We start from the raw sequence: 72089 nt of genomic DNA, 5'->3' as shown, positions 1-72089 counted from the left end.
CGATTTGAGCACAGTCCCAAAAAACCACTTGATGATTATTGGTCAACACAAGAGTCTCAAGGTCACGACTTTCACCATCCTAAACACAACATTTTTTCTTTGACCATGGGATCAAAGGTAAATGTGCTAGGCCCAAGTGAAGCTTTGCTTGAGGTACCCTTAGCTACAAACTACTAAAAACAAAAAAAAATGGACTCAAACCCTTAAGAAGGTTGTCATGCCATCCATCATTGGGAAGAGCCACTCGGTTCATATACACTCCACCTTTGGAAAGAACCATGGCATTAAGAAAACCAAAGGCTTATTAAAAACGTCCAAAATAAAACAAAAAGCTGCGAACATAATAAGAAGCTAAAAATGAAAAAATTTTGCGGAAAGTAGAATGAATACATACAATAGGGAGTTTGAATATACAACAGGGGATGAATATATACAATATGATGTAACTTTACATACAGACCCAAGGAAAGATAAAATAAATGCGATAAAAGTAACTAAATATAAAATTATATACAGACCAAATGAAAAATCAATAAAGCATAAAGATATCAATATATATAGTCATCCATAAATATGTAGGGCTCACCCCCTCAAAAAAAGCTGGCATTGTCCCCAATACCAACTAGTCTAAATAAGCACCAAAAACAATAGAAAAAAGGATATAGAAGACTCCCTAAGTCGTGTCTGTCTGCATAGCATCATGGGTGGTCCCTGGTTCCTCTGTGTGCTCGAGAACCTCAGACTGGCTCTCGGTGGTCTGCTCTGTTGCTACTGGGACCTGGGCCTGGACCTTGATAGGTTGTGGAACTAGTACATCCTGTGGCTGACTGGAGGAAGCCTCCGGTAGGTCCGCCAACTGGATGATGGCATCATCTGCTCTCGGGATCTTCCTCCTCTTCGGAGGCCTCTAGGTCTGCTCCGGCTGTGAATGAGTTGCTGAGACTGGATCATCAAGTAACAGGTCTAAAGGCAGCTGGTCTGCCTTCAGTCTATCTACATCTGCCCGCAGCTCCTTCACGGACTCCTTAGAAGACCGTGTCTTTATACGCTTCTTGTGCTCCCAAGCAAGATCCTTGAGAGCTCTGTTGTGTGAATCAACTACCTTGGTTAGTGTCGCTTAAGTAGTGAGAATTTTCTTCTGGTTCTCAAGTATCTCTTTCAAAGCATCCTCTATCGACTGGGGCACCTGAGGGGCTGGAGGAGCTGACTGAGCCTCTACCGTGGTAGACAATATGGACAACTTGGATGAGGCAGTCTACATCCAGTTATTTATACTCAGCAGGGCCTAGCTCAGCCGGTGGGCAGTGATGGGATAGGCCCAAGTAGATGGGATCTTCGAGCCTGCTGATGTGGAAGGGCCTGGAGGAATGGTTGAAGATGTGGAGGGTCCAGGAGGCATGTCAGCAAAAATGGAGGTAGGCTCAGCAGGGACCTCTACCACAACTGGCTCTTCAGACTTGCCAGTTGGGGCAGAAGTAGGGGCTTTGTAGTTCTTGTCCTTGGGGTTGTCATTCCCCTTCAAGCTATACCAGGAGAAGGAGCTGTCGCCTTGACCTTGATGTCGTATGGCCTCTTCTCCACCTTCATGTACCGGAAGTACATAGTGAGGGTGTTGGGGAAAGGATAGTTCCAGTCATGCTCGGCACCCACTATAGAAATGATTCGAGACATCACATTCCCCACGTTGATGGGGTACCCCGCCATAATGGAAGCAACCAAAATAGCCCAGTGGAGAGGAAGGGTCTGGTCATGGGAAGTAGGATCTAACTGGCTGCACACAAATGTCTCCCAACCCCTCGCCTCAAAGTTCAAGGTTCTCCGCAATATTTTGACCCCCATAGTCAACCAATCAGGAATGGTACCCGGGATTGCTAGGTACTGAGCTAACCATGGACAGACCTCATCGACCATCTCCATCTTTGTCATATATAGAGTCTCATCCACCTCATTGAAGCCCAAATATTCGTTTATTGACTTCCCATCGAACAAAACTTTCAAATTACAAACTGGTCACTTTGTAGCCCTTTTTGATGTGGGCTACATTGCAATAAAACTCTTTGACCAAATGCTTGTTGGCATCAACACAGTCATCTAAGAAGTGTTCCCAACCCACTCGAATTTTGAATTGTCTTTGCACGTTAGGGTAGAGGGGTAATAGATATCTGTCAATGAAACTCCACTCCGGTATCAATTTTCTCACTGGCCACCACTCCCTAAACTTGTGGTACGCCACCTGGCTCACAAACCTATCCTCCCAAACATCGGGCTTTCTAGTCGGGCAATGACTCCAACTTGAGGCTCACTACCCTCAGCTGCCTCCTCATCTCCGTGTACTTCCTCCTCACCTCCGCCTACACCCTCCCCGGATAATGAAGTTGTGGGGGAAGTGGAGTATTCACCATTGCCGGCTGCTGAGCCCTCAGACGACTCAGTAGAAATATGCCCTGGTGCTTGGGTAGTGGGTGATGAGGGAGGGGTGTCTCTATGTCTGGCCCTCTCCGGATACAGGATGTATTCTAGGACTGAGTCCGAAGAGATCTCCCGAGAGGGCTCGTACTCACTCCCTGACATGTCAATGGCTCTATCAGCCGCTTTTATGGACTTCCTTGTGTTCTTGATGTTTTGCCTAGCTTTGGGAGTGAGTTTGACCATTTTCTGTTTTCCACCCCGGGAAGATTCACCTCTGCTGGGTTGTTTTGATCCCTTGCCTCTTTGTTTAACCATGGTCTATACACACAATTATATAACATTGTTAGTATCAATAGAAGCAGTGAGAAACTTGGTGCAGAAAGAATTTCAGAATAGACTTCCAGTGTTGTAGACAGGTTGCAGAAATTTCTCAGTGCGAACCGTACAAAATGGAGTGTAGTCCGCACAAAGACGACTGTGGTCCGCACTGGGATGGGGTTCAGACTAACCATCATCTGAATGTGACCAGTGCGGCCCGCACAAAATGGTACCGCGGCTACACTGGGCCAGTGTGGACTGTACAAAATGTAGTGCGGCCGCACTGCCCAAGGGTTATCTTTCAAGTATTCAACAGTGCGGTCCGCACAAAGTGGTACTGCGGACCGCACTGAAGCGATCGTGGTCTGCATTACGTGCCCAAACATGGCACTGAGTTACGGCATCAGATTTTGCTTTTATGTCCAAATTTATCCCTAATTTATGTCCCTACATGTTTACACAGTCCAGTACACTAACTAGGTAGATAAGAATCAAAAATCTAACTACCCTAACCTAAAAAATTAAGACATTACGGGAGAAGGACGAAATAAAAATTAAGAAAAAATGAAAATTAAATGCAAGTGACAAAATTAAACAAGTAAAGAGAAAGATTAATGTACCAGATTGTAAGGTGATTGAATCAAATGAGTTTCAACAAGTAATTACGTACAAGTGAGACGATGAATAGTGTTTAATTTCTCAGAGGTTTCAAATTTGCGAAAAGGGTTACAGGGGATCCTCAGGGACTATTAATAGAAAAGCCCATGGGGCCCAGCCTCACCTACCCATGCGGATGGCACAAAATGGACTGCGGTCCGCACTACCTTGTTTAGCACAAGCTTGAGAAGGCAACCTTGCGGTCCGCACAAAACGGACTATGGCCGCAGAGGTCCACTGCGGACTGCACAAAATGCAGTGCGGCCGTGGTGGCAAACTTAAGAGAAGCTTCATCTTACCCACACCAGTGCGGTCCGCACAGAATGTACTGCGGCCGCAGTGGAAACTTTAGAGACCTGAACATTTGTCCATCATGCCTTACACTGCACCAACATAACCCTGCAACATCTCACAACCAATTAGCCCAAAAATCAATCCTATACTACAAAAAAATCAAAGAAAACTACATAAAAAGACATGGGTTGCCTCCCAAGAAGTTCCTGATTTAACGTCGCGGCACGATGCAGGTTACCACCATATCACTTGAGATGAAGGAGCGCCACCACGTGGCTGTCATCAAAATTTCCAAGATAATGCTTGACCCGGTGTCCATTAACTCTAAAGACTTCACCATTTTTGTTTTTCAAATCAAGAGCACCAAAAGGGGTCAAAAACACAACTTCAAATGGTCCACTCCATTTGGATTTGAGCTTTCCCGGGAACAGACGTAACCGAGAGTTGAACAAGAGAACCAAATCACCTACATTGAACTCCTTTCCATGAGCATATTTGTCATGAAGGTACTTCATCTTGTCCTTATACAAGGACGAACTGGAGTAGGCATGGAATCTAAATTCATCAAGTTCATTGAGTTGTTCAACACGAAGATTAGCTGCAACATCCTATTCAAAATTCAACTTCCTCAAAGCCCACATGGCCTTGTGCTATAGCTCAATTGGAAGATGGCATGCTTTCCCAAATACCAACCGATACGGAGACATGCCAATCGGAGTTTTGTAAGCCGTCCGATAAGCCCATAGAGCGTCATCCAACTTCTTCGACCAATCGGTCCTATTAGCATTGACCGTCTTTGATAAGATACTCTTCATTTCCCTGTTGGAGACTTCCACTTGACCACTAGCTTGAGGCTTATAAGGGGTAGAAACCTTTTGATTGACACGGTACTTGGAAAGCAACGTGTCGAAAGCTTTATTGCAAAAGTGAGACCCCCATCACTAATAATCACATGAAGAGTGCCAAACCTTGTGAAAATGCTCTTTTTAAGAAATGCAACAACACTCTGGGCTTCATTGTTAGGCAAAGCCACGGTTTCAACCCACTTTGAGACATAATCAACTGCCACAAGAATGTAAGTATTCCCACAAGAGCTAATAAATGAACCTATGAAATCGATGCCCCAAACATCAAAGATATCCACTTCAAGAATGGTGTTTGAGAGGCATCTCATCCCTTTTTGAAATTCCACCCGCTCTTTGGAATTCATCACACCTCTTCACAAAATCACCCGCATCTTTGAACAGAGTTGGCTAATAGAACCCGCAACTAAGAACTTTCGAGGCGGTCCTCACCCCACCTTGATGGCCACCATAGGGTGAGGAATGACAAGCCTCTAAGATACTCAATTGTTCTTCCTCCGGGACACATCGACGAATCACACCATCCGTGCAAATCTTGAACAAGTATGGCTCATCCCAATAGAAATCCAAACTATCCCGCTTGAGCTTCTTCCTTTGGTTAGAAGAGAGCTCAAACAGGATTACTCCAGTCACAAGGTAATTGGAAACATCGGCAAACCATGGCATATCATTCATTGACACCACAAGGAGTTGTTCGTCAGGAAATGAATCATTGATCTCAAGGCCATCACAAGGCCTCCCATCCTCCTCCAAATGGGACAAGTGGTCCGCTACTTGGTTCTCACTACCTTTCTGGTCCACAATTTCTAGATCAAACTCTTGAAGTAGTAACACCCATCTCATCAATCTTGTCTTGGAGTCTTTCTTTGTTATAAAATACCTAAGGGCGACATGATTGGTGTGCACTATAACCTTGGACCCCATAAGATATGGCCGAAATTTTTCCATTGCAAACACTATAGCCAACAACTCTTTCTCGATGACTGTATAGTTCCTTTGAGCCTCATTCACGGTCTTTCTTGCGTAGTACACTGGATGAAACATCTTATTAACCCTTTGACCCAAAACAGCCCCAACCGCAACGTCACTTGCATCACACATGAGCTCGAAAGGCAAGCTCCAATTTGGTGCGGTAATGATAGGGGTAGTGATCAACTTAAGCTTGAGAAGCTCGAATGCTTGCATACATCCCTCATCGAACACAAATTTTGTATCCTTTTCTAGCAACTTGCACAAGGGGTGTACCACTTTTGAAAAATCTTTTATAAACCTCCAGTAAAAACCCACGTGCCCAAGAAAACTCATTACCCCTTTAACAGAAATGGGGGAGGAAGCCTTGAAATCACCTTTATCTTGGCTTTGTCAATTTCAATCCCTCGCTTTGAAATCTTGTGACCCAATACTATACCCTCTTCAACCATGAAATGTCATTTTTCCCAATTTAGTACGAGGTTTGTGTCTTCACATCGGGCCAATACTATATCCAAATTTCTCAAACATTCTTCAAAGGAATCACCAACCACACTAAAATCATCCATGAAGACCTCTAATATATCTTCCACCATGTTGGTGAAAATAGCCATCATGCATCTTTGGAATGTCGCCGGAGCATTACATAACCCGAACGGCATCCTAGAGAAAGCTAAGGTTCCATACGGACAAGTAAAGGTGGTCTTCTCTTGGTCCTCCAGGGCAATTAAGATTTGATTATACCCCGAGTACCCATCCAAAAAACAATAAAAAGCACGCCCCGCGAGACGATCAAGCATTTGGTTAAGGAATGGCAATGGGAAATGGTCCTTTCGGGTCACCTTGTTTAGTTTCCGGTAGTCCATGCAAACCCTCCAACCTGTGACTGTCCGAGTAGGAATAACTTCATTGTTTTCATTGGTCACCACAATCATACCACCCTTCTTTGGTACACATTGCACCGGAGAAGTCCATGAGCTATCAGAAATGGGGTACACAACCCCGGCATCCAACCATTTGATCACTTCTTTCTTCACCACTTCTTGCATAGCCTCGTTCAATCTTCTTTGATGCTCCAAGGAAGGATTTGCATCATCCTCCAAGATAATTTTGTGCATACAAAATGCGGGGCTTATTTCCCGAATGTCAGCTAGAGTCCATCCAATTGCCCTTTTTCGCTTTTGAAGCACCGCCAAAGTGGCCTCAACCTGCATGTTAGTAAGGTAAGACGAAAGAATATCTAGTAAAGTTGAGATTGAGCCCAAGAATTCTTACCTGAGGTGTGGAGAAAGTGGTTTGAACTCCAACACCGGTGGCTCCTCAATTGATGGTTTTGTTGGTGGAGTTTTCCGGTTTTCAAGATCCAAAGACAATTTTCTAGGCTCATAAGAATAAAAGTCCATCCTATGTAAGGCATTCACGCACTCTACTCTACTTCCATCCTCATTGACATCAAGATTTAATAGCACAGCCTCAAGAGGATCCTCCATGTTGATCATAGCACTGGTATTATCCATAATCACAGTTGTGACAAGGTCTACAAATGAGCACACATCGGTGCTATTGGGTTGTTTCATAGACTTGCAAACATGGAAAACGACCTTTTCATCTCCCAATAGGAAAGTGAGCTCACCCGCTTCAACATCAACCAATGTCTTCCCCGTTGCAAGGAAAGGTCTACCCAAGATAATAGGAACCTCATAGTCTACTTCACAATCCAAAATGACAAAGTCGGCCGGCAAAATGAATTTGTCCACCGGACAAGCACGTCATCAATAATGCCCAAAGGTTGATTCATCGATCGATCCACCATTTTAAGTCTCATTGAAGTTGGTCTAGGTTACCCGATACCCAATATTTTGAAAATCGAGTATGGCATCAAATTGATACTAGCTCCCAAGTCACATAGAGCCTTGGCAAAATCCGCACTCCCAATGGTGCAAGGAATGGTGAAAGCACCGGTATCTTCAAGCTTCGGGGCCATTAAATGCACTATAGCACTAACTTGGTGAGTCATCTTTATAGTTTCACAATCCATAGAACGCTTCATTGTAACCAAGTCTTTCATGAATTTTGCATAACTCGGCATTTGTTCAAGTGCCTCCACCAAAGGCACATTAATAGATAAGCTTTTCATCATGTAAATGAACTTTTTAAACTGATTATCATTCTTCTGCTTCACGAAACTTTGAGGATAAGGTGGAGGTGGCCTGGGCAAAGGAGCCTTGGCTTTTGGCACAACCGGCTCCAGCATGTAAATTATGTGTTCTCTAGACGGGTTCACATCATTTTAGGTTTCCACCTCGACTTCTTGAATATCAATCCTCACTTCATTGTTCACATTTTCATCAACCACATCTTGAACTACCAAAGGGACTTCATCATCTTGCAACTCAACATCATCATCCGCGACTTGCTTTTGCTTAGAGGCATTCACATCACCGTCTCTCCCACTTCTTGTTGTGACTGCCATAACATGATTGTTCCCATCCTTTGGGTTCACTACCGTATCACTTGGTAGAGCACCCTTCGGGCGAGTATTCAATGACTGAGAGATTTGGCCTAATTGCACCTCCAAGTTTTGGATAGAGGTGTTGTGACAAGCTAACTGTGCATCAGAATCCACATTCCTCTTCATCATCTGCTCGAACATCATTTCAATTCTACTCATATCATTACCAGAAGAACTAGGGCATTAAGAAGGGAAAGGGGTGGATTGTTCGGTTGTTGGTACATTGGGGGCCTTTGAAAGCCTTGCCCCCGGTTGCCTTGGTTGCCATTGTTGTTCCACCCGCCTTGATTGTTATTGTTGCCCCAATTGTTGTTATTTCCATTCCAATTGCCTTGGTTGTTGTTTTGATTACCCTAATTGTTGTTTTGGTTGTTGTTGTTCCAATTACCACCACCTTGTTGTTGATTGCCCCAATTTCCTTGGGGTCGCCATTGTTGGTTTGAAGAGTTACCTCTATTGCCTTGATAGTTGTTGACATATTGTACCTCTTCACTTTGATCATCATAACCATCAGTTTGAAACCCATCACATGTATCATCATATTGCTCAGAATTCCCTTGATTTTGTTGCCTCCTTTGCCTACTCTTGTTGACAAGCATACTAACACCCTCCATGGCATTCACTTGGCGAGGATTCTAAACTTGTTGCAATTGCGCCTTAGCCAATTGATTCATATTAGTAGTAAGCTCAGCTATTGGTTTCCTGTGATCATGTAATTCCTTGTGCAAATGGATAACCATAGGGTCACCTTAAGGCACATTTGCTCTACTCTGCCATGCTGAAGAAGTGTCCGCCATTTCATCAAGTACATCACATGCCTCATCATAAGAAAGCTTCATAAAATTGCCCCCGGCCAATTGGTTAACAATGCATTGATTTGTAGTATTTATGCCCCAGTAGAAGGTTTGTTGGATCATGGCCTCGGTCATATCATTATTTGGGCACTCCTTCACCATCGTTCTATACCGCTCCCAAGTCTCATGCAAAGGTTCCATTGGCTCTTGCTTGAAGGCTAATATTTCATCTCGAAGTGCCGCCATATGACTAGGAGAGAAGAATTTGGTAATAAACGTATCAGCCAACTCAACCCAAGTTGTGATGGAATGGTTGGGGAGTCTCTCGAGCCAGTCTAATGCCTTCCCCCGAAGTGAGAACGGGAAAAGTTTCAATCTCAACGCATCCTCGGATACATTCGTATGCTTGCTCCCCCAACATGTATTTACGAACCCCTTGAGATATTTGTAGGCATTTTGATTTGCAGCGCCCGTGAAGTACCCATGCTGCTCAAGTAAGGTCAACATCACATTGGTTATCTTAAAGTTGCCCGCCCGAATTTTGGGTGGGACAATAGCACTTGCATAACCCTGGTTCAGAAGTAATCTGGGAGCCACTCTTGGAGGTGGCAGAGGAGGGTCTGGAATATTGTCATTTGGATTCGCATTGGCATTGTGGCCTCTACGTTGTCCTTGAGGTGCAAGAGGCACCTCATCTTGCTCAAGATCATCTACCTCCACCCCCACTATCACGTTTCCAAGAGGGTCATTGGTGTTGTTTAAAGCCATGTTGGTACCTGAGTAGTAAGACAAACAAGTAAGTAACAAAGAAGGAGAGAATAACAATACACAAAACTAACTAAATAGATAGCCAAAACCGTTGGCTCCCCGACAACAGTGCCAAAAAGTTGATCGCTGCCCACTCCGCACTAATAAAGAGTAGGAAGAGAGGGTTGCAATAGCTTTTACCCGATCTGTGGGTCGGGATCGATTTCCACAAAGAGCTAGGAATGGAGTCGGGTATCTATTTAGGTTGGAATTGCGTATTGGTTCCAAATATCACTTCCAATCATTTTTAGGTTTTTCTTTAATAATCTACTATTATCAACTACTAATTATAATTTCAACTAGATTATTCTAAGCGAGAATTGCTACAAGTTGTATCTAATGGATAAAAAGGCACTAGGGTAGTGACTTTCACCTTGGTGGCTAATTGACGGGTAATTGCTTCTAAGGCACGATTGACATGTTTGGGGAAATATGCTATAACCGTTGCACGATTTTACCCACTCTCACACCTCTCGGTAGAGAGAGTGATTTTGCCCAATTGACTTTTTCAAGACCAATTGGATATGCAAATTTGCTCAGGCAACTAGGGTTCAAGTCGGGTAATTACTCTCTTGAGGTTTAACCCTTTAATTGGGACTATCAAATCTCTTGAGTCCATCACAATTCCTTGTTGGGTCAATTTTGGAGACTTAAGCTCTCTTTCTCAAGAAGAGCCCAAGTCAACTTAGCTCAAACCAGTGTTTGCAACCACTAATTCATAAATTAAACCATAAAATTGACCCGAATAACAAACACCCATAGCCAATCTAGCCCTAAATCACAACACCCATCAATTACCATACTAGGGTTGAGCCACAACCCTAGCTAATGGGTTTAGCTACTCATGCTTGAAGAGAAAATCAGAAAAATAGATGAAGAGAAAGACAAAATAATTAATTAATAAAGTAAATACAAAGATTCAATGACTAAAACTATGTAAAAGTGCCCAAAAATGGATAAGAAAAGTCTTCTCACGGGTGCAGCTAACGTCTGATAAAATCTAATACCCTAAAAATGGAAAAAGGTTCTATTTATACTATTTATACTAAGCGAGAAAAACTGAACAAAAATGCCCATGCGGGGTCAGTGCAGACCGCACAAAATGGTGTGCGGCCGCACTAGGCTCTTGACTCTACAAATTCAACTCTCTGAACCCAGGCTTTGCGGACCGCACAGAATGGACTACGGCAGCGGAGGCATCTAGTGTGGTCTGCACAAACATGACCGCGGACCGCACGGGCTTGATCTTCAGAACTTGGCATCTCTTTGAACTTTGGTTCTGCGGATCGCACAGAATGGTAGTGCAGCCGCGGTGCCTTCAGTGCGGGCCGCACACTATCTACTACGGCCGCATTGCTTTAATGCTTGAAAATCTAACTCTCTGAATATCCCTAGTGCGGACCGCACAAAGTGTAGTGCGGCCGCACTAGGCCTGTTTCTCCTGAGTTTTGTCTTGTCTTTGGTACTTGTGCCGGTTTCACTCCTTTTGAGCCGATCTTTGACATCTCGTCACTTTGTTGATCAAACCTGCAATCAAGCACAATTTATGAGCCTTTTGGGACTATTTTGTATGAAATTATAATCAAAGCGTAAGCAAGAAGGAGCATAAAATGCGTCAAAATCCCTAGTTATCATGCCCGGCAACAGATCAATGCCAAAATCAATATCTCTATCAGGCGGCATGCCTGGAAGAGCAGCTGGAAATACATCGGGAAAATCCCGCACTACTAGGACTGAATCAACCGAAGGGGTATCAATACTGACATCTCTTACATAAGCTATATACGCGTCACACCCCTTCTCAACCATACGCTGAGCTTTAAAAAAAGAAATAAGTCTACTGGGAGTATGATCTAAAGTACCCCTCCACTCAACATGCGGTACACCTAGCATAGCTAGCATTACAGTTTTGGCGTGACAATCAAAAATAGCGTAATGGGGCGATAACTAGTCCATGCCCAAGATAATATCAAAGTCAACCATGTTGCGTAACAATAAATCGACTCTGGTCTCAAAACCACTAAGAGCAACCAAACACGACTGACAAACGCGGTACACAACAAGAGAATCTTCCACAGGAGTAGAAATATAAACAGGGGAACTTAAAGAATCCCGAGATACACCCAAATGTAGAGCAAAATAAGAAGACACATAATAGTAAGTGGAGCCTGGATCGAATAGAGCAATGCATCTCTATGACAAACCAGTATAATACCTGTGATGACAAAATCAGAAGCAACAACCTTGGTACGGGCAGGAATGGCATAGTATCTGGCCTGGCCTCCCCCTCTAGGGAGACATCTACCTCCCCGACCTCCACCTCTAGCTAGCTAAGCAGGTGGGGTAGGAACTGGAGTTGTAACCATAGGGTGAGAACTCTGTAGGGCACGATGTGGCTAAGAAATCTGTGGAGGTGCACCCCTCCCAAGTCTTGGGCAATCCCTCACCATATGATGTGTGTCACCACACTCAAAACAAGCACTGGGAGGACGTGGTGGCTGTGATTGGCTCAAACCAGGTCTACTGGACTGACCTATGAAATCACCTCACGTAGGAGGCGCGCTAGATACCGGTGGTGCGTAATAAGTCTCCTGAGGTCTAGGAGGAGTTGGAATACCACTGGCTACTAAAAGAGCTGAATGAAAAGGTGACTCATATAACCCCTACCATGACAACCTGTTGCTGGGGCACGGGCACTAGAGGAATGGGCCGACTCTCGAGACCTCTTGGCCTCCCTCTCCTCTCTCTCCTTAGCATGCATACCCTCAATCCTCCTAGAAATTCTCACCACCTACTGATAAGAAATATCCATCTCCAACTCACGAGCCATGATAGACCTGATGCTGGAAATAAGGCCCTCAATAAACCGGCGAACCCGCTTGCGAACAGTAGAAACCAATGCTGGTGTATGCCTATCCAAACGTGTGTAACAGACAACATACTCTGAGACAGTCATAGTACCCTGGCGCAAATGCTCAAACTCTGCGCGCCATGCGTCTCTGAGGCTCTGAGGAACATACTCTCTCAGGAACAAATCTGAAAATTGAGTCCAAGTCAGTGAAGCAGCCTCATCCGAACTGTCTAACTCATAGGTGCGCCACCACTCATAGGCGGATCCTTGAAGCTAGAAAGTAGTGAAGGAAACCCCGCTCGATCCTGATATACCCATGGTACGGAGAATGTAGTAACTCTCATCTAGAAATCCCATAGCATCCTTCGATGCTAGACCGCTGAATACAGGAGGCTTGTACCTCTTGAACCTCTCAAGCCTCACCTGCTCCTTCTCAGAAGTTGATGCCCTGTCCTCGAGCTGAACTGGCATTGCAGGCAGAATAGGAATAATCTCAGGGACCTACTCAACATGCACTCGCTACTCAGGAGTGCGGACGGCGGGAGTCTGTGCTCCTCCCCCGGCCTAAGATTGAGTTGCAGCAAGGGGAAGCAACCCTGCCTGAGCCAGAGTGGTGTACATGCTCATGAACTGTGCTAGAGTCTCCTAAAGAGCTGGAGTAGTAGTAGTAGTAGTATTAGTAGTAGTAGTAGTAGTAGGCGTTTCAGGTGCCTGGACTCTGGCTGGAACTGCTGGTGGTACCTCGGCGGTAGCTCGCGCAGGTGCTCTTGCTGCACCACGTGTGCGTCCTTGGCCTCTACCCCGGCCCTGGCCTCTGACGGCTGTAGTGGGGGGTACGGGTGCCTGATCATCCCGGGTAGCACGTGTCCTCACAATCTGTGAGAGAATAGAAGACAAAAGTTTAGAATTGTGATGTCAAAATATCGCACGACAAGGAAATCAAATAAAGTGGAATTTTCCTAACAGTTAATAGCCTCTCGTAGATAAGTACAGACGTTTCTGTACCGATCAGCGAGACTAAAAAACCAGCTTGTGATCCATGACTCCTATGAACCTAGAGCTCTGATACCAACTTGTCATGACCCGTTTCGCCGTCCGTGAACCATCGTGATGGCACCTAGTTCTCTACGACTAGGTAAGCCTAAATTGTGGAAGATAACCAAAATGCGGAAAAAATAAATTAAAACAGAATGAAGAGTGATAAAAACAGTGTTTAAAAGTACCGCTCGGCATATACGACACAACATTCTCAGTTCAAGTACAGTTTCCCAAAACTCGAAAACTCACGGAAACACAAGCCTTTGGATATCTACAATGTCTAACTCCAAAATATCTAACAAGGGAAAGAAATACAAAAGGGCAAATGTTTAAAAGCTATAATAGAAAGGGACTCCTCGGTTTGCGGATGCGGCAGATGTACCTCGAAGTCTCTAAAGCAGCCGTCTCGCCTCACGGGTTATAGGACTAAGTCACAGTACCTGGATCTGCACATGAAAAACATGCGTAGAAGGGGCATGAGTACACCACAGCGGTACTCAGTAAGTGCCAAGCCTAACCTCAGTCGGGTAGTGACGAGGAAGGTCAGGGACCTACTGAGGTTAAATAAAATATAAAGATCAACAGTATAGAATAGAACAGTATAAATAAGTACAGTAGTAAAATAACACAGGATGTACAGGACAACAACAACTATACAGAAGCAAGGTAAGCACAGAAAAGAAATACAGCTCAGCACCAATAATAACAATCGGGGATCTCCCAAGATACCATCCTATAGTCCCATATGTACATATCCTATGGATCTCCCGGGATCCCGTCCCGTAGTCCAACTCATAGTACGCAGGGATCTACCGGAATCCCGTTCCGTAGTCCCAAATGTAAATATCCAGTACTGGGGGAATCTACTGGGTGCATTCCCGTAGTTCTATATAACTGTGCAGGGGGATCTACCGGAATCCCACATCCATAGTCCCAAAATAAACAGACAAGGGGGAGCTACCGGAATCCCACATCCGTAGTCCCAAAATAAATACATAGCAGCAACATAAAAATATACAGAAATGGCAAAATTTCATATTAAGGCAACAAGTGATTCTAGCCTAGCATGCTGCACAAAATTAAGGTAAGGTAGGTTGAGCAAATAAAGCAATTAAGTCACTTAGACATGTTTTCCTAAGCTAACAACATGCTTAATAGTGCAAGTAATAGAAACAGGAAAGGGAAATATACTAGTAATTACTTTTAAAAAAAATTCCAACAATTAGCACAAATACGCACTCGTCACTTCACATAAAAGGCATTTCAATTACCAAATATATCAATCCTAAGGGGAAGGTCCCCCACACAAGGTTAGACAAGCCACTTACCTCGAACTGGCTCAATAATCAATGTGAAACCACGCTCTTGCCACGAGTACTCGACTCCAAATGGCCCAAATCTATTCAATTCAATTTCATAACGTAAATAACACTTCAAGTAACTGATTCTACAAAGAAATTCTAAGCTAATACGCAAAATTAGGTAAAATGACCAAAAGGCCCCTCGGGCCCACGTCTCAGAATCGGGTAAAATTTACATTTCCAGAATCCTCACACTCCCAAGAGTCTAACCATACCAAAATTATCCAAATCCAATGTCAAAACACAAATATTTGGTCTAAGAACTTTCCCCAAATTTTCATACGAATTCCGAAATTAAATGATGAATTCATGTTTAGATTAATGGGTTACAAGAAAAGAGGAGTTAAGAATCGTTACCCAATCGATACCTCTGAAAATCCCTCAAAATCTCACTCAAATCCGAGCTCCAAAGCTTAAGTTCTGATAAAAATAGCTAAACCCTCGATTTTGAAATCTTATATATGCCCAGGTAATTCCTTCTTTGCGAACGTGGTCAAAGCCTCGCGTTCGCGAAGCACAAAATAACTTTGACCATTTTTTTCTCTTACGCGATCGCGACCAACCCCTCACGAACGCGATGCTTTACTCAGACAGGCCTTCGCCATCGCGTTCCTCTATCGCGAACGCGATGAATTAAATCCATTGAAGCTCAGCCGCTCGTTTTCTTCTATGCAAACGCGACACCACCCACTCGAACGCGATGCACAAACACTTACCCCTTCGCGAACGTGGAGCCTTCCTTGTAAACACGAAGGCTTAAATTTCACCTTCCTCAACTGACTCTTCACGAACGTGAGGGTCCACTCGCGAACGCGAAGAGTAAAATACCTGCAACAGCTGAACCAAAAATCTGCAATTTCTCTAAGTTCCAAAATGACCCGTTGAAAATCCGAAACACACCCGAGGTCCCCAGGACCTCAACCAATCCTAAAACATCATTCAAACTTGTTCCAACCTTCGGAACGCTCAAAACAACATTAAAACACCTATTTTTCATCGGATTCAAGCCTAAGAATTCCAAAAACTCTAAAAAATATGGTTTCGATCAAAACGTCTATCAAACCTCATCCGAATGACCTGAAATTTTGCACACACGTCACATTCAACACTACGGAGCTACTCCAACTTCTAGAATTCCATTCCGGCCCTCGGATCAAAATCTCACTATCGGATCGGAAACTTCAAAAATTCAACTTTCGGCATTTTAAGCCTAAATTTGCTACGGACCTCCAAAACACAATATGAACACGCCCCTAAGCCCAAAATCACCCAAAGGAGCTAAAGGAACCATTGGATTTCCATTCTGAGGCCGTCTTCACACTGTTCTGACTACGGTCAACTTTCCAACACTTAAGCTCTCATTTATGGACTAAGTGTCCCAAAACTCTCCGAAACTTAAAACTGAACATCCCGACAAATCAAAAGAGCATAAATAAACTTGGGGAAAGCAGTTAATAGGAGATCGGGGCGTTAATTCTAAAGACGACCGACTGGGTCATCACACTGGTTGTTGGGTATATGGATTCACATTTGTGAGGCTTTTGATCGCAAATGCGATAATTGTTGGGTCTGTCATGGGTTGAATTTGCGATGCTTTTTCCACATTTTTGGAGGTCGCATTTGCGAACCCCATATTGCAAATGTGATATCTGCAGCTTGTTTATAGTTGGGTATTTGGGGATGTAGCCTCATTTTATCATATTTTGATCCCTAGACTCGGTGGGAAGCGATTCTGTGGAGAGATTTTCATACCAAACCATTGGGTAAGTGTTTTTAATCCATTCTTGATTCTATAACATGATCGTTTATAAGATTTAACATCTAAGTCATGAGATTTGAATGGAAATTTGGGGATTTTTGACTATGTTTTGAAATGATAAAAATTTGAGATTTGAGAGTCGAATTGAACTCGGATTTGACAACAAAATACATATATGGACTCGTGAGGTTACGAGTAGTCGAAATCTACCCTTGGACTTGGATTTTGACTGGACGAACCCATGATTAACTTTTGTTGACTTTTGGAGAATTGCGTAAAGATATTAACTTTATTTGTTGAAATTGTTTTCTTTTGCATTATTTAATGTTATTAAGTTGATTTTGGTTAGATTTGAGTCGAGCAGAGGTGAATTTTAAAGGAAAAGCTATTTTTGAGTGTTGATTTGGCCTAAATGAGGTAAGTATCTTGCCTAACATTGTGTGAGAGAAATTACCCCGTAAGATTAGATTTAATTGCACTATTTGAATTATGTGGAAGATGTGTATACGAGGTGACAAGTGTGTACACGATCTTATATATGGAAATTGACCGGTTTAGACTCTTAGGTTTCTTATATGCATTTAATTGAAGTTGTCATATCATGTTACATCTTTCATTGTCGAGTTTATTCTTATATGCTTTAATTGAAGTTGTTATTACATGTTCTATATTTCATTGTCTAGTTTACTCTTATGTGCTTTATTTGAAATTGTTATTACATGTCATATTTTCATTGACGAGTTTACTTTTATATGCATTATATGAGGTTGTTATTACATGTCTTATCTTTCATTGTTAAGTTTATCCTTATACATTTAATTTGAGTTGTAGTTATTGAGAGCTATTAACATTTTTCAATTGAAGTTGTGTTTTATGGAATATTTCATTGTTGAGTTAATTCTGTTTCATTAGTTGTTGAGACTCTTGTATACATTGTTGTTAAGTTGTGGGCTATGCGTTATTGTGACATTGGTGTTGTTGTTTTGGCAATATTGTAGCATATGGGCATGTGTGGTACGAATTGATATGTTGTGCTGATTGTGACTTTGGCACATATGGAATTGTTGAGAGGATTGTCAGGGTGTTGGCACGAGGTTTTTGTTGTGCTATTTTTATTATTAATATTTGCACATACGACGAGACAAGACAGGCTATATGTATATATCGGGTTTGCATATGTGGTGAGACAAAGTGGGATAATTATTGATGCACATGTGACGAAACAAGGCGGGCATTTACTTTATTATTGCACACGCAAGGAGACAAGGGAGGTGTAAGGCCCCGTAAAACTTTTACCTAAAAAATCGGGATTTCGTGGTGCCGAAATAGACTTATGTGTTAAAGATTGTAGAGATTAATCTCGACGCGGTACAGACTTTTTGGGTTGAACAGTGCGCTAAAGTTTCAAGGAAAATGTTGGCAGAAAAAGGCATTTTCTGCAGTCCACTATGTGGCCGCAGAATCACTCTGCAGGTCGTAGAGTGAAGCAAAAACTCGAGCAAAATTGTAGGACCAATTTGTGGTCCATTATGCGGACACGCAATGATTTTGCGGGCCGCACATCGATCACAATTTCAGCATGGAAATTTTTTGAATGGAGGTTCTGCGGCGTATTATGCGCCCGCAAAACAGGTCTGCGGACAGCATAATGGCCGTCGAGTGGGGCAGATCTACCCAGTTTCGGAGGGCCATTTCGCGGACTGCAGAAGCTTTATGCGGTAGCACATGTGATCGAGATCCTGTTCCGGAGCTTCATTTTTGGGTTTTTATAACCCGGCCCTACGTCGTTAAAATAGATGCAAGGGACCATTTTGAGGAAAAACTTGATACTTATAAAGTGAGAGAGTGCCCTAGAGTGAGAGAGTGATCTTCAACAAATTATACTTCAATTTTTGCCCAAATCCTTGAAGATTAACAAGGAAAACTCACTAAGTCTTCATCTTAGAGGTAAGATTCTACACCCTAGCCCTTAATTTCAAAAATTAACTAAAAATGGGTAATTAGCAAGACAATTCTAGGGTGCGGGAATTGTTTATTTTGCATGCATATGTTAACAAAGGGTGCAGGAAGATTGTAAGCTAAAAATAGTAAAGAATGGGTTGTGGGATGATGGAATCCTCCATAAAAGGACCTTGAAACCTTAATGCACACCTAGTATTTGATGAAATTCTCAAATGAGCTAGAACCATGATTATCTTCCTAATTTTGGTGTAATTTGTTACATTTCTAAAATAGATCGAAGTTGTTAAGAATTACGAAACATTTTAGAGTTTAAGGAAGATCAGTTGAGGTATGTTGGCTATACTCTTCTCTTAGAATTGAACCCCACGGTGTTCATGCAATTGGTGTAAGTCCCAAATTGATCATTATAAAATTGGTTATTCTGAATATACTTGTGTTGAAAGATATATGTTCAATATGTGTTCCAAGTGCTTTTATCATGCTATGTTATCATTTGAGGATATGTTCAAAGTATGGACTGTATGTCATAAATGTTAAACTTCAAGTCAAGCTTGAATGAAGGTTATCATGCCAAATTATGTAAAAAAATTTCTATATGTCTAAGACTCTTAATTGATCACATATGTACCTAAAGTCTTGAATTGAAAAGTCTTGTTATTACTAATGATGATGATGTGTGAAAGTAAAAACAGGAGCATGCAATATGAAATATGTCCAAGTGCCAAGAATGATATTATAATTGTGGCCACTAGTACCAATGAATTGAAAAGATTTGAAAGAAGTATAAAGTGAGATGATTGATAGAAAAGGGTAATGTCTCGGGTGAAACAGCCTAGCCGATCAGGTCGTGATCGGATGCCATGCCGCACACATGGTGGTAATTGTATTGGAAAATATATTTGAAATTATGATTGTGGTGATGTCTCAAATAAGGCAGCCTAGCTGATCGAGCCGTGATCGGACTCCGTGTAAAAGTATGGTGGTATTGTGAATGATGGTATATCGGTACTAAAGATCTCCCAGCCTAAAAGCATAGAAATTTACTTGAATACTTATGTGGTTCTTACCTTGATTTTTTGGTATTGTTTGAGGCTCCTATAGATTTCATGATTGTTCCTCCTTGTATTATTATTCATTCTATTAAGATAGTGTTTAGTTGTACATACTAGTATTATTCGCCAGTACTAACGTCCCTTTTAATGGATGCAGGTGGTTCCACAGCTGGCAGTGTTGAGCAGTGATATCAGTACACCCTCCTCCCATCAGACTTGGTGAGCCCCACTTCATTCTGGGGTTATATATCTTTTGTTCATAATATTATCACGTTTTGAGATATAGCTGGAGCCTTGTTGCTGGCACCACTATTGTACTCTTTGTAATTATTAGAGGCTCCGTTGATATAGTGTGAGTTATTTATGGGTTCTAGGAAAGTCATACGAGTTGTGTTGTGTTTGAATCATTTATTCCACTTCAGACTATGAAAATGCATGTATTTTGAGACTTTAAAATGAAGTAACTACTAGAGATGATTTGGTACTATATACATGATTTCTTAGTTAATGAGAATATGTCTTCCCTTTATTGATGAGTGAGTTTGGGTAAAAATAATCTAATAGGCTTGCTCAGTCGGGTTCACTCGATTGAGCGTCGGATGCGCTCCTTGAGTTTGGGGCGTGACAGGAGGCTATGTTAGGGATGATATGTGATGGCATGGTGGCATGATATTGATGATATTTGTGTAGTGTTGTGACTTCCTTATGTGTGCCATGCATATTACGTGATTTGTTATGTTGATTCCAATGTGTTATTCAGTGTCTCTGATTTTACTTGTTGACTTGAGTTGTGATAGTACACATGCATACACAGTAACATGTCATTTATACTAGTTTAGGAGTATGAAACTTGATGATCATTGATCATGCACATGTATTCTTGTATATCTGCTTTAGCTGCGATATGGTTGGATTGTTAGCCCGTGACCATGATCGAGAACAAGACTACACTACTATTGAGTAGAAAGAGTGGTCGATGCAGTTTTAACCCAACTAGGTCAAGATATAATCCGCAGGGAATTAATGTTTGGAATTAGGTTTATATCTAAGCTAGATGCAGTCTTTAAGTCTAATTACACTTCCACAAGTTTGGGTTTAATTTCTACTTATAACTTTACTATAAAGATTGCAATGATTGAAACTAAGGATAATATTTTTGTTGTTGTTTTTCAAGTGTTTAAATAGATTAGGTTCATGACTTCACCTAGGTGAATATCTAACGGGTAGCAAAATCTAGGGCAAGCTTGATTAGATGGGATCGTGATATAGCTATCACACCCGGGTACTCACTCTATACCTCTCGGTAGTTTGAGTAATTTTGCCCAATTTGACTTTCTCAAGTCCAAATGGGTATTCATACAAATCAAGTGATATTAGCTCAAGTCGGGTATTACTATCTCTAGGTTTACCCCTTTAATTGGGGTTATTAGTTTCTTGAGTTCACCCCAATTCCTTGTTAGCATAGTTGTCCTAGACTTAGTCCCTATTTCTCAAGTAGGGACTAAGTCATAAAGGCATGAATTAATGTTGCAACCATTAATTCTATAGTTCAAGAAAGAACTAGGTTAAATATCACTAAGTCAGTCACATTCAAGCCCTAAAGTCAAATACCCATTAAATACACACATTAGGGTTGGGTCACAACCCTAGCTATAGGTTTAGCTACTCATGGAAATAATAGAAATAAAAGATGAAATGAAGTTAAAATCCATAATATTAATTTATGGAATGAAAATCTAATGTTAAGAGATGTATCTAGTACAAAATTTTCGAAAACAGAATTCTCAGCCGTCTCACGTGCTCATACAAAACATAACATAACCTAAAAATGACAAAAGGTTCTATTTATACTAAGCTAAAAATATCTGACAAAATTGCCCCTGCGGAGGTTGTGTGGCTGCATAATTCTGAGTGCGGCCGCACTCTTGCTTTCGTGGCTGCATAATTCTGATGCGGTCCATGTTTTTCTCTTTTGGATCTGGGTTGAGCTGAACTTTTGCGGACCGCATAATTCCAATTGCGGCCGCGCTCCAGATTATTCAACCGCATTAAAGTGATGTGGTCCGCACTTGCTTGAGTTTGACTTGAAATCAACTCTCTGATTCTTCATCTTGCGGACCGCATAATTTCGATTACCGCCACACAAGGGACTTTCGCGGCCACACATTTTTGGTGTGGTCCGCGCTTCAGGCTTCTTTGTCCAGTCTTTGTTTTGTTCAACTTGTGACTCCTTGATGAGTTGGTTTTGATTCCTTTGGCTCATGTTGAACAATTCCTGCAAGCAAACACATTTCGTTATTTTTCGGGAATACCTTCAAACATTTTTTGGCCTAAAACACAAGTGAAAGAGAGCAAATAATAGGTTAAAATCCCTACTTATCAACTCCCCCAAACTTAAGCTTTTGCATGTCCCCAAGCAAATAAAGTAATTCCCACCTCCACTAAAACAGAAGGATATTTCAGTTGGCCTAAGGTGAATCAATCATGCATCAATTGGGACTATCAATTACCCTTAACACAAATGAATTATCAACAACACCATGTTTTGACTTTTTGAGTACCATAGTTCTAATATAATACTAGAGCATCAAGAGTTGACTTAATTCACCAAGGAAGCTCGCTCTATTACGTAGGTCATTGTGGAACCAAAACTCCTCCTCCTCTACTCTCCATAAGCAAATCATGCATCAATTGGGACTATCAATTACCCTCAACACAAATGAATTATCAACAATACCATGTTTTGACCTTTTGAGTACCATAGTTCTAATATGACACTAGAGCATCAAGAGTTGACTTAATTCACCAAGGAAGCTCGCTCTATTACGTAGATCATTGTGGAACCCAAACTCCTCCTCCTCTACTCTTCATAAGCAAATCTCACTTTAGAATGTAACACTCAAAACACGGATTGTGAAGAAGTACGCTCATCTCTCTCAATAGAATGACACAAGTCTACCTCTAAGTACAATAAGCTTGCCCCTTATGTAAATCACCACTACTGTAAGCTCACTCAACTTGAAATCATATAGGTCTTTTGCGGGAATGTAATGAAGGCTTTTGTATCAAGGTAGGACTTATCGGCATATGTTGGTTTCATCTTTCCTTGAGCACTCCATTTTCTCATTTCGGCTCATACTTTCTTGACTCTTTGAGTCATTTTCTTCTTCCGTAGGCAAACTAGAGAGACGCACTGTCACAATTTCTTGCTCATGACAATCATTTTTCTCCTTTTCTAATCATTCAATGCCTTTTATCATTGCTTTCTTTGAATCCCTTCAACTTTCTGCATTATTCACTTTCTTTTTGACATATTTCTTTTCGGCCTTTCTTTCTTTTCTTTGCCTTTCCTTTTCTTTATTTCTTTTTGTTCTTTGTACCTTTTATCACTTTCACATTCCTCATCTCTTCCCCAAACTTATGCTTTTGCCAATTGTCTATCAACAATTCCAAGGAAAGATCGGGTGCCAAGAGAGGGTTATTATAGAACGGGTAAAGCCTTGTAATGTGGTTATTCAAAGAAAAAGGGCTTCGGCTCAAAGGGGTTGACTAGGGATAGCACATTGGTAGGGTACGGAAGCTTTCAAGTTTCAAATTGGATCAAGGAGAGCCTATAATTATTTCTCAATTCAAGCTACACTTAGAATTTTGCCAAGACAAAATTTAGGGCAAGTTCTAGACTTATTGGCATGGAACTTGGACTTACAATTCAATGCCTCACCTCTCAAACTGCTGGATTGTTAAAGAGAACTGAGTCGAGGACCCACAACAACCCTAGCTAAGATTGAACATCACAAATGTCTCAAAGAAACCACTCAATAATTATTTTAGTCAACACAAGAGTCTAAAGGTCACAACTGAGATATTCTTTGCCAATCAACTTGTTTCTAACCATAAGGTCGAAGGTAAATATGTTAGTACCAAGTGAAGCCTGCTTGAGACACTTTTTATTCATTACTACTATATATACCAAAACATGAAGAAAACAGACTCAATCCCTTAAGAAGGTTGTCACGCCATCCATCGTTGGGAAGAGCCACCCGGTTCACACCACATCCACCTTTGGAAAGAACCGTGGCATTAAGAAAACCAAAGGATTATTGTCAACACAAAACTTAAAAAGAAGCTAACAGATTAAAAAAGAAGCTACTAAAGTAAATAAGAAGCTATGCTACTAAGGGAAAATAACGAAAGAAGTTATGAAGTAAACTACGGAAAGTAAACTGAATATATACAAACTTGAGGTAAAGCACATATATACATAAATGGAAATGAATATATACATCAAATGGTAAAAATATATAAATACCAAAAGTAAAAATAAATAAAAATAAAAATAAAAATAGTGTAATGGTTATTACATACGAAATGTCATCAAATTAAAATGGACCCCCCCCCCCTAAATGAAAAATACAGTTGTCCTCAATGCTCATAACAAATAAGAACAGGGAAAAGGGGTAGAAAATAGAGAAAATTCCCTATGTGGTCTCTGTCTGCATCAGGTCCTCAACATCAACACCATCTGTATCCTCTAACTGGGGGACTATGGGGTTGATGAGCATCTGAATCCTTTCCTCAACAGTGTGTGATGTTGCAGCTGGCTCCTCAGACTGGCCGGTTGCTGCCTCTGGTGCTGTCTGTGCTGCTGGGATAGTAGACTCCATAAGTAGGTCCATTGGAAAATCCCTTAAATGTGCAATCTTCTCAAACTCTTTTCTCAACTTCTCGATCGACTCCGTTTGAGTCTTCCGCAACTTCTTCACCTGCTTTCCCAAATCCTTAATTATCTTCCTATGTGTATCAAGAGTCTCCCGGATCTTCTTCTGGTCATCCAGAATCTTTTTTTGGTTGTCCAGAATTATCTTCAATGAGTCATCCACTGATGGAGGTACCTAAAGCGCTATTGGGGATGAAGAATGTGCTACCACTGCACTGGACATAGCAGTCAGCTTTGTTGTAGCTTCATGCATCGAGTTGTTGAAACTGGATAGTGTTTGGGAAACCCTCAGTGCAGTCTGAGGGTAGGTATAAGATGAATGCACTGACAGTGGCACTAAGATAGATGGTCCGGAAGATGGAAGAGGCATGGTTGCTACTCCGGTAGAGGTATCAGCTACTGTGGAGGGCTCGGCAACTAACCTAGTGGACACTACCCCTGGATCTTCAGACTGGCCAGTGAAGATAGTGGCTTTACCCTTGAATTTAGGTTTTTCCACTCCCTAGAGGTGATACTATGAGAAAGTCTTTTTAGCCTTCACCTCCACATCAAAATATCTCGTCTCTACCCCTTGATCTTTGAAATACTCAGTGAGGAAGTTGGGGTAGGGACACGATCTTTCTTCTTTTTGGACTGCATTGGAGATGTGTAGGACATCAAGTTCCCCACATTAATAGTATATCCTTCGATGATGGAAGCTACCAATACTGCCCGGGAAAATGGAAGGACATTTTCATGCTGGCATGGGTCAAGACGGTTGTACACAGATGTTTGCCACCCTTTTTCTTCAAAGTTAAGGGTGGCTCTAAAAATATACACTCTTGTTGTGAGCTATGCAGGTGTTGTCCGTAGAATAGCAAGTATCTCAGCTAGCCATGGGCGAACTGCCTCACCCAAGGCTAGCTTCTCCAGGTACTGCACAGCCTCAACCTCCCCAAACCCTACATATCTGTTAAGTGCTTGGCCATCAAACCAGATTTTCAAGTTTCGTACCTTTGTCACCTTTGTACCATTTTTGATGTGGGAAACATTAGCATAAAATTCCTTGACGAGGTATTCATTGGCATCTTGCAACGGCCAGTGAACCATTTCCATCCTTTTCTCTCTGTGGGTTTTTTAGGACATTCACATTGTGCTGGCTTAGGTCTTTAGTTATGAACTTTCGCTCAAGAGTGAGCGACCTTTGGGTCCACCATTCCCAAAACTTGCCATACGCCTTCTCACTTATAAATCTATCAGCCTACACCTCTAGCTTCTTTGATCTAGCCAGGCCTCCCATAATCGTATCACCCCATCTCTTGTCATCTGGGACTTCATCATCGTCATATAATTGATTGGGGTAGTTGTTGTAGCAGGTGTAGTAGCAGGTGGGGAAGATGGTTCAGATGCCTAACTACCTCCCTTTGAGTCAGCAGAAGAATTAGAGTAGGAGGTAGGTTCATTGATTAAATGGAGTCTATCGGGGAATTATTGTGATTGTGCCCCCCGATTGTGGTTATACAGAATTCCCCTCAGAAGTCTCCCAGGATGGGAGGTATTCGCTGGTGTTTGAGGAATCAAGGGCTCTATTGGATGTGGCTTTCTTGTTTATGATCTTTTGAACTGACGGTGGTAGGTTGGGTTTGCCTCGACCCCAGCCTCGGGAGGGTTCTTCCCTCCCTTTGGAAGTATCACCTTGACCACGTGAATGCACCATTGTCTACAACACACAAGTAGTGAAAGTCAGTTAGAATTGGGGTTTAACATGTGTTATTGAATTATAGTTGAAAAGAAATACACTGCTTCTCAAAACAGGGCAGCGCGAACCGCACAAAAGTGAGTGCGGCTGCGAACTGCCCATTGCGAACCGCACAAAAATGAGTGTGGTCGTAGAGATCCCAGGTTCAGACTACTGGTTCTCTGAAGTTAACCAATTGTGGACCGCATAAAATTGAGTGCGGCCGCACAATTTTGAATGCGGCCGCATAATCATTTTGTTGGGTCTCTGAAGTTCAACTGTGCGGACCGCACAAAATTGAGTTCAACTACAAAAACCAATCGCGGACCGCACAAAAATGTGTGCGACCATGAGATTCATATCAGAGCGGCACAGAAGTACGATTTATACTAGGGTTTTCACTAATTAGGCATGATTTGTGGCAATTAAACAATATAAGCTACTAACCCCAGCCCCCATTATGCATTCAAACACTACCCACATACTTTTAAGAAAGAAATAAACATCAATATGACTTTTTTTAAATATACCAAACCCTAGAAAAAAATAAAACTAAAACAAAGAGAGAAGAAAAGAAAAAAATGAAATTAATTCATTGAAATCAACATACCAGTAGTGAAATGTAGTAAGAAATCAACACTTGATGAATATGGGATGAGATTGAAAATAAGAAAGAGTGCATTGTGCTTTAGTCGAGCTTGAGAGGTTAGAATGTGTAAAATGTGAATAGTCACACAAAGTCTTATTTATACTTTGACCATGGTAGCCCACCGACTTACCTGAGTGCGGCCACACAATTTTGGTGCGGTCCGTACTCTTTACCTTTTTCTCACTCAGCGTTTGAATCAGTGGCGCGGTCCGCATAAAAATGGTTGTGGCCGCACCATTTGTATGGTTCGTGAAATTTTGACTGCGATCACGGATCCTTAAGGGATTTGTCAGTACAAACTTTAGAGGGTTGGCATTTTCCCTATTCCAGCTGTGCGTCCGCACACAGAATTGTGCAACCACGAAGGGCTTGTGCGGTCCGCAAAATTCTGGCGTGGTCCGCAGAATTTCACCACTTTGACAATTTTTTCCTTGTCAATTTCCTGCACTGCACACCCAATTTCCTGCATACACTTTACAACCAGTTAGTCCAAAACAATGCCTAATCTAAAAAGAAAATCAAAAGAAAAAAATACATGGGTTGCCTCCCAATAAGCGGCTGATTTAAAGTCGCGGCACGAAGCATGTTACCATAATTCACTTGAAATGAATCAATGCCACAACGTGGCCATCATCAACTTTACCAATGCTTCACCCGGTGCCCATTGACTCTAAAGATATCACCATTCTTGTTTTTCAAATCTAGAGCACCACAAGGAGTCACATGTACCACTTCAAAAGGGCCACTCCACTTTGACTTTAGCTTTCCCGGAAACATCCGTATCCGAGAGTTGAATAAGAGAACAAGGTCACCTTCTTTGAATTCTTTGTTCCAAATATACTTATCATGTATCAGCTTGTCCTTATACAAGGACTAAGTGGAGTAAGCATGGACCAAAACTCATCAAGTTCATTCAATTGCTCCACCCGAAGATTGGCAGCTACATCCTACTCAAGGTTCAATTTCTTCAACGCCCACATAGACTTATGCTCTAATTCCACCAGGAGGTGACATGCTTTCTCGAATACGAACTGATAGGGAGACATACCAATTGGAGTCTTGTAAGTTGTTTTATAGGCCCATAAAGCATCATCAAGTTTCCTTGACCATCAGTCCGGTTTGCATTGACAGTCTTGGATAGAATACTCTTGATCTCCCTGTTGGAGACTTCAACATGTCCACTTGCCTGGGGTGATAATGGGTTGACACTTTGTGAGTGACACCATACTTGGAGAGTAAAGTGTCGAAAGCTTTATTGCAAAACTGAGAACCCCCATCACTAATTATGGCTACTAGGGTGTCGAACCTTGTGAATATATTTTTCTTCAAGAAATCCACAACACTCTGTGCTTCATTGTTGGGAAAATCTACAGCTTCAACCCATTTGGAAACGTAATCCACAGTAACAAGAATATAGGTGTTCCCACACGAGCTCACAAATGGACCCATAAAGTCGATGCCCCACACATCGAAAATATTAATCTCAAGGATGGTGGTAAGAGGCATCTCATTCTTCTTGAAAATCCTACCGGCCCTTTGGCAATCATCACAATGCTTAACGAGATCACTAGCATGTTTGTACAAGGTAGGCCAATAGAATCCACAGCTTAGGACCTTTGTAGCAGTTCTCGCCCTACCATGGTGACCACCATAGGGCAAAGAATGGCAAGCTTCAAGAATACCCAATTGCTCTTCTTCTAGAACATATCTCAGAATAACACCATTAGTGCAAATTTTGAAAAGATGTGGCTCGTCCCAATAATAATCCAAGCAGACCCGTTTGATCTTCTTCCTTTGGTTTTAAGAGAACTCATTCAGAACAATTCTGCTCACAAGATAGTTAGCCACATCGTCGAACCAAGGCATCCCGATCTAAGACATGGAAAGGAGTTGTTCATCCAAAAATGAATCATTGATCTCAAGGCCATCATGGGGCCTCCACTCCTCTTCCAATCGGACAAGTGGTCCGCCATTTGATTCTCACTCCGTTTGCGGTCTATGATTTCAAGATCAAATTCTTGTAGAAGAAGTACCCACCGCATCAATCTAGCCTTTGAGTCCTTTTTACTCATCAAATAATGGAATGTCGAGTGATCGGTATGAACAGTAACTTTGGTACCCATGAGGTACGGGTGGAACTTTTCCATAACAAAGATAATGGCTAAGAGTTCTTTATCGATCACTGTATAGTTGACTTGGGCATCGTTCATGATCTTACTAGCATAGTATACCGGATGGAATATCTTGTTGATTTTTTGCCCCAATACCGCTCCTACCGCCACGTCGTTAGCATAGCACATGAGCTCCAATGGTAAGCTCCAATATTGTGTGGTAATTATGGTAGTGGTAGTCAACCTACACTTGAGTAGCTCAAATTCTTTCATATAATCATCATTGAACACAAATTTGGCATCTTTTTCCAACAACTTGCACAAGGAGTTCACCACTTTTGAGAAATCCTTGGTGAACCGACGGTAAAACCCCGCGTGACCTAGAAAGCTCCTCACTCCTTTGACGGAAGTAGGAGGAGGGAGTTTTGATATCACTTCAATTTTTGCTTTATCCACTTCAATACCATTCTTGGAGATCTTGTGTACGAGGACAGTGCCCTTCTCGGCCATAAAATGGCAATTCTCCCAATTAAGAACCAAGTTGATCTCTTCACAATGTGCCAATACCTTATCAAGATTATCCAAACATGTTTCAAAAGAATCCCCCACAACAGAGAAATCATCCATGAAAACCTCGAGGAAGTCCTCTACCATATCCGTAAATATTGCCATCATACACCGCTAAAAAGTAGTCGGTGCATTACATAAACCAAATGGCATTCTTGAGAATGCAAATGTGCCATACGGACAAGTGAAGGTGGTATTTTATTGGTCATCAAGTGCAATAACAATTTGGTTATATCCGGAATACCCATCCAAGAAGCAATAATAAGCATTGTCTGGCTAGCCTATACAACATCTGATCAAGAAATGGAAGCGAAAAATGGTTTTCAGAGTCACTTTGTTGAGCTTCCTATAATCCATGCATACTCTCCAACTGGTGACTCTTGTGGGGATCAACTCATTTTTGTCATTTGTAATCACAGTCATGCACCCCTTTCTTTGGGACACATTGCACCGGTGAAGTCCATCAACTATCAGAAATGGGGTAGACAACCCCAGCATCCAACCACTTGATGATCTCTTTCTTGACTACCTCTTGCATGGCCTCATTCAACCTTCTTTGATGTTCCTTGGAGGGTTTGACATCCTCCTCCAATATGATTTTGTGCATGCAAAAGGCGGTGCTTATACCCCGAATATTTGCCAATGTCCAACCTATTGCCTTCTTCCTCCTTTGGAGCACCGCAAGGGTGGAATCTACCTGAATGTTAGTTAAGTACGAGGAAAGAATAACAAATAAAGTGGAACAAGGGCCTAAGAACTCATACCTAAGGTGTGAAGGCAAGGGCTTCAACTCCAATATGAGAGGCTCCTCGATTGAGGGCTTTATTGGTGGAGTCTTCCGGTTCTCAAGATCTAAGGAAAGTTTTCGAGGCTCATATGTATATGAACCCATTACTTGCAAAGCATTAACACATTCTACCAAGCCTTATTTCTTATCCTCATCATGATTCAATAACATAGCTTCCAATGGGTCTTCAACATTTATCACAACACTTATGTCATCAACAATTACTTCGGTCACAAGATCCACAAACGAACACACTTCATTGCTATTAGGTTGCCTCATTGACTTACAAACATGGAACACAACTTTTTCATTGCCCAACCGGAAGGTGAGCTCCCAAACTTCCACATCAACTAAGGTCTTCCCTGTAGCTAGGAAAGGTCTCTCCAATATTATTGGCACCTCGTAGTCAACCTCACAGTCAAGTATCACAAAATCTGCAGGAAGTATGAACTTGTCGACCCAAACTAGCACATCATCAATTATACCCAATGACATATTCTTGGTTGCCCAATCCCCAATGTCTTGAACACAGAATAGGGCATCAAGTTAATGCTTGCCCCCAAGTCACATAAAGCTTTGGCGAAATCGACTCTACCAATAGTGCATTGGAATGTAAAGGCACCGGGGTCTTCTAAATTTGAAGCCATGGAGTGTACAATGGCACTCATTTGATGTGTCATTTTGATCGTTTCACAGTTCATTGATCTCTTCTTTGTTACCAAGTCCTTCATGAACTTGGCATATCCCGGCATTTGTTCTAAGGCTTCAACCAATGGCACATTTATGGATAAACTTTTCATCATATCAATGAATTTCTTGAATTGATTATCATTGTTTTGATTTGAAATCCTTTGAGGATATGGTGAAGGAGGCCATGGAAAAGGAGCTTTGGCTTTGGGCACTACCGGATCCGGTATCTCTATCACATGTCCCCTAGATGGGTTCACATCATCGTATGTCTCCTTCACATTTTCATCAATGTTTATCCTCACTTCATCATTTACTTGAACATCAATACTTGGCCCATCATCATCTTGCATCACCACATCATCATTCACAATCTTTCTTAAGTTTGAGGTACTAGCAAATCCACCTTTTCCACTTCTTGTAGTCACCACCATAGCATGCCCCATATTGTTCCCACCCTTCGGGTTTACTACCGTATCATTTGGTAGTGCCCCCTTAGGGAGAGTATTCAAAGCTTAAGAAATTTGGCCAAGTTGGACTTCCAAGTTGCAGATAGAAGTGTTGTGGGAGGCTAATTGGGCATCGGAGTCGGCATTTTTCTCCATCATTTGCTTGAACATGTTTTCAATCTGTCCCATCTCATTGTTGGAAGAACTAGGACATTGTAATGGATATAGAGACAGGTTGTTCGGTTGTTGATACATAGGGGCCTTTGAAAGCCCGACCTCCGATTTCCTTGATTTGTTTTTCCAACCCCCTTGATTGTTATTGCCTACCCAATTACTATTATTGTTGCCACCCCAATTGCCTTGATTTCCTTGATTACCCCTAATTTGTTATTGTTCCCCCAATTTCCTTGGTTGATGTTGTTGCCACTATTCCAATTTCCTTATTGACCTTGATTGCTCCAATTTCCTTGGTTTTCCTGTGATCTCCTGATGTTGATTCGGATCATTGCTCTGTTGACCTTTAATTGTTGTCATATTGAACCTCTTCACTTTGATCATCATATGAATCATCTTGATTGTACCCACTACCACTTTGCTCAAATTGATCCGAATTGATTTGAACTTGTTGACCTTGTTGCCTTCTCTTGTTGACCATCATGTTCACTCCTTCCATGTCATTCACTTGTTTTGGACCTTGAACTTGTTGAAGCTGAGCTTTGGCCAATTAATTCATGGTAGTTGTCAACTCGGCTATAGCTTGCTCGTGGTCATGTAGCTCTTTGTGTAGGTGAATAACATTAGGGTCACCTTGTGTCACATTGGCTCTACTTTACCACGCTGAGGAGGTCTCCGCCATCTCATCAAGTATTTCACAAGCTTCGGCATATGGCGTGTTCATCAAATTACCCCCGGCAAACTGTTGGATCATGGTCTCAGTCATATCATTGTTCAGGCACTCTTTGACCATTGTTCGGTACCTCTCCCAAATCTCATGTAACGATTCATTTGGCTCTTGTTTAAAAATCAAGGATCTCATCTTTTAGCGCTGCCATATGTCCTAGAGAAAAGGACTTTGTGATGAACTTCTCGGCCAACTCATCCCAAGTGTGTATGGAATTGTTGGGTAACCTCTCTAGCCAATCCAAAGCTTTTCCCCTAAGAGAAAATGGGAAAAGCCTTAACCTCAATGCGTCCTCGGAGACATTAGTCTGGTTTCTCCCCCGGCATGGGTCAACAAAACCTTTGAGATGCTTATAGGCGTTTTGGTGTGGAGCTCCGGTGAAGAAACCCCTCAGTTCCAACAGTGTAGGCATGACATGGGTTATTTGAAAGTTGCCCGCCCTAATCCGGGGCGGGATTATTGCACTTGCATAGACTTCGTTGGGCAACACCCTATATGTTGCCCTTGGAGGAGGTGGGAGAGGGTTTGGGATGTTGTCCTGGGGCTGGCGGCCTCTCCTTTGTACTTGAGGTTCAAGATGAACCTCACCCACTTGTTCGTCATCTACCTCCTCCCCCAATGGTATATTCCTGAGGGCTTCGTTGTTAAGATCCATTTTTTACCTAAAATCAATTCACACACAAAATTAGAAAAATGGTAGGAAACAAAAACAAAACGCACAAATACTTAGATATATAGCTAAGACCGTCTAACTCTCCGGAAACGGCGCCAAAAATTGATCGAGTCCAAGCCTACACTACTATTGAGTAGCGAGGGTGGTCGATGCAGTTTTAACCCAACTAGGATGGGATCGAATCTACAGAGAGTTAATGTTTGGAATTAAGCTCGTATCTAAGCTAGATGCGGGCTTTGAGTCTAATTAGACTTTCATAAGTTTGAGTTTGATTTCTACTTCTAACTTTACTCTAAAGATTGCAATGATTGAAACTAAGGATAATATTTTTGTTGTTGTTTTTCAAGTATTTAAAGAGACTAGGGTCGTGACTTCTACCTAGGTGGATATCTAACGAGTAGCAAAATCTAGGGCAAGCTTGATTAGTTGGGATCATGATATAGCTATCACAACCGGGTACTCACTTTATACCTCTTGGTAGTTTGAGTGATTTTGCCCAATTTGACTTTCTCAAGTTCAAACGGGTATTCATACAAATCAAGTGATATTAGCTCAAGTCGGGTATTACTATCTCTAGGTTTAACCCTTTAATTAGGGCTATCAATTTTTTGAGTTCACCCCAATTCCTTGTTAGCCTAGTTGTTATAGACTTAGTCCCTCTTTCTCAAGTAAAGACTAAGTCATAAAGGCATGAATCAATGTTTGCAACCATTAATTCTATAGTTCTAATAAGAACTAGGCTATTTATCACTAACCCATTCACATTCAAGCCCTAAAATCAAATACCCACACTAGGGGGGTCACAACCCTAGCTATGGGTTTAGGTACTCATGGAAATAACAGAAATTGAAGATGAAATGAAGTTAAAATCCATAATATTAATTTATGGAATGAAAATCTAATGTTAAGAGATGAATCTAGTAAATAATTTCTGAAAATAGAATTCTCAGCCATCTCACGTGCTCATACAAAACATAACATAACCTAAAAATGACAAAACGTTCTATTTATACAAGGCTGAAAATATCGGACAAAATTACCCATGCGGAGGTTGTGCAGAAGCATAATTCTAGGTGCATCCGCACTATTGCTTTTGCGACTGCATAATTCTGATACGATCCGCGTTTTTCTCTTTTGGATCTGGGTTTTTGCGGATTGCATAATTTCAATTGCGGTTGCGCTCCAGATTATGCGGCCGCATAAAAGTGATGTGGTCCGCACTTACTTGAGTTTGGCTTGAAATCAACTCTCCGATTCTTCATCTTGTGGACTACACAATTTCAATTGCAGCCACACAAGGGACATTCGCGACGCACATTTCTACTGCAATCTGCGCTTCAGGCTTCTTTGTCCAGTCTTTGTTTTGTTCAACTTTTGACTCCTTTGTGAGTTGGTTTTGATTCTTTTGGCTCATTTTGAACAATTCATGCAGACAAGTACATTTCATTAGTTTTTGGGAATACCTTCAAACATTTTTGGCCTAAAACACAAGTAAAAGAGGGCAAATACTAGGTTAAAATCCCTACTTATCAGACCACGCCGGGCGGATTGGGATATTGAGCTTGTGACCACTCCGGGACGGATTGTGATAATGAATCTTTGACCATGCTGGGAGGATTATGATATTGGCACGTGAGTTTTCCACGCAGAATGCTAGTTGTCCATGCGATTGTGATTTATAATATGGGCACGAAGTGCCGTGCGTGGGTTGTTATATTGGCACATGAGTTGTCCCTACATCACGTGAGTTGTCCCGTGCGGTTATGATTGATAATGTGGGCACAAGGTGCAATGTGTAGGTTGTTATATTGTCACGTGAGCTATCCGTACAGCACGTGAGTTGTCCGTGCGCTTGCGGTTGATAATGTGGGCACGAGGCGCCATGCGTATATGATTTGTGATTTGGGACTCGTGACTTGTGATTAGGAAATGTGGTACCTCGGGGTTATTTTTGTGTAAACCTTGTGGTAGAACAGCTTGATTATTTGATTATCATTTTTTCCTTAATTGGTTTCACTTGAACCGTAATTGCGTTATGATTACATTACTATTTTACCTCATGTTTATTCCTTGTTTACATCTACTGATTCTTGCTTCCATCATTAGCTTTATATTGATAATTTGCACAGGTTATTACGTCTAGTAGGTATCTTGACTTGTACCTCGTCACTACTCTACCAAGGTTAGTCTTGATACTTACTGGGTATTGTCCGTGGTGTACTCATACTACACTTCTATAGATTTTTTGTGCAGATCCAGGTATTGGATATAGAGGACTCAAGCAGAGTTAATTTCTTGATCGCGAGGATTCAGGGTAGAGATACTTGGTCATCGCAGTTCCTTGGAGTCTTTCCTTTACATTTATATTGTCAAATTCATATCCGAATAGTATTATATTTTAGACATTTTTATGTATTTAGCTAGGGTTCATGACTTTATACTACCTAGTCTTGGGGAATTATAGTGAGTTCATTGTGTGGGCATGTATCACCTTTAAATTTCCTATTGGTATTAAATTTTTTTTCTTAATATCATGTTTAATTAGTTTAATTATTGTAAGTAATCGGCTTATCTAGTTTTAGAGACTAGGCGCCCGTGATTCTTAAGGTGGGATTTTGGGTCGTGATTGAAGACATCAACATTCCAATATTAGCTATCATTTTGTTCATGGTAGTTTAGATCTTGTATTTATTTTATGTATATTGTAACAGATAATATATTTTCTTTGAACCAACGTTATATTCCATTTTTAGTTGCTTATGACTTTTGACACCAGTTCTTCGGGTAATTTGCATTAGATTTTGCATTCTTATTTTATTATTTATTTGATGAACTTCAATTTAGGTTGTCTTTTATGTTGATTGGTTTGCCTAGCGGGTTGTTAGGTGTCATTACAACTTAATAAGATCTGGGTTGTCATATTAGTAGACAAAGCTAAGTGGTACATGCACTAATGAAAGGATTCAAGTATACCACTTTTGTCATGACCCAAACCGATGGACTATGATGAGTGCCCGAGTCCACCACTAAACATGCATCAAGATATAAACATGAATTAAAGGTAGGTCATGAATAACATCTATCAACAAACTGTTGAATCACATGAATAACATACATGAGGAAAAACATGTCCAAAAGACATATATGCATATCATGCGGAATACGGTAGAGCGAGCCGGTAAGGCCACATATTATCCAACTATATATAACTGTCTACAGACCTCTAATAGAGTGTAAAACTGTATAAAGGATGGGACTGGGCCCCGTCATATCCATATCTATATACAAAAATTGCATACCAAAACTAATAATATCTCCAGATCAAGTGAAGCACACCAACTCTCGCTGATCAAGGATCCTATAGAGGGGGACCGTCAACTTGTCTACATGCACCTGCGGGCATGAAACGCAGGCCCCAGAAAATAGGGGTGTCAGTACGAATAATATACTGAGTATGTAAGGTATGAAAATCAATACATAAAAGACATAGATGAAACATGGAGTAAAGAATTCCACCTGTAAGTCTAAATAACTTTGTGAATCTTGAAACATTTATAATGTCATGCAAGTGCATATAAATATTGTAACATGCATAGGTATAAGTGTACATAACTGTTTATCGTGAAAATGGTAACAACAATTAAATTTGTAAATGGGATTCTAAAAATATGTGATCTATTCCCAAGCTAGTTGTTAGGGCAGTTGATACGAACAATATGGAGTTCGAAGATGAAATACACGTTAAAATGGGGCAGTAATCAAACCGAAGGGGCCTGTTGCCTGGATGCGGAACCGGTCGATGGGGACCTCGGGGTCGTGATTCGAGTCGAGCTCGAGCTATCAGGGGCAATCGGGGATGGGATAACAGTTAAAGATACAATTAGATAAGGCTTTTTCGGCCAATATTAAGCTATGTACTGAAGAACAAGTAAAAAGGCGATGGATATGAAGACGGTTTCGGGTCAGTACCAAGTGATAAACAAAGAATAACAAGTAAGTAATCGAAGATAAATGGCTTCGAGCCAATAGGGACAAGCAAATAAGAAAGGAAAAGAGAGAGAAGATACTATAGCACTTGAGTAGGATAATTGGAGCCCTCCCTTCAAGGCGTTAGTGACCCTCCTTTTATAGAAAGGGGAAGCTCAAACTTAGTACAAAATACGTTGTGTGATGAAAGAGAATGGGATGTGACAGCTTGTTAGCTTTATGTCGTATGTGAGCTGACATCGAACCGCTCGAATAGACTTAATCGACCTTGGGCGCATTCCTCGGGAGATTTCTGCGTTCGTTGGGGGCCCGGCCGATATTATCCTTGGCAAAGCATCGACAAACCTTGAGGGAAGCGACTAACTCGAGATCCCGTGCCTCTGGGATCACCCTTCGGAGTATTATGTCAAGGGGAAATCGGCCCCCCAGATTTCACTGCACACAATAACATCATCAAGCCTCTGAGGGCATCCCATCATATCATCTCGGCCATTGTGGGCAAAATCATCAACATATACCAGTTGATCAGGTGGTAGTGCATATATAATACCGTAAGCATTTTCCATATTCCATATACATATAATATACACGTATATAATTCCATCTGGTCATGGGCCAATGTACATGTATAAATGAATGAAATGCATAAGAAGTACACTAATAAGATTTCTCGGAATGTCATAAGATCAATATGTCTTCGGATAAACTTTACCAACTACGTATTTTTCTGAGACCCATGAACAAAAGATATAATAAGACATATGGGAAATCAAAAACATAGGCATCCCTAGTGTTTCTATTAATAGAGGGATTTATGAAAGTTATGCGTTTACTCGTTTCGTTTGTATCGTATGGATCATGCCAAAAGGAAAGAAGGGATAGCCTTAACATACCTGAACCGATTCTCTTAATAATCTCTCTAACCTACGTCTTTTGCGAAAAATACGTAACGATAGATCGAAGTAGGGAAAAATCTGTATGATATTCTCGAGAAAGATTGCTCTGTACTCCCTTAGAATCGCAAAATCTCGTCGCTATTATACTAAGAAGTCTCGTATGAATTTTGTTGAAGTAACTCACATTACTATCATATATATTCTTGTATGAATTTTTCTTGCTGAAGCTTTCAACCATTAATTAGCAAACCTAGCATCAAACTTTAATGAGATAAGAATGTCTCTTTAAATTCTAGGTTGTGGGCCCTATTTGGATGGTGACTTGCCACTAACTTTCTCTAAAGATACCACTTTGTTACATGAGTTTAAGAGTCACTAGGTGGGCATGGTTTTCTGCCACGTTGGGGGAAGGGGGGTTAAGATTATCCAAATATTATAATTAATTAGCTAATCTCCCACCAAAAATCATAATTATCTATCCAAAGATTGTACGGTACTAGTCCATTAATACCAGATATTATAGCTCGGGCCGTATTTTATCCCAAATTGACAACCTTCAATGAAATTTATTTTCTTTGATTTGTTCGCCCTTTTAAACTTCACGGCAATCACTTATCGCCAGATATAAATAGCATAAATGCTTATAACATCAAAATAATCTTATTCTCGAGCCTACGTCAGTTAACTTATGACGAAACTTTGACGTACGAAAACGCGATTTGTAACAAGTGGAATAGTCGGGATTCGATCTCATTTCTCTTATTTTAGAATTCTAGACTTGGTAGGAGGCGATTTGGAGAAGAAATTTTTACCTACAATCATTGGGTAAGTGATTTTGATCAATTTCCAACTATATTAAATGATTATATATGCGATTTAATATCAAATTTATGAGAATTAAAGAGAAATTTTGTCTATATAATTTTGAAAAATAAAATTTTGGAATTTGAGAGTCAAATTGGACTCCGATTTAAAAACAAAACACATATATGGACTCGTGTGTTACGACCCAAACTGATGGGCCGTGACGGGCACCAGATACCTTACTTAACCGAGTACCAACATAACGTATATTTTCATGTCACACTATCACAGATAACTATGTTGGAAGGCTGCCGTGAGATAAGTAGAATACAACATGTGATACCAACTTATACATAAGACATACGGGCCTATAAGGCCAAACTAACCACTCGTACACTAATCATAGGCCGACAAGGCCATATAATCTTTTGCGTACATGACATCTGTCTGCAAGTCTCTAAGAATACATAATTTTCATAAGGTCAGGATGGAGTCCCGCCATACCAAACAATACACATCTAAATCATACTAACCAAACAAGCAACTCCGAAGCAAATGGAGCGCACCAACATCTTTCGCTGAGCTGATAGCCTACTTGGAAGGCTCTCGACCTATCTATTAGTACCTGCGGGCATGAAACGCAGCGTCCCCAGGCAAAAGAGACGTCAGTACAAATAATGTTCTGAGTATGTAAGGAATAAAAATCAGTAAATAATAGACATGCGAGAAATATGGAGTAAAAGACTCGACATGTACGTTTGCATAGCTTTGTGAATCCTTTCATTTTTATAATGTCATGCATATAAGTATAAATACCATATCATGCATGGATATATGTGTTCATAACATCATCAAGCCACTGAGGTCATCCCATCATATCATCTTGGCCACTGTAGACAAATCATCAACGTATATCAGCTGATCAGGTGGTGATGTGTATATAACGTCGTAACCTTTTCTCATATCTCATATACATATATATACATATATACGCTTATGTAATGTCATCTGGTTATGGGTGAATGTACATGAATTCAATGCATGAGAAGTACGTCAATAAATTTCTTGGAATGTCGTAAGATCATTATGCCTTTGATTAATATCATAAAATAAACCTTTTTCAACTTACGTATTTTTCTGAGACCCATGAACAGATGATAAAATAATAGGAGACATGGAAATTCAAGAATATAGGCACCCCTAATACTTCTATGAATAGAGTCATTTAAGGAAGTTGTGCATTTGCTCGTTTCATTTGTTTCGTATGGATCATGCCAAAAGAAAGAAGGGATAGCCTTAACATACCTGAGCCGATTTTCTTGACGATTCCTTTAACACGCGTCAATTGCGAGAACACGTAACGATGGATCGAAATAGGAGGAAATTCGTATGATATTCTTGAGAAAGATTGTACTGTGCTCTTTTAGAACCATAAAATTCCGTTGCTATTATGCTAAATAGTTTCGTATGAATTTGTTTTCACTGAAGAACTCACGTTACATGTATATATATGTTCTTACATGAACTTGCTGAAGCAAACTAACTTTACTTTACCTCACTTTGTAAAAGAGTCAAAAGAATCTTGTATGAATTTTGTTGTAACAAATTCACGTTTCCATTTAATCCTTGTATAGAATTCACATGAATGCAAGAATTCACATGAATTCTTTCTTTGATACGTTACTTTGATCCATGTAAAGAAACCCATATTCAAGAATTCACATGAATTCTTTTCTTTTGATACGTTACTTTGCTAGTCAAAGTCTCCAAGGTATATTACTACTAAAGAAGTCAACTCAAAGTATTTATCCAAAGAGCTTTTCACGTGTAAGCAAGCTTTGATGTGTCTTATGACTCATCATTTATATGGGTACCACTATGGCTTAGTTTAATGCCAAGTGGAAGCCCCAACATGGTCATTATCCAATTAATCATAATTATCCCTACCATTAATTAATTATTCGCATAATTAAGAATTATCTCAAATTACTTAAAATACTACTTATTTTGATACACCTTATACACCTTACTATCATGGTCATATGGTACCTTGTATGGCACTAGTCTATAAATACGGGGTATTATAGCTGAGACCGTATTTTACCCCGAAATATCAAATTTCGACGAAATTCATTTTTTTTTTATTCGCTCACCCTCTCACTTCTATGAATTTAATTATCACTTGTTTGAAATAGTACAGTACTTATAATCTCACAATAATCTTATTCCCGAACATACATCGATTAACTTACGACGAAACTTTAACGTACGAAAATGCGAAATGTAACATCTTATTTCCGAGCTTTCATCAATTTTCTTATGGCATACTTCTATGCACGAACACGTGGAGTGTAACATCATTCCCCCCTTTAGAACATTCGTCCTCGAATGTTGGCTGATGTACTTATCATTTTCATAACCTAATATTTTCTAAATACTTTAGTAGTCCTCTTTCCATCTAGGCAATTGTTCTGTGAATAAATCTAAAGGCCTAGGCATCCCCCCCCCCCTTTAGGCCTTTTTCTCATTACCACGACTTGTGGTTAGAATCATTCCATTCTCGTAACTGTTGCTACCTTCAATCATGCAGCCTGAATCACCTTTTCCTTGTATGTGCGCCTATGCGACTCTTCCTTCCAGCTTCTAGCCAATCACTAGGCCTCACTTTGGGAACATATACAAAGCTTGATAAAATGTCCTTCTGGGCATCTATAGGTATATTGAAGTTATTCGCTCGGTACTTTGTCGAACTTCTGAATATTGTTATACCTTATTTCATAGATCCGTTTATCCATTCGTATGACTTTACTGCATATAGGTAGGTCATACTATACCATAACTCTTACTTCGATTTATTGTTACTCAGGTCTGCTACTGAACTCTAGGTTACTTTCGTTGCTTATCCTATATGTATAAATCTAAATCCTTTAATGATTCCTCATTATTTATTTTTTATCTTAAGAATGGCGGTTTAATCTCATCTTACACTTTGTGACTATTTTCCATCCATTGTTAATTTACCTCAATATTAATCTACAATATACCATTGATAACTTGAAACTTTTTATGTCATACCTTGCCAATAGGGCTTATGTTGCATCGAGGAATATTTGAAGTGATTTTCCTGACCCACTTAGAGGTGATACTGTACTTCAATGACCGTATTTATAGCATCCCAATATGATTTACTTACGTGGGTATTTTAATCTCGTACATTCCATGAAATCCTCTTCAAATCATTACTCACTCGAAGGCCTAAACGTCATCCTTTATCTATCATAATTACACACCCATTGTACTATCAGGGCAGCATTCCATCTCTTCTAAATGCTACTAGTCTTAGACTTCTTTGAGTTCATTCAGGCTATAATGAACTTTCTATAACTTAGAGAAACTCTTAGCTCTCTTGTTTTCATGGGCTTAATCTTGAGGACTTATCCATTCTCGTAACCTTCTTACTCTCCGTTTCTCATCCTTACTCCTGTCATAAAACCTCGTTGTTTTACTATACTTTAGCTTGCGGCATCTATTGCTTGCACCCTAGATTCCCTTATGTTATTCTGGAATATCAAGCGAGATATCACATCGTCTCTAACTCTTCTTTAATCTCTTGGCTAGATTTCTCAGTACCTAGAAACCATAGGATAGAATATATGACACTGACAACGCCGCTATCATTCCTGGATTTTGAATCCTCGTGCTTCTAGCCTTCTATCCAAAGTATGGACTATTCTCAACCTTCTGCTTTTTAGTATCTCGTACGTTGTTCACCTTTACCTTACTCATCTTAAAGTCTCACATCACATATTTTATCTCTTTCATGACCTCCCCTCCACATAGGTGTAATTCACATTCACGTCTTGAACTTCTATTATATACATGCACCACTTTACACAATCTCGTGAGAGCTTCCTACTAACTTCTTATGAGGTTGGGACATCTTCTAACTGGTTTTATTGTAGAGCCGTAATAGAATATGGCTACTGTACTATCTATTTTGTACCTCTGATATTAATAGTGATTCTACAATGTTTTCAATCATGATGTCTATAACTTTCTGGGTCCAATAAGCAAACTCCTAATTTACTTAGTTGATGTCACTCTTTAGTTTTTCTCTTCTTTTTGATTAGCCTTTATGTAGGCTTAAGCTATCTTCTGATCTGTGGCTCATGGCATTTAGTTATTACTTTAACCTTTCATGGATGCTATGGAAAACCATGATACAATCCTTTGTTTATGACCTAGATCCAATTCCTTCTTTTAAATCATACTGGAGTCTTTTACGGCTGATCATTAATCAAGTAATTCCTTTCATTCCATTTCACCTTTCTTCAAATGTAAGCAATTGCTTTTCCTAGTCTTTCTGCCCTCTTGTTGCGTGCATATTTAGCTTATCTGAGTTCTTGCGCGTGCCAAAAATTTTGTGCAACTCATATGGTCTCGAATATATTACTTTTGGTTTTACTCCCCGCTCTGTAGCCATGGTAGGTGCCACTTTCTTTTGGAGTTCATACAATTTTATAGTGAGACTGTTGTTACACATCCATTTCCTCCTTAGGTTATTGAGCCTAGGTTGAAGCCTTCTTCCTTACTTCCTCAACTAGTCTTTCATTTTAGTATTTAGGGAGGATCCTCTGACTCTTGTAAGGCCGTGAGCTTATTACATTGTATACTCAACGGACCTTTTGATGTCCTTCCTTGCCTATAATTATGCGTAGTTACTTACTTTCACCCTTTGTGCTTGTAAGGTTGCTTCTGAACTTGATATTTTGACTGACTTCCCAGTGGCACTCTCTTTTATCCTCGTAACACTCATATGGTACCTTTAACTACCCCAACTCCTATCTAAATATTTCTAATGATCACTGTGTCATAACTGCAAGGCTAAATTCACTATATTGGGTTTTACTATGTTTATCCTACACGATCTGCTGACTCGTCTTTAACTTCCTGTTTATCCATAACTAGGCTCTTTCCGAACCAATTACTAACCATTCGTTGGCCCATTCTCATATTAATGTTTCTTGTAATTTTTCTTGGGTTATTTCCTTTGTCTTAACTTATGTCTCGCACTAGCTCCTTATCTATCAATAACATCTCGAGCAGGGACCCTTACTTCTTTTCTTTGATGTTGTGTTTGCATAATGTTTTGGAATCGTAGCATATATGTAGGCTTTGAATAAGTGCAATCTCATTTTTATCCCATTCTTCCTTTACCATTCCATAATTACTAGAATCACTTAATTCTTACTTAATGCCACATCACACCATACTCACGCATTTAGGGGAGTACTGAGAGTTGGAGCTACGACGACCTACCTATAGATGTTTTACCTCTTCATCTTCGGCGTCCTTTCATACCATCGATGACCTTTACTCGCCTTGCGGTAATCATTCTATACCAAGGATAACAAAATTTCTTACTTGCGATGGTGACACTTAGTGTAACTAAAACATACAGTCCCTTCAGCTTAACTTTGCTCACATTACTTGCTTTAGGGAAGTGTCTTCCTAAATGACCATTCTCTCAATTTCTCATGAATCTTCTTCTATTGTCCATTCTATTATTGCTGGAACGCAATCTCTGAAATTCCCATAATGTCGACCATTATCAAATTACTCAATTCCCAATTCATGTTTAGTTTACCTTGTTCACCGGCCCATACTGATTTCTATTACTTTAGGGTCTAATTTTTCCTTTTGACACTCGTATTGGAGTCACGAACTTATTTCTCGAAATGAGGATACAACTTTATGGCCTATACTCTTATATTGTCTCCAGGACTGGCACCTCTCATTTTTTTTCCTTCCCTCGATTATCGACTATGTAATTCTGTCATTTTATTTTATTTTTCCACCGTTATCATCCATGTATCATATCTTACTCATAATCTTCCTTATCTCTCTTCTCATTACTCTGCTAATATTTCTGCCTATCCCTTTCTGGTGAAAACTTCAACAAGACATTCTTTTGCTTTTAGCTCCCCTTGCTTCATTCATCAGCTATTCGAGTTTCTCCACGTACTTGCTCTATAGGGACGAGAGTCCCACTAAGTTATTATTTGTCCCTTACTGAATGGTAAATAATGATAATCTTTATTAACTGGGTACCTTGTACCCTTCTTCATCTTGCTTCTTTTACTTCTTGAAACTTGTATTTATATCCTGAGTCTCTCATTGTCTTTCACCATAAAGATGAATAAATATTCTTGCCTTAAGGTTCCTTATCAAGAGGCTTACACATCTTAGTATACACATGATCTGCTGAATACCTCATATTTATTAATCATAAGCATGGTGCAAAAATTGAGTTTCTCTTACTCAACTCTTCCACAGCTATATCTCTTACCAACCGTCTTTCTAGATATAGGCATCGCTGTATTACGAATAAGATAGAGTTTAAAAAATTTAGTTCTTACAACTGAGCTCTACCACGATCTAAAATAGGAAGAAAGAGTGATAGTCCTAAATACCCTGTAGCCTCCTGCTTATAAGTGTGGTGCACGACATACCCATAAACAAGACTCTACTAGATACGGCTTGTAGATTCCCTAGGACAGAACTGCTCTAATACCACTTTCCTCATGACCCAAACTGATGGGCCGCGATGGGAATCTGATACCTTACAACATGCGATACCAATTTATGCATAAGACAAACAGGCCTATAAGGCCAAAATAACCACTCGTACACTAAATATAGGCCGATAAGGCCATATAATCTTTTACGTACATGACATCTATCTACAAGCCTCTAAGAATACATAATTTTCATAAAGGTTGGGACGGAGTCCCGCCATACCAAACAATACACGTCTATATCATATTAACCAAACAAGGAACTACGAAGCAAATAGAGCGTACCAACATCTTTCGATGAGCTGATAGCCTACTTGGAGGGCTCTCGACCTATCTATCGGGACCTGCAGACATGAAACGTAGCATCCCCAGGAAAAAGGGACGTCAGTACAAATAATGTTCCGAGTATGTAAGGAATGAAAATTAGTAAATAATAAACATGCGAGAAACATGGAGTAAAAGACTCGACATGTATTTTGCATAGCTTTGTGAATCCTTTCATTTTTATAATGTCATGCATATGAGTATAAAGACCATACCATGCATGGGTATATGTGTTCATAACATCATCAAGCCTCTGAGGGCATTCCATCATATCATCTTGGCCACTGTGGGCAAATCATCAACGTATACCAGCCGATCAGGTGGTGATGCGTATATAATATTGTAACCTTTTCCCATATCCCATATACATATATATATATATATATATATATATATATATATATATATATATATATATATATATATATATATATATATATATATATACACACACACACACACACACAGGTTATGGGTGAATGTACATGAATGCAATGCATGAGAAGTACGTCAATAAATTTCTTGGAATGTCATAAGATCATTATGCCTTTGATTAATATCAGGAAATAAACCTTTTTCAACTTACGTATTTTTCTGAGACCCAAGAATAGATGATAAAATAATAGGAGACATGTTAATTTAAGAATATAAGCACCCCTAATACTTGTATAAATAGAGTCATTTTAGGAAGTTGTGCATTTGCTCGTTTCATTTGTTTCGTATGGATTATGCCAAAAGAAAGAAGGGATAGCCTTAACATACCTGAGTCAATTCTCTTGACAATTCCTTTAACACGTGTCAATTGCGACAATACGTAACGACGGATCAAAGTAGGAGAAAATTCGTATGATATTCTTGAGAAAAATTGTATTGTGCTCTTTTAAAACCACAAAATCCCGTTGCTATTATGCTAAATAATTTTGTATAAATTTGTTTTCACTGAAGAACTCACGTTACATGTATATACATGTTCTTGCATGAACTTACTGAAGCAAACTAGCTTTACTTTACCTCACTCCGTAAAAGAGTCAAAAGAATCTTGTATGAATTTTGTTGTAACAAATTCACATTTCCATTTTATCCTTGTAAAGAATTCACATGAGTTCTTTCTTTGATACGTTACTTTGATCCTTGTAAAGAAACTCATATTCAAGAACTCACATGAATTCTTTTCTTTTGATACGTTACTTTGCTCGTCGAAGTCTCCAAGGTATATTACTACTAAAGAAGCCAACTCAAAGTATTTATCCAAAGAGCTTTTCACGTGTAAGCAATCTTTGATGTGTCTTATGACTCATCATTTATATGGGTTCCACTTTGGCTTAGCTTAATGCTAAGTGACAGCCCCAACATGGTCCTTATTCAATTAATCATAATTACCATTAATCAATTATCTACATAATTAAGAATTATCTTAAATTACTTAAAATACTACTTACTTTTAATACACCTTAATATTATAGCCAGGTGGTATCTTGTATGGCACTAATCCATAAATACGGGGTATTATAGCTTAGACCGTATTTTATCCCAAAATGTCAAATTTCGACAAAATTCATTTTCTTTGATTTTCTCACTCTCTCTTTTCCATGAATTTACTTATCAGTTGTTTGAAATAGTACAATACTTATAATCTCACAATGATCTTATTCCCGAACATACATCGATCAACTTACGACGAAAATTTAACGTACGAAACTGCGAAATGTAACATCTCATTTTTGAGCTTTCATCAATTTACTTATGGCGTAGAAGTGCACGAAAACGTGGGGTGTAACATCGTGGGATTATGGATAGTTGGACCCACATTTTGAACGGACAAGTCTGGGATTGACTTTTATTAAGTTTTGGGGAATTGTGTAAAGGTCATAACTTTATTAATCGTAATTGGTTTCTCTTGCATTGTTTGATGATATTAAGTCGTTTTTTGTTAGATTTGAGTCGCGCGAAGGAGAATATTAAGGGAAAAGTTATTTTTGAGTGTTGATTTTGCCTAGTTGAGGTAAGTATCTCGCCTAACTTTTTGTGTGTGGGAAACTACCCCTTAAGATTGGGTTGTTTGTACTATTCAAATTATGTAGAAGACGTGTATATGAGGTGTGTGCATGAGCTTATATGTAAAAATTGACCAGTTTGGACTCTTAGGTTACTTATAAGCATTTACTTGAAGTTGTTATAATTCGTTCTATCTTTCGTTGTCAAGTTTATTCTTACATGCTTTAATTAAAATTGTTATTACATATTCTGTTTTCTATTGTCAAGGTTACTCTTATATGCATTTATTTGTAGTTGATGTTGCATGATATTCTCTCCATTGTTGAATTATTCTCATGTATTTAGTCGTACTTGCTATTTCATGCTATCTCTTTTATTGTTAAGCTTATGTTATGTATTTGAATTGGAAGTCATTATTTTATGAAAATACCTTCATTGTTGGGTTATTAAAGTTGTAGTTGTGAAAGTTATTAACACATTGTAGTTGAAGTTGTTGATTATTGGGATATCTTTCCCTTGTTGAGTTATTTCTCATTTGTTTTGTTATTTTTGAGATTCTTTTACATATTGTGATTGAGTCGTGGGCTATGTATTGTGGTAACATTGATATTATTGATTTTGGAAATGTTATGGTGTATGGGCACGTGTGGTGCGAGTTGATTATTGTGATGTGATATTGATGCGCATACAGCAGTATAAGGATAGGGGTTGATGTACATACGACGATACAAGGTGGGATTTATACGCGTGATGCTAGTAAGGGAATTGCTTGAAGCCACGTGGTGAGATAAGGGGGCTAAAGTGCGTGTGGCTATTTCGGAAAAAATATTTTTAAAAATAAATGCAAAGCTCACGCGGCGATATATGGAAGATTGTGATTGTGTCTTGTGAAATGTGAATATGCTAAACAGATTAAGTCTCAATTCTTTCATTTTAAAATATCAAGAGAAATACGCGGAAACAAGTACGAAAATACATCAACACAACCCGATTCTGGTGTCACAAGTCATGAGCCACTAAGTACACTCAGCACTATCTGCTACATACAAAATAAGTCTGAAATACAGAGTACTAGAATATGAAGGAGAAAGATAGGGCTGCGAATGCCATGCAGCTACCTTGCAATCTCCGGATAAGACCCTAAAGGTGCTGAAAGTTCTCACTCTGATGCTCGGGCACCTGGATCTGCACACATGGTGTAGGGAGTAACGTGAGTACGCCAACTCAGTAAGTAACTAAAGTAAATAAAGTCTGAGTGCAGTGACGAGCATTTAAAAATCATAGGCATACTTTATCAAGAATCTCAACAGAAATGTCAAAGTCAAAATTTTCAGTTCAATAACAAAATACCTTGTAAAAACTCCAGTTTCAGTGAAAATCCTTTAAAATATTTATTCAACATATTCAATAGAGGCTTAGTATATAAGAAGAGTGAAAATAGAAAAATCTCATAAACAAGCCCCTCGGGCAAAGAATCACTCATAGGTATAGCCTCTCGGGCAAGCCCCTCAGTTATTCGTGACTCAGCTCTGTCAATCAGTACTCACACTTAGCACTCCGACTCAATAGATATCTCATAATAATAACAATAATAACCGATGCAGCGTGCATCCCGATCCATAATATATAGTCGACTATACTCACTGGGGGTGTACAGACTCCGGAGGGGCTCCTATAGCCCAAGCATCATATCGCTGCGGCACGCAGCCCGATCTAATATATATATTGCGGCGTGTAGCCTGATCCATATATATATAAATATCGTTGCGGCATGCAGCCTGATCCATAACATATATATAATCCTCACCATTAGGTCATCAACCTCTCTCAGTCATTAACCTCACGGCCACTCGGGCATTTCAGTGAAAATCAGGGAAACTCAGCCCAAACAGTTTTCATATATTAAGAAGTATAGTAATGAAACCAGATTGACAATAAATAGGTAAAACATGACTGAGGATATGCTTTCCAATCAAAACAGTATGAGGAAAGTAGTAAAATACCCCTAAGGGTCTAAACAGTTCGGCACAAGGCCCCAAACATGGCATTCAACCCAAGTTAACAAATTCATTTCTAAAACGCATGTATGTCATATACAGTATATCAAAATATGAAAATATACAGTTGCCACGGGACAACCAAGTCACAATCCCTATGGGTGCATGCCCACACGCCCGTCACCTAGCATGTACGTCACCTCATTTATCAAAACAGTACGAAATTTCGGGGTTTCATACCCTCAGGTCTAGATTTACAATCGTTACTTACCTCAAAACGGCTGAAATCTTACTCTATGACGCCCTTGCCTCTCAACTCGGCCTCAACTCGTGTCGAATCTAACCAAAATCAGAATCATAACATCAATATATGCTAAGGTAATGAAGCCCATATGAAAATAATCAAATTACATTAAAAATCCCGAAATTGGTCAAACCCGACCCCCGGGCCCACGTCTCGGAATCCGATAAAAATCACATCAATAGAATCCTTATCCTTCCACGAGTCCATACATACAAACAACATCAAAATCGGACCTCAAATGGCCCCTCAAATACCAATTTACACTCTCCAATTTCAAACCTTAATTCCCCAATTTTAGGCTTTAAATCACACTACTTTCATGTCTAATTAGTTAGAAATCACCATAGAATCAAGTATTGAGTTCAAAAACCTTACCTCCAAGTGTTTCCCTTTGAATCCCTCTTCAATCCTCTCAAAAAGCTTCAAAACCGCTCAACAATGGTGAGAAATGGCCTAAAAATCGTGAAGATGGCCTTATATACATTCTGCCTAGGTATTTTAAATTAATCTCGCTCGCGGAAATGATCTTGTGATCGCGAAGCACAAAAATTGACTGCCCTCATTTATCCATACGCGATCGCGTAAACTGTCATGCGATCGCGAAGCACTTCCTCTGCTAACCCATGCGATCGCGGTCTTTCCCACGTGATCGCATAGAACAAACCTCACCACTTCACATTAGCTCCTTCTCTTTTACACGAACGCGACTTTGGCCACGCGTTCGCGAACCATAACCCCCCAACCAATCGTGATCGTGTTCTGACCTTCGTGATCGTACTGAACAAATTTCACCTCTACCCCACAAACCCTACACAATCGCGGACTCTTCTACGCAATCACGAAGGACAAAATGTCTGCAACAGAATACCAGAAAACCTGTTATCTCCTCAAGTCCAAAAATGCCTCGTTGAGCATCCGAAACACACCCGAGAACCTCGGGACCTCAATCAAACATGCCAACACATCCCATAACATCATTCAAACTTGTTCCAACCTTCAGAACACTCAAAACAATATCAAAACATCAAATCACCATCGGATTCAAGCCTAAAGATTTCCAAACTTCCGAATTCCGCAAATGATCAAAACGTTTATCAAACCTCACCCCGAATGACCTGATATTTTGTACACACTTCACAAATGACACAAAGGACCTACTCCAATTTCTAGAATTCCATTCCGACCCCGATAGCAAAATTTCCACTGCCGACCGAAAAATGCCAAATTTTTAATTTCGCCAATTCAAGCCTAAATCTACCACGGACCTCCAAAATACATTCCGATCACACTCCTAAGTCCCAAATCACCTAACGAAGTTGTCCGAATCATCGGAATTCACATTCGAAACCTATTTCACATAAGTCAAAATCCGGTTGACTTTCCAACTTAAGCTTACTCAAAAGAGACTAAGTGTCTCATTCCTCTCCAAAATCACTCTGAACCCAGATCAACCAACCCGATACCACATAATACCACTGAACAACATATAAAGAAGCAGAAATAGGGGAAATGGAGCTGTAACTCATGAAACAACCGGCCAGGTCGTTACATTCTCTCCCTCTTAAACAAATGTTCGTCCTCAAACGAGTCAAGAAACATACCTGAAGCCTCAAATAGGTGAGGATATCTGCTCTGCATCTCCCGCTCGGTCTCCCATGTAGCCTCCTCCACGGGCTGCCCTCTCCACTACACTTTCACTGAAGTTATATCCTTTGATCTCAACTTTCGAACCTGGCGCTCCAAAATAGCCACTGGCTCCACATCATAAGTCAAATTATCATCTAAATGAATCGTGCTCAAATACAAAACATGAGACGGATCGTCAATATAATTCCGGATCATAGAAACATGAAATACCGGATGAACACTCGACAAGCTGGGTGGCAAAGCATGCTCATAAGCCACATCTCCAATCCTCTAAAGCACCTGAAAAGGCCCAATGAACCGAGGACTCAATTTACCCTTCTTCCCAAATCTCATAACACCCTTCATGGGTGAAATCTTAAGTAGAACCTTCTCCCCAACCATGTAAAACACATCACGGACCTTTCTGTCAGCATAACTCTTTTGTCTTGACTGCGCTGTACGAAGTCGCTCCTGAATCACCTTCACCTTGTCCAAAGTATCCTACACCAGGTCTGTACCCAAAAGCCTAGCCTCACCTGGCTCAAACCAACCAACTGGAGATCCACATTGTCTCCTATATAAAGCCTCATATGGAGCCATCAGAATACTTGACTGATAGCTGTTGTTATAAGCAAACTCCGCGACCGGTAGAAAATGATCCCATGACCCTCCAAAATCAATTACACAAGCACGCAACGTGTCTTATAATATCTTAATAGTACGCTCGGACTGTCCGTCCGTCCGAAGGTGAAAAACTGTGCTCAACTCAACTAAGTACCCAACACTCGTTGCAAGGCCCTCCAGAACTGCGAAGTGAACTTAGTACCTCTATCTGAAATGATAGAAACTGGGACACCATGCAAGTGAACAATCTCTCGGATATAAATCTCTACTAACAGCTCTGAAGAATAGGTAGTACACATCGGAATGAAGTGCACGGACTTGGTCAACTGATCCACAATCACCCAAATAGCATCAAACTTCTTCAAAGTCCATGGGAGCCCAACTACGAAATCCATGGTGATCCGCTCCCACTTCCACTCTGGAATATCTAACTGCTGAAGCAAGCCACCCGGTCTCTGATGCTCATATTTCACCTGCTGACAATTGAGACATCGAGCTACAAATCCCACAATATCCTTCTTCATTCTCCTCCACCAATAGTATTGTCTCAAATCCTGGTACATCTTCGCGTCACCCGGATGAATGGAATACCGCGAGCTATGAGCCTCCTCTAGAATCAACTCTCGAAGCCCATCCATATTGGGCACACATATCCGGCCCTGCATCCTCAATATCCCACCATCACTAATAGTCATATCTCTGGCATCATCGTGCTAAACTCTGTCCGTAAGGACAAAAAAATAAGGATCATCATACTGGCGCTCTCTGATGCGATCAAACAATGAAGATCGAGAAACCACACAAGCTAAGACCCGACTGGGCTCCGAAATATCCAACCTCACAAATCGATTGGCCAAGGCCTGAACATCAACTTCAAGAGGTCTCTCCCCAATAGGAATATATGACAAACTGCCCATACTCACCGCCTTCCTACTCAAGGCATCGGCCACTACATTAGCCTTTCCCGAATGGTACAAGATAGTGATATCATAATCCCTTAGAACATCCAACCATCTCTGCTGCCTCAAATTGAGATCCTTCTGTTTAAACAAGTGTTGGAGGCTATGATAATTAGTAAACACCTCACAAGACACACCATACAAATTATGCCTCCAAATCATCAATGCATGAATAGTGGTAGCGAACTCCAAATCATGAACAAGGTAGTTCTTCTCGTGGGGCTTCAACTGACAAAAAGCATAAGCAATCACTCTACCCTCCTGCATCAACACACACCCAATACCAACTCTCAAAGCATTACAATACACTGTATATGAACCTGAAGCTGATGGCAAAACTAACACTAGAGTTGTGGTCAAGGCAGTCTTGAGCTTCTGAAAGCTCGCCTCACACTCATCTGACCACTTGAATGGAGCACCCTTTTGAGTTAATTTGGTTAGGGGTGATGTTATAGATGAAAATCTGTGAATGAACCGACGATAATATCCCGCCAAACCAAGAAAATTACTAATTTCTATGGCTGAGGATGATCTGAGCCAACTCTGAACCGCCTATATCTTCTTTGGATCAACCTCAATACCCTCACTAGACACCACATGCCCCAAGAAATCCACTGAATTGAGCCAAAACTCACACTTGGAGAACTTTGCATAAAGTTTCTCATCCCTCAACCGCTGCAATACAACTCTCAAATGCCCAGCATACTCCTTCTGACTACGCGATTAAACTAGAATATCATAAATGAAAACAATCACAAATGAGTCGAGATAAGGCCAAAACACATTGTTCATCAAATGCATGAACGTTGTTGGGGCATTGGTCAACCCAAAAGACATTACAAAGAACTCATAATGATCATATCGGGTCTTGAAAGCCGTCTTAAGAATATCCGAGTCCCTGATCTTCAACTAGTGATGCCCTGACCGGAGATCAATCTTGGAGAACACTCTCGCTCCCTGAAGCTGGCCAAATATATCATCAATACGAGGTAAAGGATATTTATTCTTGATTGCAACTTTGTTCAACTTCCTGTAATCAATGCACATTCTCATCGTGCCATCCTTCTTTTTCTTCACAAATAGAATAGGCGCACTCCAAGGAGACACACTAGGCCAAATAAACCCCTTATCAAGGAGTTCCTGAAGTTGCTCCTTCAATTCATTCAACTTCGCAGATGCCATACGATACAGTAGAATAGAAATGGGCTAAGTTCCCGCCACCAAATCAATACCAAAGTCAATATCCCTGTCCGGTGGCATGCCCAGTAGGTCTGCAGGAAACACATCGGGAAAATCCCTCACTACGGGAACAGAATCAATACTAGGAATCTCTACACTAACATCCTTCATAAAGGCTAAGTATGAAAGACAACATTTCCCAACCATCCACTGGGCCTTCAAGAACGAAATCACCCTACTGGGGACAAAATCAGTCGAAACTCACCACTCAATCCGTGGCTTCCCGGCATAGCCAACGTCACTGTCTTAGCATGACAGTCTAATATAGCACGACACGGAGATAGCCAATCCATGCCTAATATCATATCAAAGTCCACCATACAAAGCAACAAAAGGTCCACTCAGGTCTCCAGACCCCCAATAGTAACTACACATGACCGATATACGCGGTCCATAACAATAGAATTGCCCACCGAAGTAGATACACGAACAGATGAAATAAGAGACTTACGGGGTGTATCCAAATAACGAGCAAAATATGATGACACATATGAAAAAGTGGAACTAGGATCAAATAATACAGAGTCATCTTTGTGGAAGACTGAGACAATACCTATAATCACAGCATCTGAAGCAATAGCATTTGGTCTGGCTGGGAGTGCACAGAAATGGGCTTGACCACCACCTGATCGACCTTCCCTTTTGGGGAGACCCCTAGCTGACTGACCCTCACCCCTAGCTGTTTGAGCAGGTGATGAAGTAACTGGAGTTGAAGTTGAGGGCTGACTCCTCTGCTGAGACGGACCCTCAAGAAGATGAGGACACTGCCTCCTCATAGTCCAAACTCTCCACACTTGTAACAACTCCCTGGTGCGAGGAACGGGGACTGAAGGTAACCCATAGCACCGGAATGACTAGTATAAAGACCTAGCATGGAGGAACCCTGAACTGATGGAGCACGGGACGAACTCTGGGCTGGTAGGGCACTGAGTGATGAATGGCCCTGAAATGAGCTGTGAGAACCATGGCCCGATGATGCCCCACAATGAACTGGGCGAGCTGACTGAGCATGTCTGAATGGACAGCCTCCGTCGTGCTGAAAATGACCTCTCGAAGGAACACCACCAAAACTACCAGATCCTTGAGGCCTCTTGGCCTCCCTCTCATCTTGCTCCTGGCGGTGAAATGACTTAATCTCATGAGCAATGTCAACAACCTCCTCAAAAGTAGCACCTGACACCCTCTCCCTGGTCATGAGAATCCGAAGCTAATATATAAGGCCATCAACAAACCTCCTAATCCTCTCTCTATCCATAGGAACCAACCAAACAGCATGGCGAGCTAACTCTAAGAATCTCATCTCATACTGTGTCATAGTCATATCACCCTAACTCAACTGCTCGAACTGCCTACGGAGCTATTCCCTGCAAGACTGTGGCACAAACTTCTCCAAAAAGAGAACGGAGAACTGGTGCCAGGTAAGGGGTGTTGCATCAACAGGCCTATTCCTCTCATAAGCCTCCCACCAAGTAAAGGCAGCTCCATAAAATTGAAAAGTAGTAAATGCTCCCCTGCTGGTCTCCAGAATACCCGTTGTACGAAGAATCCTCTAACACTTGTCCAAGAAACCCCGGGCATCCTCTCCCTTTGCACCACTGAAAGTCAGAGGTGAAGTCTACCAAACCTCTCCAATCAATGATGCTCGTCGTCAGGCATAATTGGTATAACATAATCCTGGACTAGTGCAACCGGCTGGGCTGGAGGTGCCCCGGTGTTTGAAGTCCCTGTACAACCTGCTCAGGTGTGCGATCAGCGGGAGTCTAAGTACCTCCCCCGGCCTGAGAAGTAGCTGCGGCCGTAGTAACTGAGACCGCTTGAGCCAGGCCAGTGCACACTGATAGAATCTGGGCTAGGGCCTCCTGGAGGCTTGGAATAACAATAGGCATAGCTGGTGCCTGAGCTGGTCCTGCTGGAGCATCCACAACTAGGACCTGATCATGAACTAGGGCGGCTGGTGGATCTACAGGTGTTGCCCTAGCTGCTGTGCAGGCTACACCCCTGCCCCTACCACGGCCTCGACCGCGACCTCAGCCTCTAGTGGCCCTAACTGGTGGTACTGGTGGTCATCCATACTATCCGATAGCACGTGTCCTAACCATCTGTGAGAGAATAGAATAACAGAAGTTTATTACCAGAATCAACAGATTCGCACGATAGGAATTTCAAGAATGTGAAGTTTTCCTAAAGGTTTTGCAGCATCCCGAGGATAAGTATAGACGTCTCTGTACTGATCCGCGAGACTCTACTAAATAGGCTCATGACCCGTGAGACCTATGTAACCTAGGCTCTAATACCAAGTTGTCACAAACCTAAATACCCCGATCGTGATGGCTCCTATCATAGTACTAGGCCAACCGAAACAACACGGACCATATGGAAGATCTTTTGTAAAATTTACTTTTCTAAACAGATTAAGTCTCAATTCTTTCATTTTAAAATATCAAGAGAAATATGCGGAAACAAGTACGAAAATACATCAACACAGCCCGAATCTGGTGTCACTAGTTGTAAGCACGTGATTTTTGACCCTCCCCGAGAATTTTCACATTTTTAGCATGAATATGTGAAATTGGGTCTAGTATAGCTATTTTAACTATTTTTACTTTATTTCGTTGCAAAAAGAAAACATTTCAAAAAATATATATATAAATTTTAGTTTATGTATCTCTCATAAACTTGAAAAATACAAAAATTGCACTTTATTTTTGTACTTTATATAATTTCGAAAATTACAAAAAAAATAAAATAAAATATAGTTCTATTAAGGTTTTATAGTCATTATAATTTTGAAAAATACAAAAATATTACTTCATATTTTGTCTTTATTAAAGAACGAAAATTACAAAAAAAATAGTTTTATTAATATTTTGTAGCTATTTTAAATCTTGAAAAAATATTTAAAAAAGATATAGTTTTGTTTAAATACTAGTCTTATTTTTGGTAGTTATTTTGCTTACATAGGACTAATTAAGCAACGTGTTCCTATTTCTCGGGTCCGGGCAAAAGAATAATATTCAGGTTCAAACTACCCGGTTTTAGGCCTAATTTTCGGACCTAGCCCATAATAAACCGTGTCCAGGACACGTGGGGAACCCCACCACGCGTGGGGGACATATGCCTTGAACCCCACCACGCGTGGGCTCATTTTTCTGGGCAAAACCCATGCTAAATACACGGATGAAACAAAGGAACAGGAGGACGGGGGAAACTTTGAAAACGATACTACTGTTCAATCTTCTTCTTCAAGAAGAAGAAGAAGCAAACACCCAGCGGAACCCTACCAAAACACCCTACTGTCCAAACCCTCTGTCTCACCACCGTCCAAAGACCATCGCCCAAACACCATTAACGACCTCACGACCACCACAAAACCATCACCAAACACCACCCCGTCATCCTCCTCAACGCCTAACAAACCCTACTGTAAAACCAACAAAAAACGGGACCAAACGAGTTCCCTCCATCCCTTCCGACACCCTCACGGACCAACTCCTCCATCGCCCATAACCACCACCGTCCAAACGAACGCCGGAAAACACGACAAGTCAGTCCCTCACCCCGTCGTAACTAAAACCAGTCGCGACAGTGACGACCATCGCCTTCCTCCTCCTTGAATCCGCCATTGTTGCCGTTGCGAGCTCCCTCCGTCGACCACTGCCTCCCATCACCACCCAACACCACAACCAACAGTTTCCCCCGTCGTCAACCTCCAGAACCAGTCCGCCATTTTCAGTCCAACGTCGTCAACCTCCAAGCAGTCGTAGCTGCGTTTCCGAGCAACGGTGGGTTGCTTCGATCCTGCTTGGCCGAGTTTTCTGTTTTCCGTAGAGGTCGACTTTGGTTCGTCGAGGTCCGGTACGTCGAGGTGCTGTCCGAGGTTCCGTCGTTGTTCTTCGGTCAGAGAGGTCCGGCTTGAGTTCCGTCGGAATCGTGTTTGTCGTTCTGAGTTTGTCAAGGTGCAAAGGTTAGTAAACCTCGATGTATTAGATAAATAAACTTTACGTTGAATGTTTGAGATGCAATATAAAAATTGGTATGGAAATTTTTGCCTATGTTTCATTGTCTGCATTTTGGTTCATTTTCATGTTATGTTATTCTTGTTTATTTGATGTCGTTAATTAAGTTGGACTAGTCGTTCTATGACACAAGTTTGACGTTAATCTGTTCGTCCTTTCCTTCGGTTAGGTCATTCGAAAAAAAATAGTATTAGTGCATGCTGTTACTACTACCGAAACACTCATTTACTAAACTCCTTTTATTAAACTTCTAACAAGTCATGGGATTTTAGTTGTAAAGAGGCCGTAAGTTTTAGTATTGTTAAAGACATAAAAATGGCATCCAAAAAATAATAATAATAATAATAATAATAAAGAATAAAATGAGACGAGCCTCGCCAAATAAAAGGGACAAATTGCGGGGCCCTCTAAGTGTATATATTAAATACTTAGATTCCGGGACGGGTCGTTTAGCAAATTTCACGGCCCTCCCCAAAAAATAATAATGCGCTAGTTGCTTTAGGCGCATCTTAATAATTTATCTCCCTAAACTCGGGTGCACATTTATGTGACCCAAATCCAAATCTCAATGAAATCGAAATGTGTCTTTAATCACGGGTACATTGACTGTGACGTGGTATGAGATGCATTTCCATGACGTTGCAAATTCCTTTTAAAAAATAAGAATGAGATGAGCCTCGCCGAATAACAACACGAATTGTGGGGCCCTCAATAAATACTTGTTTAAAATTACTTAGAATTCAGGAGGGTCGTTTAGCGAATTTCACGGCCTCCGCAAAATAATAACGCGATAGTCTCTTTAGGCGCGTGTTTAATAACTTACTTTCTTAAGCTCGGGTGTGCATTTCATGCGACCTAAAGCCAAATCTCAAAACATCAAATAAAATGCGTTCCGGATTGTGGGTGCATTTCATGTGACGCAGTCCAAAGACGTGTTTTAAGCGATGTTCACATTCTTGTAAAAACAATAATAATAAAGCGGTTAAAAGTTAAAATTTGCACATAAGTTCATACTTGTATAAAATCAGATAATCAAGCCGAATATAACAATTGAGCGACCGTGCTAGAACCACGGAACTCGGGAATGCCTAACACCTTCTCCCGGGTTAACAGAATTCCTTATCCGAATTTCTGGTACGCAGACTATAATATAGAGTCATTATTTTCCTCGATTCGAGATTAAAATTGGTGACTTGGGACACCCTAAATCTCCCAAGTGGTGACTCTGAAATAATTAAACCAATCCCGTTTCGGTTGTCCTTTAATTGGAAAAAACTCCCCTGCGCCCCCTCGGGCGCGGAAAAAGGAGGTGTGACAGCTCTGGCAACTCTGCTGGGGACACAACCCAGAACCACTGGTTCAGGGTTAAGAATTCGAGCTTAGAATAATTGTTATTATTTGGCTTTGTTTATTATCTGATTTTATTACGTGTTTTGAGCCTAATGTGCTAAATGCTGCTTTTACCCCTTTGATATTATTTGAACTGTATATAAATTGTGCCGAAACCTTTCTCTTCTTACCTCCGGGGATGTGCTTACTGGTTGAGACTCCCTATTCTGTTAGTGTCATACCCTGAATAAAAGAGGCTCGGAAAGTTTCTAAGCCGGCTGGCCTTTTGGTTCCCGGAAAGGAGCTCCTTCCTCAGCTCGAGTTGTCCGCTCGGGTACACTGTCTAGAACACCGACCCAGGTTTTTGAACCTAGTATAACAAAGCCACATGCCGGATCCCTAGTAGGAACGTTTATTTGCATCATGTGCATTTGACTTAGGGGACTCAACATAGGGGTTGGGTCCGTCTAGGACAAGCAACCTGAAAATAATAGACAATCTTTCGGCATCCTATGTGCTACATGTTGTATTCAGTCAAGGGCGTAGGGGTCATTTGGTCATTTCCAGCATGATGTTATTTTAATCAAAGCATGGGGAACATTTGTGGAATCCAAGAAGCCTTGGAATTCCCTATGTCCCCCACGCTTGCTTTTTGGGAAAGCACATGGGGAACATTTGTGGAATCCAAGAAGTCTTGGAATTCCCATATGTCCCCCACGCTTCATATGTTGGGAAAAGCGCATGGGGAGCATTTGCGGAATCCAAGAAGTCTTGGAAATCATTATGTCTCCCATGCCACATTTTTGAAAGAAATAATAAATATAAAAAAATAAAAATACAAATAAAAACAAAGCATGAAAATTCAAAAGATTTTGTATGTTGTCATCATTTTCCACATATAAGAAAATCGTGAAAAGATGAGGAAATGGCAGTGTAGAGATATAACTACTTATTTTTAGAAAGAAAAAAAAAACAAATGTCCAAGTAGTGTCGAAACTCTGCCGAAATTTTGAGAATATAAAATAAAAAAAATATGTCTTATTAGTTTGTTTTATTAAAAAAAAAAGAAGCATTAATAGAAAAGAAAATTGTTTGTCTTGCCATAAAAATGAAAAAAAGAGTCTTGTTTTAAAAATATGTGTTATTTATTTGTTTATGAAAATGACAAAATTAAAATAATCCAAAAATATTTTCTCCATTATTGGCTTCTCTAGGAAGTCTTTCTAATTGTTTTCAAAAAATAATCCGAAAATATTTTGATTCTTTTTTTCAAAATTGAAAAGAAGATTCAAAATTCAAAAAAAACATTTTGAGAAGCATTTCTTTTATTAAAAGCAAAATTCCGAAAAATATTTTCTTCTTCTTCTTTAGAATAAAGAAAAGAGCAAATGAAAATTCAAAAAGTATATCTTAGAAGTGTTTCTTTTAAAAAGAAAATCAATCAAAAAAAAATGCTTCCTTTCTTCTTTTAAAGTAGTTCTTTTGCCCGAACTACGCGGGTTTGATTCTCACCGGATGTGAGATACGTAGGCAACCCTCATCGGGTCCAACCCCACCTTCTCAAAAAAAAAAAAAAGAAGAAGGAATGTTTTATGTTTTCGTTAATTTGTTTGTTTGTTATGAATGAAAAATAATAGTCTATTTGATTGTTGTGGGAAAAATAATAAAAACAAAAAAATATAGAAAATGGAAAAGGGTCCTCTCAAAAATAGTTTATTCGCCCGAACTACGCGGGTTTGATTCTCACCGGATGTGAGATACGTAGGCAACCCTCATCGGGTCCAACCCCCTTTTTGCTAAAAGCCAAAAACAAATAATAATAATAATAAAAAATACATGTCAAATTTTAAAGAAGTCGGGTGACGCTGTTTTATCAAGACATAGCCGAATGTTCCCGAAAGGGACGCCGGAAGGCTGACTTTGCATAAACAGCCACTTTTGGGTCATTTTTAAGACTTGGTCCAGTTGACCCCCACAGCCTTAAAAATCTTCGTCCCCGAGACGTTGAAAGGCCGTGTTTGCAATATTGACTTTTCTAATTTGAAAAACGATGAAGAAGAGTTATAAATAAGTCAGGTGATGCTGTTTTGTCATAAATAGCCGAATGTTCCCGAAAGGGACGCCGGAAGGCTGACTTGGCATAAACAGCCACCTTTGGGTCATTTTGAGATATGGACCCACACAGCCTTAAGAAAGCTTCGTCCCCGAGACGCTGAAGGGCCGTGTTTTGCAACACCAAGTTTTTATTATAATTTAAAAAAAAAGTCGACGGTCAACGGTCGGGTGAATGTCGTTTGGGTGTTTAGTCAAAAAAAATATATGAAAAATAAAATAAGCCGAGCCAGTTTCGGCCGCGTCTTAAACCGTTCTTGCCGAAATAGCCTTAGAGTATCTTTCAGTTGTCGAAAGGTTATTTTCGTAAAAGAACGGACAAGTTTGTAAAAGTGTCATAAAATAATCCTCCCCGGCCTCAAAATTCATGTGAAATTTGGAAGGGGCCACATTTGCAAAAAATAACCATTTGGTTGCATTTGTCGAACAGAGAAAGGGAGCTGGAATTTTGTTTTTGAGTCTACCAATCTTTTGATTAGAACATGCGGTTTGTTTGATTTTCAAGTTTGCGGGTCATCTTTAAATCCTTGAAACCCAGTTTGTTCTAATATGAAAATTGAAAAATGTTTACTGTTGTTTATCTTTTATTGGCACGAACTACGCAAGGTCTGATTCATGCGGGGTCATGATACGTAGGCAATCTCCATAAGATTCGACCACAACAAAAAAAAATGAAAAAGAGAATGAAAAGAAAAAGAAAAAGAAAAGAAAAAAAGAAATGAAAAAGAGAATGAAAAAAGAAGGAAAAAAGCGAAAGAAATGAAAAAAGGAAAAAAAAAGAAAAAATAATCAGAAAAAAAAATGAAAAGATGTTGTCAATAATGAGGACCGACTGAGTCCATTCTAACCTGTTTTGTTTTGAATCACAAAGTTAAGGTGGTTGGTTTGTGGTAAGCCGGACAATGACACCCGGAATCCTTTACTTGCACCTCATGATGCACACTCTGCGGGGATCAGGCCTGATGACAGAAGCATTCGAGTCCTATTGGGAACTTGTTGACTAAGGGTAATGATATTGAAGTTGGCAATGGTCATTGCAATACTAATGCAAAGCTCAGTGGCTACGATGTCAAGTTTGATAAAATGGGAGGACGCTCCGTTCCTGGGTTAACAAGAAATAAGCAGTTGGTGGCTTATTTTGTTGTCATTTCTGTTGTCCGGATTATTCTTAGAGTTGTAATCCGAATATTTTCTGGCGTCAAACCTTCTTATCTTTCCATTTTGTCATGTCAGTTTGTCTAAGCTTTGTCGAGGTTGTGTTAGGATTTTACTTTGGTTGTTTTGTTTGTTTTATTATTCAAACCATTTCGCCGGTAGCCTAATGCAAAGCCGGTCTTTTGTTAAGTTCCAGTCGTCTTTTTGTTTAGTCCTTTTTATCATTTCGTTCAATGCCGATTCTAGGGACATGACGTGCGCACACACTTTGGGCCTAGTCTTTAAAGTTAATCATAAAACCCTGGAAAGGCGATCAGACCATTTAAAGGAAATAAAGACGGTTTGAGATTATTCAAAGCCCGAGTCATATGGAACTGGGGCAAGTTAAACACAAAGAAAACCGTTAAAGAAAGATTCGCCTAAATTGGCATGAGGGTCGTTCATAATAATGAGAATGAGAGTGTCGCCCAACGGTGCTTTAGAAATGACAAATGAACAAACATATGTTGAATATAATTGTCAAGTCCAGCACCATCAGAAGAGACTACGAATTTAAACTGTATTGTTTGCACTTGGCATGTTTTGAAGACTGGAATGACGAAGGCATTTTGTTCTGCTACCCAAACACTTTATCCTTCGTTAACCCCTTTTGAGCCTTATTTATTTTCCTTTCATACCCCTCGTTCGGAATTAGTAGCAACGAATAGAATACGCAAGCGCGGCAGGTAAACAAAAGAAAAAAAGAGAAAGAAAAGAAAACAACAAAACGAAAAAAAGACAAAAAAAAAGGGGAAAGTCAAATGAAAAAGAGGAGCTGGGAACTACGTTTGACCTGATTCCTCAAAGAGGATACGTAGGCGCTTCACGGCTCGGTCATAGTTTTGAAAAATGAAAAAAATCAATTAAAATATCCCCAAGCAAGAAACTGGGGCAAAGGTTGCGTTTGTTGCAAATAAATCTAATTCCGAAGGTTGTAACTAATAACCCAAAATTAATGCATTTTTGAGCCTTTTATACCCTTTCTTTCTAGCCCTATCCAAAACCCACATTACGGTCCAAAGAAAGACCTTCCGATCAGTCTTCAAAAGATGCCAAGTCAGTCAAATGAAGAGTCTTACCGGCGAACATAACATTCTGTTCCACAGCATAAAGGACTCTAATCTCCAAAGGAAAGAGTCATGCCGGCAACACTCCAAATCCTCAGCTGGAGAGAGATATAAAACGAGAGAGTCTTATTGGTGAAAACCTTCACAGGCACCATAAGGCGGTGAAAGCTGAGAGAAAACCAAAATGAGAGAGACTTGATAGTGAAAACCCTTCGGGCACTACAAGTCGAATAAGATTGAGAATCAGAGGGGGAATCGCCAATGGAAGATCTTAAAAGATGAATGACGGCAGAGGATAGGCCACATACGCATGTCATGGCCATTAGAGTCGGTATCTGCGTTTGATAGGTTTTTATTTATAGTTTCTTTTGTAAAAGAGTCATCGTTTCCTTTGTCTTTTATTTTGTTTCTGTTATCTTTCTCCTTTCATAAAAAATTTCCCCAATAGAGTCTGTCCGGTCAGAACAAGTATGAAATGACTTCAAAATATGCCATCAGCTTTCCAAGATGAGATCTGACTAGTATATCCGAATGGTATAGTCAGCAAGGAACAAGCGCGAGGTCAGTGTCAAAAAAGATATCCACGGCAAAGGGAATTGACAAAAGGATTGATGAGCATCAAGAGGGATATCCTTGCCAAAACCAAGGTTATAAACCTCAAAGACAAGGCCCGTGAACAGAGCAAGGAGAGCAGTGAGCATGATTTGGCGAAATCCATACTAGACTAAAAGGTCGGGAAAATGCCAGTTTCCGAGCTATGCCACAAAAGAAGATGGATTATCCCCAGCACATAATATCATCCCCAACAAGTTGTGGAACACAGAGCAAGGAGGGAGAAAGGGAAAACCATCCCAGCAGGAGTATCACAACCAACCACCATGTTTTAAACTAACAATTTTGTTTGATTTGAAATAGGTAAGGGAAATGGCATTGAGGCAGAAACGCATGCCACAAGGGATATCATCAAACTGGGGCAGAAAATTTTCCTTCCATTTAGAAAATTTTCTGGAAGTCAGGTACCCCCAGCTGATAACATTTTACCCCCCAACAGGTAAGTAAATCAAGGGAGGTAGTCTTTGAAGGAAGAAGCTATGCAAAAACAAAACAAAAAAGGAATAATAAAAAAAAAGAGAATAATAATGAAAAATGGGGAAGGTAGAAAATGAAAATTCATCCCTCGAATAGGATATTTTGGGTTCATCCGCCCTCGAATAGGATATTTTGGGTTCATCCGCCCTCGAATAGGATATTTTGGGTTCATCCGCCCTCGAATAGGATATTTTGGGTTCATCTGCCCTCGAATAGGATATTTTGGGTTCATCCGCCCTCGAATAGGATATTTTGGGTTCATCCGCCCTCGAATAGGATATTTTGGGTTCATCCGCCCTCAAATAGGATATTTTGGGTTCATCCGCCCTCGAATAGGATATTTTGGGTTCATCCGCCCTCAAATAGTCTATGTCGGGTTCATCCGCCCTCGAATAGGATATTTTGGGTTCATCCGCCCTCGAATAGGATATGTTGGGTTCATCCGCCCTCGAATAGGATATTTTGGGTTCATCCGCCCTCGAATAGGATATTTTGGGTTCATCCGCCCTCGAATAGGATATTTTGGGTTCATCCGCCCTCGAATAGGATATTTTGGGTTCATCCGCCCTCGAATAGGATATGTTGGGTTCATCCGCCCTCGAATAGGATATTTTGGGTTCATCCGCCCTCGAATAGGATATGTTGGGTTCATCCGCCCTCGAATAGGATATGTTGGGTCCATCCGCCCTCAAATAGGATATGTTGGGTTCATCCGCCCTCAAATAAGATATGTCGGGTTCATCCGCCCTCAAATAGGATATGTCGGGTTGGATATGTCGGGTTCATCCGCCCTCAAATAGGATATGTCGGGTTCATCCGCCCTCGAATAGGATATTTTGGGTTCATCCGCCCTCGAATAGGATATGTTGGGTTCATCCGCCAAGAAAAGGGGAAGAAAGGAAGATCATCCGCCAGAAAGGCACCCTCTACCACCACGATTAAAACTGACCAAATCCTTTTGTCTGTTGCAGGGGAACAGAGGATTGATGAGGGCAGCAAGATGCAACGCCATGGAAGTCACCAAAAACCGGGGCAGAAAATTTTCTGCCGATTGTCGAAAATTTTCTCGGAAGAACGGGGAAACAATTTCAATACATTTAAGTTCTAGGTCGCCCACCAGTATAATGCGGGAATACTTTTAAGTTCTAGGTCGCCCACCAGTATAATGCGGGAATACATTTAAGTTCTAGGTCGCCCACCAGTATAATGCGGGAATACTTTTAAGTTCTAGGTCGCCCACCAGTATAATGCGGGAATACATTTAAGTTCTAGGTCGCCCACCAGTATAATGCAGGAATACTTTTAAGTTCTAGGTCGCCCACCAGTATAATGCGGGAATACTTTTAAGTTCTAGGTCGCCCACCAGTATAATGCGGGAATACATTTAAGTTCTAGGTCGCCCACCAGTATAATGTGGGAATACTTTTAAGTTCTAGGTCGCCCACCAGTATAATGCGGGAATACATTTAAGTTCTAGGTCGCCCACCAGTATAATGCGGGAATACTTTTAAGTTCTAGGTCGCCCACCAGTATAATGCGGGAATACTTTTAAGTTCTAGGTCGCCCACCAGTATAATGCGGGAATACTTTTAAGTTCTAGGTCGCCCACCAGTATAATGCGGGAATACTTTTAAGTTCTAGGTCGCCCACCAGTATAATGCGGGAATACATTTAAGTTCTAGGTCGCCCACCAGTATAATGCGGGAATACTTTTAAGTTCTAGGTCGCCCACCAGTATAATGCGGGAATACTTTTAAGTTCTAGGTCGCCCACCAGTATAATGCGGGAATAATTTTAAGTTCTAGGTCGCCCACCAGTATAATGCGGGAATACATTTAAGTTCTAGGTCGCCCACCAGTATAATGCGGGAATACTTTTAAGTTCTAGGTCGCCCACCAGTATAATGCGGGAATACATTTAAGTTCTAGGTCGCCCACCAGTATAATGCGGGAATACATTTAAGTTCTAGGTCGCCCACCAGTATAATGCGGGAATACATTTAAGTTCTAGGTCGCCCACCAGTATAATGCGGGAATACATTTAAGTTCTAGGTCGCCCACCAGTATAATGCGGGAATACATTTAAGTTCTAGGTCGCCCACCAGTATAATGCGGGAATACTTTTAAGTTCTAGGTCGCCCACCAGTATAATGCGGGAATACTTTTAAGTTCTAGGTCGCCCACCAGTATAATGCGGGAATACATTTAAGTTCTAGGTCACCCACCAGTATAATGCGGGAATACTTTTAAGTTCTAGGTCGCCCACCAGTATAATGCGGGAATACTTTTAAGTTCTAGGTCGCCCACCAGTATAATGCGAGAATACTTTTAAGTTCTAGGTCGCCCACCAGTATAATGCGGGAATACATTTAAGTTCTAGGTCGCCCACCGGTATAATGCGGGAATACTTTTAAGTTCTAGGTCGCCCACCAGTATAATGCGGGAATACATTTAAGTTCTAGGTCGCCCACCAGTATAATGCGGGAATACATTTAAGTTCTAGGTCGCCCACCAGTATAATGCGGGAATACTTTTAAGTTCTAGGTCGCCCACCAGTATAATGCGGGAATACTTTTAAGTTCTAGGTCGCCCACCAGTATAATGCGGGAATACATTTAAGTTCTAGGTCGCCCACCAGTATAATGCGGGAATACTTTTAAGTTCTAGGTCGCCCACCAGTATAATGCGGGAATACATTTAAGTTCTAGGTCGCCCACCAGTATAATGCGGGAATACATTTAAGTTCTAGGTCGCCCACCAGTATAATGCGGGAATACATTTAAGTTCTAGGTCGCCCACCAGTATAATGCGGGAATGCATTTAAGTTCTAGGTCGCCCACCAGTATAATGCGGGAATACATTTAAGTTCTAGGTCGCCCACCAGTATAATGCGGGAATACATTTAAGTTCTAGGTCGCCCACCAGTATAATGCGGGAATACATTTAAGTTCTAGGTCGCCCACCAGTATAATGAGGGAAGGCAGTTGTTTGAGTCATTGAGGTTTTATTTTTGCAGACGCATTTGCTAACAAAAGTTTTGTTTTACCCGTAGGAGATGCACATCCTAGCCTAGTCTTTAGTTTACTCATCATTGCATCAGTAGTATAAATGAGTTACAATTTTGCTAACGACTCACGAATCTTCCCAGTACACACTGGGTTAGGATATTTTGTTTGTTTTATTTGTTTTGGTTGTCAGGGACCCGCCTGTAGAACGGAGGTTGTTGTATGCCAAATAAAAATAGAAGTCAGGCGTCCACCTGGAGAACAAGGACAAAGAAAATAGAAATCAGGCGTCCACCTGGAGAACAAGGACAAAGAAAAATAGAAATCAGGCATCCACCTGGAGAACAAGGACAAAGAAAAATAGAAATCAGGCATCCACCTGGAGACAAGGACAAAGAAAAGAAGTAATCAGGCGTCCACCTGGAGAACAAGGACAAAGAAAAATAGAAGTCAGGCGTCCACCTGGAGAACAAGGATAAAAGAAATAGAAATCAGGCACCCACCTGGAGAATAAGGGAATACAATTGAAGTATTTAAGTCAAAAGCCCGCTCATATGAGAAAGGAGCACACTCAGAATCAATAAAGCAGAGGAATACAACAGGAATCCCCAGATGTGGAAGTGGAGAACAGATGCGGTCTGCTCAAGAACTAACACCTACAACTAGCAAGTATCAAGGTTCAAATCCAAAGTCTGTATGAAGCACCATTCAAGACTCAAGACCAAGTTTCAGAAGACTTGAGAGATAGGAATCCTTGTAACTAGTAGCTGATAAGCTTAGTTAGTCTTTTTCAGTTTTCATTTTTGTTGTAATGACAGGACCGCGGACCGGAACCTCAACGGAACGGCACCTCGATCGGCTCTTCACCTCGGTACACTTCACTATCTCTCTCATCTCGAACTACACGTGGCCTGATTCCTGTATAACCAAGGATATGTAGGCAGCTCAGATACCAGGGCTCGGTCACATTCCCTCCCTTTCCTTAAGTGTAGTCCGTCCAAGCAATGGTCGGGTCAAAAACACGTCTAGTCGTTCTTTGTCGGAAAACTCTTCGTGTTTCCAGTCAAAGAGGGGCAGCTGTAAGCACGTGATTTTTGACCCTCCTCGAGAATTTTCACATTTTTAGCGTGAATATGTGAAATTGGGTCTAGTATAGCTATTTTAACTATTTTTACTTTATTTCGTTGCAAAAAGAAAACATTTCAAAATATATATATATAAATTTTAGTTTATGTATCTCTCATAAACTTGAAAAATACAAAAATTGCACTTTATTTTTGTACTTTATATAATTTCGAAAATTACAAAAAAAATAAAATAAAATATAGTTCTATTAAGGTTTTATAGTCATTATAATTTTGAAAAATACAAAAATATTACTTCATATTTTGTCTTTATTAAAGAACGAAAATTACAAAAAAAAATAGTTTTATTAATATTTTGTAGCTATTTTAAATCTTGAAAAAATATTTAAAAAAGATATAGTTTTGTTTAAATACTAGTCTTATTTTTGGTAGTTATTTTGCTTACATAGGACTAATTAAGCAACGTGTTCCTATTTCTCGGGTCCGGGCAAAAGAATAATATTCAGGTTCAAACTACCCGGTTTTAGGCCTAATTTTCGGACCTAGCCCATAATAAACCGTGTCCAGGACACGTGGGGAACCCCACCACGCGTGGGGGACATATGCCTTGAACCCCACCACGCGTGGGCTCATTTTTCTGGGCAAAACCCATGCTAAATACACGGATGAAACAAAGGAATAGGAGGACGGGGGAAACTTTGAAAACGATACTACTGTTCAATCTTCTTCTTCAAGAAGAAGAAGAAGCAAACACCCAGCGGAACCCTACCAAAACACCCTACTGTCCAAACCCTCTGTCTCACCACCGTCCAAAGACCATCGCCCAAACACCATTAACGACCTCACGACCACCACAAAACCATCACCAAACACCACCCCGTCATCCTCCTCAACGCCTAACAAACCCTACTGTAAAACCAACAAAAAACGGGACCAAACGAGTTCCCTCCATCCCTTCCGACACCCTCACGGACCAACTCCTCCATCGCCCATAACCACCACCGTCCAAACGAACGCCGGAAAACACGACAAGTCAGTCCCTCACCCCGTCGTAACTAAAACCAGTCGCGACAGTGACGACCATCGCCTTCCTCCTCCTTGAATCCGCCATTGTTGCCGTTGCGAGCTCCCTCCGTCGACCACTGCCTCCCATCACCACCCAACACCACAACCAACAGTTTCCCCCGTCGTCAACCTCCAGAACCAGTCCGCCATTTTCAGTCCAACGTCGTCAACCTCCAAGCAGTCGTAGCTGCGTTTCCGAGCAACGGTGGGTTGCTTCGATCCTGCTTGGCCGAGTTTTCTGTTTTCCGTAGAGGTCGACTTTGGTTCGTCGAGGTCCGGTACGTCGAGGTGCTGTCCGAGGTTCCGTCGTTGTTCTTCGGTCAGAGAGGTCCGGCTTGAGTTCCGTCGGAATCGTGTTTGTCGTTCTGAGTTTGTCAAGGTGCAAAGGTTAGTAAACCTCGATGTATTAGATAAATAAACTTTACGTTGAATGTTTGAGATGCAATATAAAAATTGGTATGGAAATTTTTGCCTATGTTTCATTGTCTGCATTTTGGTTCATTTTCATGTTATGTTATTCTTGTTTATTTGATGTCGTTAATTAAGTTGGACTAGTCGTTCTATGACACAAGTTTGACGTTAATCTGTTCGTCCTTTCCTTCGGTTAGGTCATTCGAAAAAAAATAGTATTAGTGCATGCTGTTACTACCACCGAAACACTCATTTACTAAACTCCTTTTATTAAACTTCTAACAAGTCATGGGATTTTAGTTGTAAAGAGGCCGTAAGTTTTAGTATTGTTAAAGACATAAAAATGGCATCCAAAAAAATAATAATAATAATAATAATAAAGAATAAAATGAGACGAGCCTCGCCAAATAAAAGGGACAAATTGTGGGGCCCTCTAAGTGTATATATTAAATACTTAGATTCCGGGACGGGTCGTTTAGCAAATTTCACGGCCCTCCCCAAAAAATAATAATGCGCTAGTTGCTTTAGGCGCATCTTAATAATGTATCTCCCTAAACTCGGGTGCACATTTATGTGACCCAAATCCAAATCTCAATGAAATCGAAATGTGTCTTTAATCACGGGTACATTGACTGTGACGTGGTATGAGATGCATTTCCATGACGTTGCAAATTCCTTTTAAAAAATAAGAATGAGATGAGCCTCGCCGAATAACAACACGAATTGTGGGGCCCTCAATAAATACTTGTTTAAAATTACTTAGAATTTAGGAGGGTCGTTTAGCGAATTTCACGGCCTCCGCAAAATAATAATGCGATAGTCTCTTTAGGCGCGTGTTTAATAACTTACTTTCTTAAGCTCGGGTGTGCATTTCATGCGACCCAAAGCCAAATCTCAAAACATCAAATAAAATGCGTTCCGGATTGTGGGTGCATTTCATGTGACGCAGTCCAAAGACGTGTTTTAAGCGATGTTCACATTCTTGTAAAAACAATAATAATAAAGCGGTTAAAAGTTAAAATTTGCACATAAGTTCATACTTGTATAAAATCAGATAATCAAGCCGAATATAACAATTGAGCGACCGTGCTAGAACCACGGAACTCGGGAATGCCTAACACCTTCTCCCGGGTTAACAGAATTCCTTATCCGTATTTCTGGTACGCAGACCGTAATATAGAGTCATTATTTTCCTCGATTCGGGATTAAAATTGGTGACTTGGGACACCCTAAATCTCCCAAGTGGCGACTCTGAAATAATTAAACCAATCCCGTTTCGGTTGTCCTTTAATTGGAAAAAACTCCCTTGCACCCTCTCGGGCGCGGAAAATGGAGGTGTGACAGCTAGTCATGAGACACTAAGTACACTCAACACTATCTGCTAAATACAAAATAAGTCTGAAATACAGAGTACTAGAATAGAAGAAGAAAGGCAGGGCTGCGAACGTCGTGCAGCTACCTTGCAATCTTCGGATAAGAC

Source organism: Nicotiana tabacum, chromosome 16 (genome assembly GCF_000715075.1).
Source record: "Nicotiana tabacum cultivar K326 chromosome 16, ASM71507v2, whole genome shotgun sequence".
Taxonomy (NCBI): domain Eukaryota; kingdom Viridiplantae; phylum Streptophyta; class Magnoliopsida; order Solanales; family Solanaceae; genus Nicotiana; species Nicotiana tabacum.
Note: the sequence above shows the minus strand (reverse complement) of the source record.